We start from the raw sequence: 72,089 nt of genomic DNA, 5'->3' as shown, positions 1-72,089 counted from the left end.
TCGAGTCTGCATTGACAATATCTACCACTACCACCAGTCTTATTTTCCTGCACTTGTTCCATATCCTTCAATGTTCATCCAAATATTTTTTAAAGGTTGCAAGGTTTCCAGTCTCCACTACCTTCCCAGGTAGTGCAATCCAGATTCCCTCTGAACGAAAATGTTTTTTTTCAATTCCCCTCTGAATCTCCTGCCCCTTAACCTAGAACTATGCTCCCTTGAGATTGACCCCTCAACCAACGGGAACAGCTGCTCCCTGCTCACCCTATCCACACCCCTCATAATCTTATACACCTCAATCATGTCCTCCCTTAGCCTTCCCGGCTAAGCCAAGCCTATCCTGTCACTCCTTACAGCTCAAATGCTTCATCCCAGCCAACATCCTGGTGGACCTCCTCTGTACCCCCACCAGTGCTATCACATCCTTCCTATAATGCAAGTTGCATGCAGTATTCCAGCTGTGACCTAACCAATGCTCTGTACAGCTTCAACATTACTTCCTTGCTCTTATACTCTATACCACGACTGATGAAAGAAAGTGTCCCCTATACCTTCTTAACTATCCTGCTCTGCAAACTTCAGAATCTGCGATTACCCCAAGGTCCCTCTGTCTGCACTCTCCATTCAAAACCAGTAGCTGCTTTTTGATCAGTATATGGTCCTACTGTCGTCATACATACATAAAGGAATTTCCTTCAGAAAGCAATGAACAAGAGATTCATTCTTGATTCCAAATTAGCCCATGTTCCCATCATACTTTATTCAAATATAGATTTACTTGTTTGACTTGGGATTGACTGTACCCCATTGGGTCCCAATGTTAGGGATGAGAAGAACTAGGGGTCACAGTCTAAGAATAAGGAACAAGCCATTCAGGACTGAGATGAGGAAGATCTTCTTCACTCAGAGGAGTTGTGAACGTGCAGAATTCTCTACCACAGAGAGCTGTTGGGGTCACCTTGTTAGATTTGTTCAAGAGGGAGCTGAACATGGCCCTTGTGGCTAAACGGTCAAGGGGTATGGAGAGAGAGCGAGAGTGGGACACTGAAAGTGCATGACCAGCCATGATCATATTGAGTGGTATTGCAGGCTCAAAGGACTGACTGGCCCACTCCTGCACCTATTTTCTATGTTTCTGTGTGCCAAAGAAGCAAATCCGTAAGTTTCCCAACTGAAAACCATGGTTAAACAGAGATATCTACTGCTTGCTAAAGTCCAGGTCTGAAGCATTCCGGTCAGGTCACCCTGCCCTATACAAGAAAGCCAGATATGATCTAAGGAGATCCACCAAAGATGCCAAAAGACAGTACAAGACCAAGCTAGAGTTCCAGGCTAGCCTGACGAACTATGGCGAAAGTCTGCAAGACATAACAGGCTATAATGTAAAATTGCTGGCTCCAATGCACATCTCCCTGATGAGCTCAATGAATTCTATGCTCATTTTGAGCAAGAAGTCAGCGAGTGCACACCCTCCACCCCGGAAGCCTCAGACCAACCTATACCTGAGGTCACCATGTTAGGGCAGCTTTCTCGAAGGTCAATCCAGGAAAAGCGACTGGCCTGCATGGGGTACCTGGCACTCAGATCTTGGGCAGACCAGCTGGCAGGAGTATTCACAGACATCTTCTACAACATTACAACAATTTGAGGTCTCCATCTGTTTCAAGAAGATGACTATTACCCTGATACCAAAGGAAAGCCAGGCAGTGTGCTTTAATGACGATTGTCCGGTGGCTCTGACATCCATCATTGTGAAGTGCTTCAAAAGGTTAGTCATGGCACAAATCAAATCTAGCCTCCCAGATTGTCTGGATCCACTACTGTTCGTGTATTTCCACAACAGGTCCACAGCAGATGCTATCTCCCTGCACTCGACACTGGAACACCTAGATAACAAAGACATTTTATTGACTACAGCTCAGCCTCTCAGCCTTCAACACTATTATTCCCATGAAGCTCATCTTCAAGCTCCTTGGCCTGATGCTCGGCCCCTCCCTCTGTGACTGGATCCTGAACTTCCTAACCCACAGACTGCAATCAGTAAGGAAAGGCAACAATAACTCCTCCACAATCATCCTCAACACTGGGCCGTGTCCTCAGCCCCTCATTATACTCCTTATATATCTATGACTATGTGGCCAAGTCCCACTCCAACTCCATTTTCAAGTTTGCTGATGACACCACCATAGTGCGTTGGATCTCAAACAATGACGAGATGGAGTACAGGAAAGAGATAGAGAGTCTGGTGAACTGGTGCGGCGGCAATAATCTCTCCCTCAATGTCAACAAAACAAAGGAAATAGTCATTGACTTCAGGAAGCCCAGTGGAGAATATACTCCTGTCCATATCAATGGGGATGAAGTAGATATGGTCGAGAGTTTCAAGTTTTTAGGTATCCAGATCAAGAACAACCTGCCCTGGTCCCTCCATGCTGACACTATAGTTAAGAAAACTCACTAACGCGTCTACTTTCTCAGAAGACTATGGAAATGTGGCATGTCCACTATGACTCTCACAAGCTTTTACAGATGCACCATAAAAAGCATTCTTTCTGTTGTATCACAGCTCAGTATGGCTCCTGCTTTGTTCAAGACTGCAAGGAACTACAAAAGGTTGTGAATGAAGCCCAGTCCATCACTCAAACCAGCCTTCCATTCATTGAATGGACCTAACTCGTATTAAGTTTATCTTTCTCTACACCCTAGCTATGACTGTAACACTACATTCTACACTCCCTCCTTTCCTTCTCTATGTATGGTATGCTTCATTGGTATAGTACACAAGAAACAATATTTTTCACTGTACGCAAATAAATATGCCAATAATAAATCAAATCAAATCAAACTGACAAGAAAGGCTGAAATTCAAATCATTACTTGAAGCTTGCTGGGTCTAGATTGAACTACTTTGAACTCGACGTCACATACACGCCAAACTGAGTAAGCTTTGGCACATTTCCTTCCCTAAATAATCTTAGTAAACCTGTTGTACTTTATTTTACAACGGGATCAGTTTACACATTTTCAAATTAAATCCAAATTCCCAACGCTGGGATTTGAACTCATGGATCACTAGTCCTAGTGAAATGTCTACTGCATTACCTCACATGCTGGTCAGGAGTGGATGGAGAGCTCATTTACTTCAATGATGGAGCCACCCTTAGTTATACACATCATTAGAAAAATCCATACTGCTGTGTTTTTGCACTGACCTGGGACTGTTTCCTAGACCTACACCCACGGGCTCATATTAAAATGTGGCTCCAGTATTTAATCTGAACTGGCTTTATCAGAGAAAACCTCTGTTTGATTTGTTAAGGATCTCGCAGGTATATGGAGTAAGTAAATATCTCAAACAGTCAGTGTCTTGGAAGGAAATAGTTTGGAGACAAAACTTCCCCAACCCAGTGCCAGCTTTTAACTGTTCCATGAAAAGTCAACAATGGCACAATCAAAATGTTATTACAGGTTTACAAATTGCTTTGATTGCATCAATATTTTGGAGCTAAAATTGTCCTCTTCCTCTTCCTTTTGAGCAATTTAATCTAATTTCCATGGAGACAGATGCATGGCCTTTCGCTTGTGTTAAAATTCACTCGCAAAGTCGGATTTTGACCTTGAAATGATACTTTCACATTGAAAACTCCTTGTGCGGAACCTTGTGGGGACATTAACCCAGGCCTGAACTCCATATGTAATTGGCCAAAGGTCAAAGATTGAATTCAGCATCTCAAGTGCCTCTGAGTGCAGAAAACGGTTTTCTTTTAGCTGAAGAAAGGCAAATAGATTTTTAAAATAGATACTTAAAAAAATCTTTCTTTAAAACCAGTGAACTATAATATAACAGATTCAAACTAGCCAGTCAACCGTAGACCATCACACTTTCAGAGGGACTGGCGTTATGGGCCAAATTCTCTGACGTCCCCGCAGCTGGGATTCTCCAGTCCCGCTGCAGAGAATGGAGATTTTGCTAAGTGGCAAATCCTTCATTCTCGCTGGCAGCGATTACAGAGCATGAATGGTCAGAAAATTCTGTCCTATCTTTGCACATTTTAGGAAAATTCTGCTATGTAGTGATTTTTTTTTACAAATTCTTTCATGGGGTCTGGGAATCGCTGACAAGGTCAGCATTTGTCATCCACCCTGAGTTGTCCTTGAACTGAATGGCTTGCTAGGCCATTTGAGAGTCAACCACTTTGCTATGAATCTGGAGTCATATGTAGGCCTGACCAGGGGAGGACCCCAGATTTCCTTCCCTTACGGAACTTTGAGAGCCAAACAGATCTTTATGACAATCTTTCATGGTCACCATAATGGAAACTGGCTTTATATTCCAGATTTTTTTTTCAATTAACTGATTGAATTTAAATTCTACCAAGGATTTGGACCCTGTAATGACTTCAATCAGGCCATTGAGGTAGTCCTACTGGAGTATGAAGTCCCTGATTAAGGATCCAATTAATGGTCCAATCAGGGAGCCTTTGCCTTGTACTTAACCGAGACTGTCAGCTTCTCTGACACCCCTGGAGATAGACTGCTGACGGATAGCACTCTGTGTATTGTTGTTAGAGTTGTAAATAAAGGGATTTTGGTGAAGGGGCTTCTGCCTCTGCAGACTTATGACAGACCCATATCCCCACAGCATTAACCTGGGGCTCTGGATCACTCATTCAGCATTTTGTCCAGCAATCTTTGGACACTAAGGGGCAATGTAACATGGCCAGTCCACCTAAACTGCACATCTTTGGACATAGAACATAGAACATAGAACACTACAGCACAAACAGGCCCTTCGGCCCACAAGTTGCGCCGATCACTTCTATACTACTAAGCCATAGACCTATCTATAACCCCCAATCTCATTGAATCCTATATACTCATCCAGAAGTCTTTTAAAAGACCCCAGCGAGTTCGCCTCCACCACCACCGATGGCAGCCGATTCCATTCACTCACCACCCTCTGACTGAAAAACTTACCCCTAACATCTCCTCTGTACTTGCTTCCCTGCACCTTAAATCTGTGTCCTCTCGTAGCGACCACTTCAGCCCTAGGAAATAGCCTCCGAGAATCCACCCAATCTATTCCTCTCAACATCTTATAAACCTCTATCAGGTCGCCTCTCAACCCTCGTCTCTCCAGGGAGAAGAGTCCCAGCCCCCTCAACCTATCTTCATAAGGCATGCCTCCCAACCCAGGCAACATCCTTGTAAATCTCCTCTGCACCCTTTCAATAGCTTCCACGTCCTTCCTATAGTGAGGCGACCAGACTGCGCACAGTACTCCAAGTGGGGTCTGACAAGGGTCCTATAAAGTTGCAGCATTACCTTCCGACTCCTAAACTCAATCCCTCGATTAATGAAGGCCAGTACACCATACGCCTTCTTGACCACATCCTCCACCTGCGAGGCCGATTTAAGAGTCCTATGGACCCGGACCCCAAGATCCCTCTGCTCTTCAACACAGCAGAGACTCCTACCCTTGTTATTGTATTCCTTCATCCCATTGGTCCTGGCAAAATGGACCACTGCACATTTATCTGCTTTGAAGTCCATCTGCCACTTCTCCGCCCAGTCTTGCATCCTATCTATGTCCCGCTACATGATGTGGAGTTGATGGTGTTGGACTGGGGTGGGCACACTGAGTAGAACAACACCAGGTTAAAAGTCCAACAGGTTTACACCATGTCAATTTTACAAAGTATCAAGAGGGGACAGGTGTTAGTTAGGTGTGTGCCTGTCCCCAAAGCAGGGAGGTGCCCCTGATGGGGCAGGCAACCTGGATTATTCCCAAACTGCTCCAGGTAATTGAATCTAGAAAATCATGGACTATGTCTGGAAAACCTTTGGCTGGGACACCGATTGCCACAGAGGAGGAAACTAAGACCAGAATTTTCCAGTCCTGCTGCGCAACTTTATAGTCCCACTGAAGCTTATGGGCTTTTGCATGGCTTATGCATCCTGCTGCCAGGAAACCCTCTGCAAGGTTGATTTCAACAGGACTGGAAAATCCCGTCTATGAAATTCAAATATTACCACAGGCTTGGAGTCCGCTGCCTTGTGGACTGCCAAGCGGCTTGTTTGTTCCAGCAGGAATTTCCAGATTAATTTCAGTGAGTGCAAAGTCATTAACAAGCTGTACTGACAAAGGGATTTGATTCCCCTGCAGTGACTCCGGCTTTCGCTTTCCCATCTGCACAGGGATGCACTTCTGAGTAACCACATTTCTCGTCACCCCGTATTATCGTGCCCTACCTGCGTCTGTTTTCCAAAGCTTACTGCCAAGTGAGGTGGCTCAAACAAATGGAAGAACTGAAACTGACTGCGGTCGATTTCTGATCACTGAAAGGAATTGGTGTGGGTTCAGGCAAATTCATGGCCCAGACCCAGACATTTACACACCCACCACCTATCCACTACAGGAGACGCAAAAGACTTTGTTGGCAAAGGACATAGGAGCTGCAGATTAAATTCATGAAAGCCATATCCCAGTGGGACATAGCTTGGAAAGAGTTAATTCCTTTGATCCCACAACCTTTTGACACTGCTGCAATTGTTCCACAGAGCAACATTCATAAGTTATGACTCTGACCTATTTTCAGTACTTTTAAACTCTCAGCACCAGACCAGATGTTTAAACAGGGTTGTATTTTGCAACAGCTGTTATCAGATGACTGTCTGAGGACCGATGCTTCAAACAGTGGGACAGTCGGAATGGAATGCGTAAGGTTACTTTGCATGACAGCAGGACCTGAAAATCCAGCGTCTGAGGAGTAATAGTCCTCACCAATGCTGGTTCGGACAATCTGGATTCCAGCGTTTTGACTTTAAACTTTCAACACGACAGGAAAATGTGTACAAGGGCTGAGGCTGTAATGCCCCCAGTTCCCTGTGTGGAGAGGAGCAGAATTTACTCAGTCTTTACTTGCATTGATTTGTCACCAATTTTAAACTGGCAAATTCACAGTGTGATTTTTGAAATGAATGTTTGGGGCAACACCCACTGCCATCAGGCCTTTCAAGGAAGAGGCACAATTGACAAGGATCAACTATTTTGTGGCTTAACCAAGTACACAGAATTTAATATGTTGGCTACTCCACTCACTTTGGTACCGTACTGCAACAAAGATCAGGGAAGGCTGATATGATGGCACAGTGGTTAGCACTGCTGCCTCACAGCGCCAGGGAGCTGGGTTCATTTTCGGCCTCAGGTCACTGTCTATGTGGCATTTGCATGTTCTCCCCATGTCTATGTGGGTTTCCTTCGGGTTTTCTGCAATCCAAAAAGCATGTTGGTTAGGTGCATTGGCCACGCTAAATTCATCATCACTGTACCTGAACAGGTGCTGGAGTGTGGTGACTGGAGGATTTTCACAGTAACTTCAATGCAGCGTTAATGTGATACTAACCTTAAAATTATAAACTCTAAGATGTTATATGAAGGATGCTGTATTTTCGGGGTTCAGTGTGACCATTCCAGAATCTGTGTAGCCCCAATGATTTGCATTGGGGAAAGTGCAGTGGTATAGTGGCATTGCCACTAGGCAATGGCCTAATAGTTGATCACTAGACTATTCATCCAGAAACTCAGCTAATATTCTGGAGGCCTGAGCTTGAATCCCGCCATGGCAGATGAATTTGTATTCAATAAAAAGTATCTGGAAATAAGGATCTACTGATGACCATGAAACAATTATCAATTGGTGGAAAAACCCGTCTGGTTCTCTCGTATCCTTTTGAGAAGGAAACGTGCCAACCTCACCCGGTCTGGCCTACATGTGACTCCAGATCCACAGCAATGTGGTTGACTCACAACTGCCCTCCAAGGACAACTAGGGATGGGCAATAAATGCTGCCCATGTCCCATGAATGAATTTTTAAAAATATCTGCGGTAGTTCTGGGTTCGAATCCCACTATGGCAGACATTTGGTGAAATCTGAATTCACCAAGACTGAATTTTACCAAAATCCAATTGAATAGAATTCAATAAAAATCTGAAATTAAAAACCCATCTGGCTCACTAACATCCTTCAGGGAAGGAAATCTGCCAACTTCACCTGGTCCGGCCTGCATGTGACTCCAGAACCGTGGTTGATTGTTAAATACCCTCTGAGCAAGGGCAACTAGGGATGGGCAATAAATGCTTGCCCAGCCAGAAAACCCTGAATGAATAAAAAACCACAACAGAACAAGGCAACCGCTTTCATGACTATTAAAATTGTGGCTGACGGCCATTTCAGAATTTTACATACCAACGAATTGTTCGCAGGTAGTACCCACAATACCTGTACCTTAAATGGAACTTATTTCAGGGTGATAACTGGTTGAATGGTTAACTGTGTATTGAGCCACTGTACACTGTTAGTTTAAGTGGCTGTTTAGATGTTGAGTTTATTTGCTTTCCAAATGAACACTCGATTAGGAATTGGCATTCGCTTTTCCTCCAATCGCATCTTTCAAACCTGCAACCATTACATGCATAGGAACACTACCACATGCAAGTTTCCATCCAGGCAACAAACCATCCTGACTTGGAACACCATTATTGCCATTTCCTCAGTGTCACTGGGTCTAAATCCTTCAACTTCATCCGTAACAGCACTTGCAGGTGTACCTACACCAGACACACTGCAGCAGTTCGAGAAGGCAGCTCACCACCACCTTCGCAAGGGCAATTAGGGATGGGCAATAAATATTGGCCTAGTTAGTGATGCCCACATCCCATGAATGAATACATTTCAAAAGTTGATCAATCTTAATGCCAGTAAGGGGTTTTTGGGGTGCTATTTTGAGGTGGCATGGTGGCACAATGGTTAGCACTGCTGCTTCACAGTGCCAGGGACCTGGGATCAATTCTGACCTTGGGTCGCCGTTTGTGTGGAGTTTCAAAGTTCTCCCTCTGTCTGCATGGGTTCCCTCCGGCCGCTCCAGTTTCCTCAGTCCAAAAATGTGTGAGTTAGTTTGATTGGCCATGCTAAATTGACCCTAGTGTCAGGGGGATTTGTAGGATAAATATGTGGGGTTATGGGAATAGGACCTGATGGAATTGTGGCCAGTGTAGACTCATTGGGCTGATTGGCCTCCTCCTGCACTGTAGATAATACATCTTGCGTTAAAGTTAGATTTTTGACATACTATTGTATTATGTGGGTCAATACACCTCAGGTTGATTAGAGGCAGGATGTTGAATGAATCTATGCTTTCAGGATCAGAGTTTAATTCTTTGGCCCGATGTCAAAAATAACAATGCAGGTAAAATTGCCAAAATCTTGCTGCCCTTCGTGCTGGTGGGATCTTACGGACCTGCTGATGGGGTACCCACCCCTACACTGAACTTTCCAGCTGTGAAGGGTCTGTTCAATGAGAAACCCTGTTGACAATGGTGGGACCATACAATCCCACTGCCCAGCGAATGGCGTGTCCCCTCTTGCCTCTGCAAAACACATGGTGGAGGAGGAGGCGGAAAATCCCCTTCAATGTCTCAAAATCAGCAACCTCGGGGCTGAGTCAGTGCTGGATTTTAGTTCTTGCTGCTTTTTCAGAGAAAACAATTGGAACCTCAATTCAACTAAGAGGATGATGTGGAGATGCCGGCGTTGGACTGGACTGGGCACAGTAAAAAGTCTCACAACACCAGGTGAAAGTCCAACAGGTTTATTTGGAATCGCGAGCCTTCGGAGTGCTGCTCCTTCATCAGGTGAGTGGAGAGGTAGATTTCACAAACATGGCATTTACAGACAAGGATACAGTTAAGAGGGGTTAACAAGTTTCCTTTTATTCACTTTAAAAAAAATACAAACTGATGAAGAAATATTTTTTGAAGAATAAAACATTATTCAGTTAAAAAAAACTAAAATACTAAATAAAGTAAGCAAGGCTGACCTGAAGGCTGTATCACTGTCAAGACTTACCTGTTTTATTCGATGTTGGGGTTGGGTTGGGTGATTCTTTGTGGGTTTGCCAGTTCAGACTGAGCTGTGTTAGGTGGTCATAGGTCACTTAGACCCTCAGAGCGTGGGAAAAGACCAGTGCATGAAGCCCACTGTTTGCTTTGCCTTTCAATGAGGTCATGACTGATCTGATATGATAATCCTCTCCTTCACTTTATCCCGGTACCCTTGATTTCCCCGATAAAAAATCTGCCTATCTCAGTCTTGAACATGCTTAATGACCTAGCCCCAACAGCTCTCACCTATTTTTGTGTCATATCTGAGAGGTCTCTTCAATATGAAGTTACTCTTGGTTTCCACCATCCACCACAATCAAAGAAAACTGGAAGTATTCAACGATAACAAAAACAGAAAATGCTGGAAAATCTCAGCAGACCTGACAGCGTCTGTGTCGAGAGAATAGGGCCAATGTTCTGAGGCTAGGTGACCCTTCATAAGAGCTTCATCAGCTCTGACAAAGGGTCATCTAGACTCAAAACGTTGGCTCTATTCTCTCTCCACAGATGCTGTCAGATCTGCTGAGATTTTCCAGCATTCTCTGTTTTTGTTTCAGATTCCAGCATCCGCAGTAATTTGCTTTTATCTAAAAATATTCACGTGGTCCATCACACAATAAAAGCAACGAGCATGTCCTATGTTGGGACATCTTTCTTCAAATTTTGCAGTCGAGTATTCCACATTTGGGGACATTGCAGGCATCAGCACACCTGAAGTGCAATGGGCTAGCCTTGCCCGGGGCGAACCACCTGCTTGATCATGGTTTCACTCTGAGTCAGTTCATTTCTGGTTTAACAGATTTACGTGTTGATTCCCAAAACAAAGGATAAACATTGAAAGTATTGAAACAAAAGATTTAAGTTAAAGGCCGGCTCCAATTCTTAAGAAGCCAAATGATGTAACAATATTGAAGGAGAGTTACCTGGGTTACAGATTTGTGTACCTAACATACACAATTTGATGATGTCTGGATACAACCACACCAAGAATGGGTGTTGTGTGAAACCTTTACAAAGTTCACTAGTGCCAAAAGGACTGAACAAAGAAGGTATTGTTTTACGCTCTTTGTTTTTAATTAGGACGTTTACATATATCTGCACATCTTCCCACCCAACAGCATAATCCAAGCAACATGTGTTCCAGTGGAAAGCCCATGGCGCATTTCAGCTTCTTCTGGAAATCAAACCTGAAATACGAGTGCTCTAATTCAGTACTCTGGGTCCCCAAGCTTCTATCAATTTTGCATCGGGTGTCAGTCTTACATGCATCAATGTACCATAGAAAGCATTCTTTCTGGTTGTATCGCAGCTTGGTATGGCTCCTGCTCTGTACAAGAAACTACAAAGTGTCATGAGCGAAGCCCAGTCCATCACTTAAACTAGACACTGACATTGCCTACACTTCCTGCTAACTTGCAAAAGCAGCCAGCATAAAAGATCCCACGCACCCCGGATATTCTCTCTTCCACCTTCTTCCATCAGGAAAAAGATACAAAAGTACGAGAACATGTACCAATCGACTCAAGGACAGCTTCTTCCCTGCTGCCATCAAACTTTTGAATGGACCTACCTTATATTAAGTTGATCTTTCTCCACATCCTAGCTATGACTGTACACTTCATTCTCTACTCTCTCCTTTTCCATGTATGGTGTGCTTTGTCTGTATAATGCACAAGAAACAATACTTTTCACTATATACGAATACATGAGGCAATAATAAATCAAATCAAATCAAATCAAAAATCTTACAGAGTGAGAGTTTATACCATTAACCGGAATTCTCCAGTCTCATTCACCTTTCCACCGCTGCCAGTGAGAAGGGAGAATTTGGCACTCAGCCAAATCTCCATTCACTGCAGAGTAACTGGAGAATCCCAGCTATGGGCGAGGTTAGAGAAACTCGGCCATTGTGTCAGTTCTTTGACTTGCAGGAACTTACAACAGAATCCATTTTCTTTGCAACCAGCCAACAGAGTCTATTTTTTTAAAAAGTCTATTCAGTCAGCAAGCAGAGTCTATTTACTTGACCAGCCACAGATTAGTTGGTTTCACTCAGTTGGTTGGGAGCTGGTTTGAGATGTAGAGAGAGAAAGAAATGTTTAAAATTCATTCATGGGACATAGGTGTCACTGGCTGGGCCAACACATATTGTCCATCCCTTGTTGCCCTTGGAGGGCAGTTGAGAGTCAACATTGTTGTGGCTCTGGAGTCACATGTAGGCCAAACCGGGTAAGGATGGCAGATTTCCTTCCCTAAAGGACATTATTGAACCAGATGGGTTTTTCCAACAATGGTTTCATGGTCATCAGTAGATTCTTAATTCCAGACTTTTTTTTATTGAATTCAAATTTCGCCATGCTGGGATTCAAACCCTGGCCCCCAGAACATTAGCTGAGTTTCTGGATTAATAGTCTAGCAATAACACCACTCTAGACCATCCTCTCCTCCAAGAGGTGCATATGATCCTTCTTGAGAAGTATAATCTTTTAGATTAACTCTCCAAAAAGTGAGAAGAAAAGATCTTTAGATCACAATGGAAAAAGAACATTGGAAACACTTTGAAGTGTTTGCCAGCCGGTCACTGCCTCCTCCACAACGCGCTTGTAGGATGGGTGTAGCATACAGGAATCACACATCATGCTCCTGCATGTTATTGTTTGTTATTATAAGTGTAACCACACACAGGGAGCCGTAACAAATTAGGCACATTCCATTTCCCTGATAATATCAGCACAATTTTGTCTGATGGAAACATGGCACTGCTGATATTGAGGGGAGGGGGGTGGGTGAGTGGTGGCAGATTGGATCTCCTCAGGGATTAAAATTACAGATTGAGACTTTTTCTTTCCTATCCGTTGTTCTCCCTTCCTCCACCACTGGGGTGCAGGCCTATGGGTATTGGTATCTCGAACATGTGGTGGCTGATTTTCACACCTTGGTGCAAGTCACTGTTCTTTCTGATCTGAGTGCCAGTTGGCTCAGGGGCACACGCGGCACCCAGTCAGCAACCGGATACAAGGAATGTAATGTTATTAACTGGATACTAGTCATGTTGGCGTGGGGTGTCAATGGCATCTTCTCATGAACAGCTCAGATGGAATCTTCCCTTTCAAGTGGGGGAGAATCAACAAGGAATGTAATGTTAGTAGGGAACTGTATAGTCAGAGGGATTGACACCAATTGGGCTGCCCGCCCAGTGCCAGGATTCGAGACATCTACTCAGGGCTGGAGAGGAACCTGCAGTGGGAGAGGGAAGACCCAGTTGTGGACCCAATGGTCCATGTAGCTACGAATGGCCTAGGCAGGTAAAGAAGGAGGTTCTGCATTGTGAGAAGATGGTGGAAAGAGAGTTTTTAAATATAGATTCTAGGAAGGAAAGTGGGGTGGGGTGATAGGTTTTTGGGGGTAGGCAGGATAGATATGAGACCATAGTCGATTGTTATAAAAACCCATCTGGTTCACTAATGTTCTTTGTGATTTGTGCTTTTACTGATTGCTGCTGTATTATAAATGAGAATCCACTTGGAGCCTGGCTCCTCACTTGCCTCACTTGCCTCCTCATTTTATATTGAAAAGGCAATGTCTTCAAACCTGTAACTTCTTCCAACTAGAAGAACAAAGGCAGTAGGGGCTCAGGATCACAAGCACCAAGGACAAGCATTTCTCTTTCAGATAACATTAAGGAGGAAGTTGTACGGTACTTAGGATCACAACCACCTCCCGGTCGCCCTCCGAGTCACAGCACAATTCTGATTTGGGCATTTATCAATTGCCCTTCATCATCTCTGGGTTAAAATACTACAACTTCATCCTTAATGTTATCTTAAAGAGGAATGCTTGCCCTTGGTCTCTTTATTACAGGCTGCGATCAGGGACAGACTGTATGCATAGACCATTATCTTCAGTGTACAAGAGGATCCCTGTTACTGAGCATGTTGAGAAAGCAGGTTTTTGTGACATTTTTCTCCATGTTTGGAAGTATTTTTGTACAATCTGTTGTACCTGGATTTGAATCCAGTCCAGAGTAATAAAATGAAAGTCTCCCCTGCTGTTGGAAGTAACAGTTTCCATAAGATGCTAGTTTCAGGCTAGTTCCAAGTGGAAATGGGCTCCACATCAGAAATTGAACAGAAAATGCTGGGAAAACTCAGCAAGTCTTGCAGCATCTTGTGGAAAGAGAAACATAAATAGTTAATGTTTTGAGCCCAACGTGACTCTTCAGAGCTGAAGAGAGGTAGATATATGATTGGTCTAATACTATCGACAAGGGGTGGCAGCATGAAGCAGGTGGAACAAGATAAAAGGTCAGGGATAGGTTGGACATCAGGAGAGATAAAATGGCAAATATGTCATGAACAAAAGACAAAGGGAGTGCTAATTATATTGTTAAGACTAAAACAGGTAGTAATAATGGCATAAAGGTCAGGTATCAAGAATGCGTCAATAGCAGAATACAAGTCAGTGCTTTCAGAGAGCAAAATATGAGAACAAGATACAGACTGGTCCTTAGGAGGAGGGGACAGGAGTGGGATACATCAAAATGGTCCGAAGTTGTGGATTTTGACAGGACCTCATTGACTGCAAAGTGCGTAGAGGAAATCTGAGATGATGGGAGTTGCAAAATAATTCCAAGTATTTCTTCTTTCTATTTGACAATTTTACTCGGGGGATCTACAGGATTTGGGAAATGGAAAGCTGTCACGATGGTGGAGTATGACATTGCTTCTGAGGTTGGGCAGAGCAGGTCCCACATCATCAATACGTACTAAAATCACACAACTAGATCAGCTCCTACATATGTTCATGAGTCATCATAAACATGAGCAATAACAATGCAATTTTCTAAGTAACACACATTGTATCCTGTTGTTTTAGTTTAATGTAGATGTAAGGTAAGTTTTAGTTTCTCAGAAGAAGATTATTGTGATCATTTGACAGCAAATATTAGAATGTTTTAAATGAATGGATTTTCTTAATGCTAATAATATGAAAATGTCTAGATATTTGTTTCTGGTATAAATTAATAATTTACTTATGACATTTAATTAATAAATGGATAAAAGCCTATTACAGTCCCATTAATTCTGATGAGTATTTTTGCAGTGGCTGGCAAAAGCAGGGGGGGGTAGGACCGATGGTCCACAGGCTCCTTTACCCTGCTTAAGTGGTCTACATGGAAATGTTTGAGAGCCAATGCTGTGAAACATTTGAGATTGATATTAGGTAGACGAAATGGCAACGTTCTATTCCCCAGTCCTCACCTCAATAAGCAAGAAATTTAAAAGTTTATTAGTCTCAAGTAGGCTTATATTAACACTGCAATGAAGTTACAGTGAAAATCCCCTAGTCATCACAATCCAGCACCTGTTTGGGTACACTGAGGGAGAATTTAGCATGGCCAATTTATCTAATCTGCACATCTTTGGACTGTGGGAGGAAACACTCACAGACATAGGGAGAAATGCAAATTCCACACAGACCCCTTTAGAAATTAGAAATTGGTCCAGATTTGAACACTGATCCTGGGGCTGATTGCGCAGCACAGAGCACAGTGCTTAGCACTGCTGCCTCACAGTATCAGGGACCCGGGTTCGAATCTGGCCTTGTGACTACCTGTGTGGAGTTTGTACGTCCTCCCTGTGTCTACGTGGGTTTCGTCTGAGTGCTCCGGTTTCCTCCCACTGTCCAAAGATGTGCAGACTGAGTGGGTTGACCATGCTAAATAGTTAAAGGTGGCAGGGAAAGATGAGAAAGTGGTTAAAAAAGAATGCAGGATTCTGGGCTTTATTAACTGAGAAACAGTCTTGGGCTGTGCAGAAGGAGATGGAAATGGGACCAGTTAAGTTGCAGTTGCAGAGAGCTGGCGCAGAAATGACCTCCTTCTGTGCTGTTCCCATTTTATAATGCTGATCTGTAATGAGTAACTTGAAAGCATGCAAGAAGTCAATGACTTGAAGACAACAATAGGAGCTAGATCCCTGACTCAATGTGTCATTGGAAGGTAGACGATGGTTTTGAACTTGTAGTTCATTGTAGGGGGGGAGGTGGGGGGCTCCAAGTGGAGATTAGGTCCATTTGGTCTACTTCCTGTAATTATGCTGAAGATAGTGCTGCAAATCCCCCGGGCTTGTTCTGGAGATTCCAGGAATTGAAGTTTAATCTCCTGGACACAGGAGGCAAATTGTGATACCCGCCCCCCCGCCCCCCCCAGCCAGGACTTGCATGGGAATCACTGATTGATCTCCCTGTTGGACTCACTGAATACAGGCTCTCTGGGGATGGGTAATTAACTCATCAGGTGGAGCTCCGATACTGAGCCCTCTATAAAGCAGACCCCCTGAGTGGGTCCATTGTTGCATTGCCCCAGTTGGGTCCTGTTTGTGTTCACTGTGGGCATATGGTTTTGCTTTACTTTATACAAAAAAGCAGTGTTCTGTTACAGCTGGCTCCTGGAGTTTTTATATAAATTATAGCGGCCTTAAATTAAACAAAATTGTGTTTCCTCTTCATTTCCTTTGAACACTTTTATTCGGTTATAAAAATGTTGGATATGGGGATGGAAAAGGCCGTTTCGCTCTCTCAGTCAAGATTCATTCAGTTGAGTGACTTAAGAATTTGGGGTGGCACGGTGGCACAGTGGTTAGCGTGCTGCCTCATAGTGCCAGGGACCCGGATTCGATTCCTGGCTTGGGTCACAGTCTTTGCAGAGGCTGCATGTTCTCTCCGTGTCTGTGTGGGTTTCCTCCCACAATCCAAAGATGTGCAGATTAGGTGAATTGGCCGTGAAAAATTGCCCCTCAGGATCAGGTGGACCAGCTAGGGTAAATACATGGAGTTATGGGGATAGGACCTGGGTGGGATTGTCGTTGGTGCAGACTCAATGAGCTGAATTGCTTTCTTCTGTACTGTAGGTATTCAATGATTTTCCAGCCTGGCTTGGATCAAGACCAGAAAATCCCACCCGAGGTCAATGGACCTTTGCATTGGCCGAGTCCCACATGCTAGGATTCTCATGGTAGGCGGGACAGGAAAATTCTGTCCCCTTTCCAATTGGATGTAGATGTGTTGCACCTGGAAGATAGAACAGTAGCAAGTTTGTAGGAGCTGGGTAGTTTGAGGTGGGAGATCATCCAATGAAACCTCCAGAAATACACCCCAACCAGAGTTGGCAACTTTTTTTTTTACCTTCAATGGATAAAAAATTGGAGAGAAAGACACACAAGCTCTTCTTATTCATTTCTTTACTGGTGTAAGTGCAACGTTGCAGAGGGCTACAAGTTTCTCTCATGGTCTTGGGGAAAGCTCATACAGAGGAGTGGGAAAATAGGGGTGGGGGGGGGCAAGTGGTAAACAAAATTCCCCACAAATTGTTGAATTGCTTGATATAGAGATTACTACAAAATAAGCTGATGCCAGAACAATTGAGGAAAAAAAGTTCTGCTTCACTCTAAACAAAGATATAAAGCATAGAATCCCTACAGTGCAGAAGGAGGCCATTCAGCCCATCAAATCTGCACCGACTCTCCGGCAGAGCATCTTAACCCGTAACTCCACATTTTTATCCTGCTAACCTACACATCTTGAACACTAAGAGGCAATTTAACATGGCCAATCAAGCTAACCTGCACATCCTTGCACTGTGGGAGGAAACCGGAGCACCTGAAGGAAACCCACGCAGACACGGGGAGAACGTGCAAACTCTACACAGACAGTCACCCGAGGCTGGAATTGAACCCGGGTCCCTGGTGCTGAGGCAGCAGTGCTAACCACAGTGCCATTGTAAAAATTTATCTAATGGTAACTAGGGGTGGCATGGTGGCACAGTGTTAGCACTGCTGCGTCACAACTCCAGGGATCGGGTTCGATTCCAGCTTGGAGTCTGTATGGAGTTTGCATGTTCTCCCCATGTCTGCGAGGGTTTCCTCTGGGTGCTCTGGTTTCCTCCCACAGTCCAAAGATGTGCAGGTTATGTTGAATGGACATGCTAAATTAACCCTTAGTGTCCTGGGATGTGATAGGTTAGAGGGATTAGCAGGGTAGCTAAACAGGAATGGGATCTGGGTGGGATTGTTGTTGGTGCAGACTCGATGGGCCGAATGGCCTCCTTCTGCACTGTAGAGATTCTATGATGACCTTTCCTCTTTGACACTAGCACCAGAATTCTACTGCCCCACCCACCCCAGGAATTGGAGTGGGCGAGGGGCAGTCAGTGGGAAGGTCCGATAACCCCGGATGGGATTTTCTGGTCTCAGGTCGAGCGAGGCCGCAAAATCCCGCCCCTGGGTTCCTACAAACCGCAGAAATCTGAACTTGGGAAATAAAGAGATCAAGATTACAAATGCAGAGAGGCACATTCCTGGAGTTGAATTCTGCCAAGCAACCCAAATGCCTGCATCATGAAAGATACAATAATGAATTTGAGAAGAAGTTCGGAAACACTCAATGTGTTTCTTTGCACACCTGAAGAATCATTAGTGTGAGCTTCAGGAAACAGGAAATTCAAACACAGCAGCCTCCAGCTCACCTGAAAAGGGAAGAAAACTTGAGTTTTCAAATCTATGTGCATGTTATTCAACAATGTTTTGAAACATCCTGGGGCATTCCTTTATGTTCCAAAATGACAGGATCCTGGCAGGTTTTCAGAATGGAGCATTATCGTGTAGGATATTTTGGTGAGGGCTGTCAAAATGTAGACAGTTTAGTGGGGCTGGTTCACCTCCGAGATTCACGGAGTCTCATCTGCCTCGATAGAGCGCAAACGGGACTTCACATGAGTGGGAAAAAAAAACCTTAATATGTCAGATATTGACAATTATATGTAAGTGCTTTGACAATGATTGTCTTAAACCTTTTTATGTTTTGAAATCCAGGAGTGTCTCCTCTTTTTGTCTCCAGCACAATTACAGGAAATAGGCCAAATCCAGATACAGACAAGAATTTGGCTCACTATTTTGCCCTGTGGTTAAATTGGCATTGATATCTGAGGTGAAGCAATACGCCAAAAGGGTTGCGAGTTGTGTTGACATGTGTATGAGTTTCGGAGTGTGTGTGTGGGGGCGTTTTTTAAGCAGGTGGGGATTACTGGACAGACAATATGTGCAATACTTAAGAGGTTAGTGGACGTTTTTTGAAATAAGCAGTGTGACAAAGCTGGCTTAGGTTCCTTTTGTAACTTCAGAAATAAAGTTCTCTTCAAATAGTTTATTCAATAACTCGTGTGGTCACTGGGATTTTAGCATAGCAACTGCCATCTGGATCAATCTGGATGGCGCGGAATTATTTATTAGTGTAACAGGTAGGCTTCATTAACACTGCAATGAAGCTATTGTGGAAATCCCTTAGTCACCATACTCCGGCACCTGTTCAGGTACACTGAGGGAGAATTTAGCATGGTCAGTGCGCCTAACTAGCATGCTTTTTTGGACACAGTTGTTAGCACTGTTGCCTCACAACGCCAGAGACCTGGGTTTGATTCTGGCTCAGGTGACTCTCTATGTAGAGTTTGCACGTTCTCCCCGTGTCTTCATGGGTTTCCTCCAGGTGCTCCGGTTTCTTCCCACAGTTCAAAGATGTACGGGTTAGGTTGATTGGTCATGATAAATTGACCCAGGTGTAAGGAGGATTGGCAGGGTAAATAGGTGGGGTTACAGAGATAGAGGATTGTTGTTGGTGCAGATTCGATGGGTTAAGTGTGTTCTTTCTGCACGGTAGGTATTCTATGATTCTATGTATCCTCGCAATCTAAGATCAATACACCATTTACGCAATCTGTAAAATAAACACCTAACACTGAATGAGAACCATACATAAGTTACTAAAACTCCCAGCGGCACTAGTGAAGGAGGCTTTCACTTTGCACTCCTGTGGTTGTGGGTTTGAGGTCCAGCCATGTTTTACGCTGGAGCCTGTGAGCTATTCTGTTTCCAATTATTCGGAACCTCAAAGAATCCAGTCCAATGTAATGGCTGCTGTTTTCAATAGTGGTTCCTGTCTGGGGATAAGGTGCCACCTGAAGTATTTGGGTAGCTCTGAGACAGGTCTATCACCCTCCCCAAACTCCATTGCCTGTTGAACTGACTTATTTCAAACTGGAACACTGCAACAAGGAGCTCAATGACTGGCAGTGACCCGAACAACCCACTTATCGACAACAAAATCAGTACAAAAGCAGTGTCATATTCACGTTCGGTCAGGGTCAGGCATGTGACAGAGATGAATGAAAAATGCAGAGAGCATATTTCTTGCAGGGGGAAGTTCTGTTCAAATTTTGATTTATTTGAAGAATATTTCTTCAATGTAAGGTAGCCTTGTGGCACTATCTGCAGCATCCCTACCTCTGAGTCCGAGTTGCAGACCAGGGATGGGATTTTCCAGCTGCACTCGCCCCAAAACCAGAAAATCCCACCCAAAGTCAACGGATTTCTGCATGGTCCACTCCCTTCCTCCCTCCACTACAATTCCCATGGCAAGCGGGATGGGAAAATTGCCCCCCCCCAGGACTTGATGGCCAAGGATAATGTGGGCAAACAGGTTGAGTATCAACCTGTAAATCCTTCCAATGTGCCAACGGCAAGCAATAAGTGTGAGCGAGACTCTCGGTCAACCATGCTTGATGTGGTGTGGCGTCCTTCAGTCTATGGCTTCAAACCAGTGACCTGTTCCAGGGAAAATAAACAACGGAAAATAAACGTAAGTATATTTTTCGTCTGTCTTAGACATCTCTAGAAGTCTTTAATTTGATATTTTAAACTACTGGTGTTCTGCGGATGAGTTATTAGTTGAGGTGTGTCCTGCATGGATCCTGGCATCTTTAATCTATTGGCAACCCTATGGTACAGAATGGGTTTATACCCTACCCGATGGGCAGGAACTCTACTTGCCATAAACAATCCATGGGTGACTAAACCATGTAAAACTGAAGGGATGAACTCACAAGAATGCAAAATAAAAGCACAGATCCTGGCGAATGGGAGAAATACAAAGAACAGTAAAGGGTGACAAAACAAATATCAACAAAGGGAATGTGAAAAGAAACTTGTAAGAACAGCAAAGTCAGTCAGATTTCACAATTATATTAGCAAAAAGAAGGACCACTTAAAACTGCTAATGGCGACATTAATGACAATATTGAAATGGCAATAATTACTTTGAGTGGAATTTTCCCATCCCACCTGCCATGGGAATCATAATGTGTGGGACACGGACCATGTAAAGGTCCGTTGAACTTGGGCGGGATTTTCCGATCCTGGGGTGAGCTCAGCCGGAAAATCCTATCCTGTGCGTCAGAACTTAGAGTAAATGAAGTGGAGGGCATGCCACTTATCCCCAAGGAACTGACATTGAATCATGGAGTGGGCTTGCCAACATTAATATCAGCTGATTAACGGCAATAAGAAAGCAATTGCATGTAGGGCTGACAAATTCTCTGGACTAGATTGGAAAGATGTACAGACTGATACTCAATCTGTTTGGCTGTATTGTGAATATACTTTCCGTCCCCAAGGTGCGGAACTTGAACATGGAGTTTCAGCGGTAGGGGCACCACCACTGCACCACAAGATCGACCACCACTTAACGGCCTTCCCATTATTTCTGTCCCCTCCGCTTAACCAATCTCTGATACAGGTCAATAATTTGTCTTCACTTTCACGAGCTTCAACTTTAGCTAGTCATCTGCTATGAAGGATTTTATCAAATGTCTTCCATGTAAATATCAACCATAGACAATCTCCTGTTCAGTAATTGAGACACATCTGAAAAAGAATCTATCAGGTTGATCGGACGTGATCTGTCCTTTACAAATCCATGCTGGTGATCTCTAATCAGCTGAATATTTTCTCAGTTTACTCAGTTATTCCTTCCTTAGTTATAGGCTCAAGTAATTTCCACATGTTAGGTTAACTGATTTCTATTTCCTTGATTTCCATCTCTCACCTTTCTTAAAATAGAAGAGTGATGTGTAATTTTCTAATCCATGAGAATAGTTTCTGGATCAAGAAAATTTTGGAAGGTTCCCACCTGCTTCACTTAAAAGCTTGAAGGCACTGCCAAATGACTGCAGTACTTTGCCAAGTTACTGTGCGTCATCATGCATCAATTCAGTAGAAGCCCATGGTCGCCAATGCCCTCTTCCGGCATTGTGCCTGGAGAAGGAGGAGGATTTAAACTGGGTTGCAGGATGTGACAAGTGGATGTAACACAGGATGTAACAGCATGGTGGCACAGTGCTTAGCACTGCTGCCTCACAGCACCAGGGACCCAGGCTCGATTCCCAGCTTGGGTCACTGTCTGTGCAGAGTCTGCACGTTCTCCCCGTGTCTGCATGGGTTTCCTCTGGGTGCTCCCATTTCCTCCCTGAGGAAAGACGTGCTGTTTGGGTGTATTGATCATGCTAAATTCTCCTTCGGTGTACCCGAGTAGGCGCTGGAGTGTGGCAACTAGGGGATTTTCACAATAACTTAACTGCAGTGTTAATGTAATCCTATTTGTGACTCTAATAAGTAAACATAAAAAAGTGGTGTTCCACAGGAGTTTTCAGCATCTGAACATTCACTGCATTTATTGATATGTCCAAGTTTGCAAATAACACAAAGATACATGGCATATTAAATAGTATAGTTGGAACCATACACTTACAAAGAAACATTAATAAATTAAATAAGTGGACAAAACAGTGACAGACAGATTTTGATAAAAGTAAATGTGAGCGGTAATCCACTTTGGACCTATAAAGGATAGACAGAGTACTTACCAAACGGTGTAAAACATGGAGTGAATGGTCTCCTCTACACTGTAGGGTTTCTATGATTCTATGATATGGGAAAAGCTTGTAACTCTATTACATGAGCATGCTGGTTCAGTTGTTGATTTTAAAACTTAAGATTGATAGATTTCTATGAACCAAAAGTATTAAGGGATATGGGGAACATATGGGGTAGAATTTCTTGTCCCGTCATGAGAATTATAGCACGACAGGGCAGACCATGCAAAGCTCCATTGAGCCCAGGTGGGTATTTTCATCCTTGTGGCGAGTGTGGCTGGAAAATACCCCCCATGGAGTTAAGTCACAGATCAGCCATGATCTCATTGAATGGTGGAACAGACTTGAAGAACCAAATAATTCCACTCCTGCTTCCATGCTTCTACATTCCCATGTTAGAGATTCAAGTAGAATAGAATAGATTGAATAGAATGCCTACTGTGCAGAAAAGGCCATTTTGGAACTTTAATTCTCATCAGAAAGGCCAATTCAAATCAATTCCAATCATGGTTCCCACTTGAGGAACAAATTAGGTTCAAGCCGACAAGACAAGATACTACATTCCATATTGGGCTCGATCAAACAAGATCCAAGCTGACCGGATGGGGCATTGCACCCCTTTCTAGGTTTGATCTAATGCTTCATCTTAATCAAAAGGCCAAGATGTCTTTGAAAAATTGCATCAGGTAAAGTCTCGGTTTAATCTCATCGGCTATCCTGATCATTTACTCTACCCTAGCTTAGGCAAACCATGTTCGTAGGTGACAGCACACCTCAAGTGCAATGGGCTAGCCTCATTCCCTGCCTGATCATGGTTTCACCCCATGAAGAGGTCATTCAGCCCACCGAGTCTGCACTGACTCTCTGACAGAGTGCCTTACCCAGGCCCTCTTCACCACCCTATTCCCATAACCCCACACATTTCCCATGACTAATCCATTTAACCTACACATCTGGGGCAGTAAGGGGCAATTTAGCATTGCCAATCCACCTAACATGTACATTTTTGGACTGTGGGAGGAAACAGGAGTACCAAAGGAAACCCATGCAGATATATGGAGAATATGCAGACTCCACACAGACAGTCATCCAAGGGTAGAATCGAACCCGGGCACCTGGTGCTGTGAGGCTAACCACTGTGCTAACCACTGTGTCACAGTGCCATCCCACGAATTAATTCATGTGTGGGGAGCAAAACAAGATTTTCACAGCCTGTACACTCACCATTGTCAATATAGTGAACATATAAGTATAGGAATGATGCCTTATCTTTGCAAACAAACATTTAATGCATCTTAATAAAACTACAAACTCATTTACAAACCAACCCAGAAAGATTGGTATTTCCATTAAACTAGTGGGCAGAGAGACGTCATATGAACATTGAAAGCATTTGCTCAGTATTAGTACCAAACAAAATAATTATAGGCCACAGTGATATATATAAATCAAGTGAAATAAATAAATCAAAAACTTAAGCAACCATGGTGTGGTGGGCCAATTTTGATTTTATGCCCCAGGATTAATTTCTATCCAACGATCCTGCCCTAATTACAGGATAAACTTGCCTGACTTTTTAATTTTATCTTTAAGACAAAGATACAAACCTCAAGGATTGATGTCCCTGAATAGCAAACCTTCTAATCCAAATTAGTACAGCTTCACTTGCCTGTCTGGGTTTGGGCCTGTCGTAACAAGGAGAGACATTTCTGTGGTCTCTTTGGTATGTTCTGTTTGCTGTCAGCTCAACTCAGGGCTTGGTTCTTGCATGCAAACTGTTATTATTATGATGCCTGTGTCTTAACTCACTTCAAGTCCTGCCCCTCTATCACCCCTGTGCTCGTTGACCTATATTTTCTCGTGGTCAAGCAGCATCTTGATTTTTAAATTCTCATCGTTCTTTTCTATCCCCATTTGGCTTGTCCCTCCATATCGCTAGAATCTCCTCCAGCCCCACAACCTCCTAACGGGAGGATTATTTGTGTACGGTTTACACAAGTAAAACTTGACTTGCACATGATATTACCACAGGTTTGGAGAGTGATTGACACAGAATTTCCTTCATATATTACAGTGCAGAAGGAGGCCAGTCAGCCCATCGACTCATCATCATTGGGCATTTATTCATCAGCACTAAACAATGTTTTAACAAAACATTTTGGGGAAAACAGTCAGATAACTCCTTGAGGTGAGCAGGCAAGGGAAAAAGACAGGAAATCCATCAGAGTTTAGTATTGAGCTATCGAGGCATCATGCAATGGGTTCATGGAATTAAGATTCAAATTGCTTTGCTTGGCTATGAATTGTTCCGTGTGTGGCACAGTTAAGACCGAATGGGGGCAGAGACAACTCGTACTTTTCAAAACAGAATGTGCAATCAATGAGTAAAGGGGTGGCACGGTGGCACAGTGATTAGCATTGCTGCCTCACTGTGCCGGAAACGCGGGTTCGATTCCTGGCTTGGGTCACTGTGCAGGGTCTGCACATTCTCCCCAGTCTGCATGGGTTTCCTCCGGGTGCTTCGACTTTCTCCCACAGTCTGAAAGACGTGCTGGTTAGGGTGCATTGGCCATGCTAAATTCTCCCTCAGCTTAGCCGAACATGCACTGGAGAGTGGTGACTAGGTGATTTTCACACTAACTTCATTGCAGCGTTAATGTAAGCCTAACTGTGATGCTAATAAATAAACTTAAGTTTACAGAAAACCACAATGAGAACAAAGCATGTAAATGGAAACTATAACTCTTAAAGTTAATCAGGAAGATGGTTAATGCAAGATATGAATCTGAAAGCCAGCGGATGCATTCAGACAAAGGTAACAAAAGCCAGGTAATGGTAAATGCATCAAGTATTTTTAATTCATTCACATGGTGACAGTAATCCAAAGATTTGATTCTCTATGAGTTTAAGGTCAAACTGTGGCAGGCATCACTTCTGTTACAGTCGTTAAATTTTCCTGATAAGAAGATAACAATAGGTTTGTTTCTCAGGTGGAATGAATAGGTGTGAAGGACTTTCCAAACACCATGAAATTAAATGAAAGCAGATGGCCTCAAAGACCTGCAGCTATGACTCCCATAAATCTCTGTCATAAAGCTGTCGCACATCCCTGTATTATCTCAGTTTTGACAATGTTGGTGATAATGTTTGGCTCGAGGTTCCAATCCCTAGTGATCAGCCAATCAGCCAATTATCTGTCTGTGGAGGGGGAGACGGATAGCGCACAAGCACAGCACCTTGAAGCGTCTTGCATCTATGTTTATTTCAGCATGTTGATCTGCTACCATATTATTTCTGTGAAATAAAACACTTGTCTGCACTGTTTCCCCTTGCTGATTGTTATCTTTCACAGAAAGGATAGTAGCCTCCATGAGTGAGTCAATATTTGCAAGTGGGACCCTTGTCAGACCCCACTTGGAGTACTGTGCGCAGTTCTGGTCGCCTCACTATAAGAAGGACGTGGAAGCTATTGAAAGGGTGCAGAGGAGATTTACAAGGATGTTGCCTGGATTGGGAGGCATGCCTTATGAAGATAGGTTGAGGGAACTGGGACTCTTCTCCCTGGAGAGACGAAAGTTGAGAGGTGACCTGATAGAGGTTTATAAGATGTTGAGAGGAATAGATAGGGTGGATTCTCAGAGGCTATTTCCCAGGGCTGAAATGGTCGCTATGAGAGGACACAGATTTAAGGTGCAGGAAAGCAAGTACAGAGGAGATGTTAGGTGTAAGTTTTTCACTCAGAGGGTGGTGAGTGAATGGAATCAGCTGCCGTTGGTGATGGTGGAGGCAAACTCGCTGGGGTCTTTTAAAAGACTTCTGGGTGAGTATATGGGATCCAATGGGATTGGGGGTTATGGATAGGTCTATGGCTTAGTAGGTATAGAAGTGATTGGCGCAATTAGTGGGCCGAAGGGCCTGTTTGTGCTGTAATGTTCTATGTTCTATGTTAAGTGGTCTCCAGAAGTGCACCAATATTTTAGATGCCTACTCAGGAAACTCCCCCCGCCCCAACAGCTGTGTCGAAAACCATTGCACTTGGGAACAGTAGTGATGGTGCTGCATCCTATGCTTTTATCAAGCTAGTTCCTGGTTCAGCAACACCGCTGTATAACTTTCTGTATATTTCATTTTAAGTGTGTGCCCCATTGATTGAATCTGATTGGCATAAAATCCCATAGAATCTGTACAATGCAGAAGGACACCACTCGGCCCATCGAGTCTGCACTGACTTTCCAAAGAGCTTCTTACCCAGCAACTGCCAGTCATATTCCCAAAACCCCCCATGCATTTACCATGGCTAATCCATCTAACTTACACACCTTTGGCCATAAAAGGGTAATTTAGCATGACCAATCCACCTCACCTGCGCATCTTTGGACTGTGAGATGAAACCCACGCAGACATGTGGAGAACATGTGAACTCCACACAGACAGACACCCAAGGCTGCAGTTGAACCTGTGTCCCTGACACTGTGAGGCAGCAGTGCCAACCATTGTGCCAGAGGATTGCTCATTGACTAGTCTCTAAATTTGTACCTTTTTCTCTTTGTATGCAGTCACATTTGCATCTGGCTTGTGATAAGAGAATGTCCTGCTGTAAACTTAGGAAATGGGAACTTTAAAAGATGTACCTGTATTTTAAGTTTACTTTTCCGAATGGTACCTGAATGAACAATACATAGGGAGGTGATGATTTGTATTTACACCAACTCAAAAAGGGTGGAAGGTCATATGGAGTTAGTTGTTTGAACTTCAGTTATAGAGCATGTATTTCTATATATATTTTTCTTTGGCTAAGATCAAGTGAAAAAAAAATCAAGTGTAAAATTGTAATCCTACACTTGACAGAAGTGAATGAGGTTACACTGAGGCTTCATTTTTAAAAATGCCATCTATGCCTTTTAGCTTAGGTAAAGTTCAGATTAAGCACTGAAGGAAGTGCAGTGCCAGCTGGATCTTGCTGATTGAACCCAAGACAGGAAAAGTGGGGCCTGTCTTGTCAGCTTGGATCTGTAATGACTCTCAGCCTTTTGGCTAAGAAGCCCAAGATGGGGTGCAATGCCTTTTCTGGCCTTCAGCTTGGATCTTGTTTGTCTCTCTTGTGGGGATCATGAATTGGAATTTGAATTTGGCTTTTGGAGTAAGCAAGGAATGGATTTGTCCAGTCCCATTCTGAGCATTGGCATTGTTACATTAAGAATGGAGTAAAAAGAGCTATTGGAGGGTTATTGTATATAGGTCCTTGGGCTGTATGACTCACATTGAATGTATGCAGTGAATATTACATGTATCACAATTGTATTGAAGCACCACAGAGTGCAACATGAACTGTGTACACTACTTGAATGCCACTGTGCTTTATGTAATGACCCTTTTGAAATGTCTGTAATGTTCATTCGATTGTATTGAAGCCTTTGAGAACGCAATGTGATCTGTGCTGATTGCACTTTCTGTGGTGGCCATTTTGAAATGTTTGTCATGTTCTTTCAGGTATTTTACAAATAAAGTCTATTTGTGCAAAGAAAAAGTATTGAAAACTTTAAATATCCCCCAGAGCACAGTACTTCAGTGTTTCAGGGATCCTGTTCTTATTGCTTTCAGCATTCAATTGAAATTCATTGTAATGTTTGCCTATCCAGGGCTGAGTTGCTAAGTGGAATAGTTCATTATTGCAACACTTTATGGGACAGAGATGAAGTCAGCATCACAAATCACTTGTCCTCCTGCCAGAAGGGGAGCTGTGCAAATAAAGTCAAAATGAGCAAGTACGCTGCAACTTCATTGTCTGGACATTGGAATGTTGTAGCTTTACGTCTGTCTCACATCCTTTAGATGACAAAAGGCATATTTTAGATAAACTTAATCAAAAGCGTATCACTGGCACAGCAAAAACTGGATTCCTTTTTGATGGCCTCTCAACAGATATGACTTTGGATTATCTCTGGTCTTATTCTTCAAATAAAACTCGATCAGTTGGCACACCACACAGTCAGAATATAACGGGATCGTTGGCTTCTGCAGATGGCATCTAAGAGATTTTCCCAGGGGCGGGGGTGTGTGAAAGGGCAAAGCGGTTTCTTTCAGTCCCTCATTCCATCTCTGACCTTCTCCAAATGTGGTTTCTCAGGCCACATCTAATTCCATTTGTGTAATGTATCTTCATCTGATGATTTGCGAGATTTTCTCAAGATGAGGGATATCTCTGTACATTTTTCACTGAAAGCTAGGATGGGAACGGAGAGAAAAGCGGCCTTCACAGAATTGTGCAGTTACTCCAATATGTAGATATTCTTAAAGCTGTACTGCCTGAATAAATTGATCACCTTCGAAATGTGGTTTAAGAAAACAAGCAAAGAAACCTCTCTTTAAGGTATACTGTGTACTGCATGCACAAATGCAGAGCAGCCAATTTATTGGATTTTTGTTATGGAATGCGTTTGTCATATTCTTTACCAGATGGTACAGCGGCATGGTGGTTAGCACTGCTGCTTCACAGCGCCTAGTATCCAGGTTCACTTCCCGGTTTGGGTCACTCTCTATGCAGAGTCTGCACATTCTTCCTGTGTTTACGTGGGTTTCCTCCGGATGCTCCGGTTTCCTCAAACAGCCCGAAAGACGTGCTGGTTAGGTGCATTGGTCATGCTAAGTTCATCCTCACTGTACTCGAACAGATGTCAGAGTGGACTAGGGGATTTTCACAGTAACTTCATTTCAGTGTTAATGTGAGCCTACTTGTGACACTAATAAATGAACTTAAAAAAAAGTTTAGCTGAATATTTCTTGAGATATTAATTCGATAAAAGGTAAGTAGAATTGTTCTTTTCTCCGTCCTTATAATCCATGTAGCCAAACTGAATGAGCTATGTATTCAGTATGTTTGTAATACAAATTTCTTCATCATTTCCTACATCATCACATGGAGCTGGAGCTGTTTTTCTTTAATTAGTCTAGTGTTTCTGATTCAGAATTGTTTATTCCTCAGGGTCCTCCTCATGCCATTTGATACAAATAACTTCAGGGTGTAGCTTTCTTGGTCAAAATTTTGGTTTTCTATTCAGTGCCAAAGTTGACTGCATATTCTGTCCTATGAAAAACATACTGATGTTGCAGTAACATCAACTGCCTTTGCTGCTACTTTGTTAAAACTTTCAATCTCTCACATTCTCCCTGTGTCTGCATGTGTTCCCTTTGGGTGCTCTGGTCTCCTCCCACACTCCAAAGATGTGCTGGTTAGATGGATTGGCCATGGTAAGTTTGCCCCTTAGTGTCAGGGGGACTAGCAGGGTAACTACATGGGGTTATGGGAAAGGGCCTGGGTGGAGTTGTGGTCTCCTTCTGCAGCGTAGAGTTTCTATGATTCTATCTGCTTCATTATCTGGCACTCAGACAAAGCTCTGCTGCCCCTACCCTATCCCAGAGTAACCCCATTAAGGCCATTCAGCCCATCAAGTCTGCATTGACAACAATCGCGCCCAGAACCTATTTCTGTAACTCAACATATTTACACTGCTTATCTTCAATCTCTCTAATAACAAAGACATCTTCAGGCTAATTATTGGCTTTCAATGCCACCCTGAGCTGAGATCAAGGAGTGATGGTCTGGACTTTCCTGCGCTGCCCCCCACTGAAACTGGACTCTGCAATTGATCACCAAGATTGCCAAGGAACTGCCTAGGACCCATCATCTACTTGCCCGGTTTTGGTTGAACAGAATGCAATGCGAAAAGATGTCATTCAATCCATCGAGTCTGCATCAACCAATGCACTGAGCATCCTACCCAGGCCCTAGTCCTGTTAGCTCATGTATTGACCCCACTAATCCCCCTAGCCCGCACATCCTGTGACACCAAGGGGCAACTTAGCATGATCAATCAACCTGGCCTACATATCTTTGGAGTGTGGGAGGAAATCAGAGCACCCAAGGACAGCCTACAAGCAGAACATGCAAACTCCACACAGGTAGTTACTTGAAGCTGGTATTGAACCCAAGTCCCTGGCACAGTGTGGCAGCAGTGCAAACTAATTTTACCTCCAATTTTCAAGTTTCATCCTTGTGTTTAACTCTCTTCATGGCCTTATGCTTCCCTATCTCTGTGAATTACTCGAGCTCTGTCCAGAATTAAGAATTCTCTTGTACTTTAGCATTGGAGCAAAGCATTTATGCTGGGAGGTGAGAAGATAATGTCCATTCACAACCAATATCAAGATCCATTGTCAAAAATATGGGCAAGACCTTCCAATCAACAACAGTAGCCCTTCAGAGAGAATGTCCAAGAGAGACGGAGAGAGAGGTTAACTGTTTGAGCCAACAATCTGTCTCCCCTTCTTTTGTCAGACAGTGTCCTCTCTGTGGGATAGCCTGCGAGGCTACGGTAATGGCTCATAAGCCATCTGCGAACAGCCAGAGCCAACTGATGTCTCACTTCCACCCAGCAATCCACGAAGGGGAATTGTTATGGACACAGGGAAGGCCCGTGACGAGGAGTACGGCTTTTCTGTGGAAAATGCCTTGTCGTTGCTCTCGAAGGGAAAACAAAGACATTTTACTATTCATTAGAATTCGCAGATGCACTGAACAAAAAAGAACCAGGAACAAGCAAAGATGAGGAGAATTTGAGGTATCCAGTGTTTATGGTGTCTGGTTGTGTATTCTATAGGCCCTTATTTTAAGTATGTGGTTTCCAGCAGTTTTGTAATTCCATGTACAAAAGGAACAACGGACAAGGTAAAAAGGGAAAAGTCAGTTCCAGGTCAGGTGTTGCAAATATTGGAGGATGTTGCGGATATTGGAGGTCAGAGATAAGATCTGTTGTTGATGCAGGCTGTAGATTTGGCTGTCATCGGACACGTTTTGCTGTAAAAGCTGGTAATTAAACTGTTAACTGTGTCTTTTCTTTTGAATAAAGTTATCATTACTCCCACTAAAGCTGTCTCTTAACACAATGACAAATGATCGCTGAGGGGTCATATCATAACTTATTTCTTTTTTAGCTTCCAGCTATTCAGAAGGCGTCTAATACTACCTAATGCTGAAAAGAGACAGGAACCTGTAAAGAATAAACACATCCTGAACATGCATTTGTTTTGCTGCCCATTCACGTAAAGACCACAAAGCAAGTTTTAATTCCTTTTTAGAAAAAGTTTTGTTGCTATCGGCTCGTTCATTGTCTTGACAATTCATAAATCACAATGTTGCCGACTGGTTTCCATTGCAATGGAATTGATTTGATTTATTATTGTCGCATATATTAGTATACAGTGAAAGGGTATTGTTTCTTGCACGCTATACAGATACAGCATACCATAAATAGAGAAGGAGAGAGTGCAGAATGTGGTGTTATAGTCACAGCTAAGGTGTAGGGAAAATCAACTTAGTGCGAGGTGAGTCCATTCAAAAGTCTGATAGCAGCAGGGAAGAAGTTGTTCTTGAGTCGGGTGGTACATGACCTCAGACTTTTGTATCATTTTCCTGATGGATGAAAGTGAAAGAGAGAATGTCCGGGATGCATGGCGTCCTTAATTATGCTGGCTGCTTTTCCGAGGCAGCGGGAAGTGTAGACAGAGCCAATGGATGGGAGGCTGATTTGCGTAATGGATTGGGCTACATTCACAACCCTTTGTAGTTTTTTGCGGTCTTGGTTAGAGCAGGAGTCAACACAAGGTGTGATACATCCAGAAAGAATGCTTTCTATGGTGCATCTCTGAAAGTTGGTGGAAGTTGTAACTGACATGCCAAAGTTCCTTACTCTTCTGTGAAAGTAGAGGCATTGGTGGTCTTTCTCAACTATAGCATTGGCACAGAAGGACCAGGACAGGCTGTTGGTGATCTGGACACCTAGAAACTTGAAGCTCTTGACCATTTCCACTTCATCTCCACTGATGTAGACAGGGGCATATCCTCCACTGCACTTTCTGAAATCGATGACTATCTCCTTTGTTTTGTTGTGTGTATTCCAATTAAATAATTCAACAACAAGCTTTCACAATATTAAAATAAAGAAAATTAATTATTCTCACGCACTCACCCCAAATTAATGCAATGTCACACACTCGTTCTCACATCCACAGGCAAACAAAATGATTGGATACAGGGAAATATCATGCACTTTTGCAGATTACTGTTAATTCAGACTCAGATGTATGATTCTGGTCTCCCACATGTCAGGCCTGTGACTTCTTGAATAGTTTGCTGATTTAAAGTTAAAGTGAAGATTTAGTAATATCAGGTTGTGAGATTTCTTGCAGTCAAATATCCAGAGGTTGGTTCTCAGGTGCCATTTGAAACTGGAACAGATTAAACATTTTGGCTGTCTGATGGCTGCAATGTTATTCAAAGTCTGTTTCTCAGACTGGTTGATGGCTGATGGTTCTTATTGATCTACCAGGTCCTGCCTGAAGTCCCTGAAATCAGCTTCAATATCATGACCACTGGGTTAAACTTTCAGGGCTCACCCAGTCTAATTTGAATGGCGGATGCCATTATGATAAAATGGGAGGCTGATTGTGGCCATTGGGCAGCACAGTGGCACTTTGATTAGCACTGCTGCCTCACAGCGCCAGGGACCCAGGTTCAATTCCAACCGCGGGTCGCTGTCTGGGTGGACTCTGCATGTTCTCCCCGTGTCTGCATGGCCATGCTAAATTAACCCTAGTGTCAGGGAATTAGCAGTGTAAATGTAATGGGTTACGCGAATAGGGTTTGGGTGGGATTGTGGTCGTGCAGACTCGATGGGCCAAATGGCCTCCTTCTGCACTATAGGGATTCTATGACTTTCAAGTTTCCCTTTTGTCCAGTAAGAAACACAGAGACAGGCAGTCTGGAAGATCCATAATCTTTAGGCGAAATCCTGAAACAATGAGATATATTAATTCCACAAATGGCTATGAGGCACCCTTACTTATGTCTATATTTAATTAAGTATTCAGTGGAGACCTGATACTCTCTGTCACTGATTTGTAGCAGCCACCTTAACAGCTTGTTTGTGTCCAATTTTTAAAAGTATTAACCAATAGTTTATAAAGTGACAAGCTTGTACTGGGCACGACATCCAATATTTAGAATCATTCATTGTCCGCATGAAAATAGTGGACAAAGGGACATAAAGCAGCAGTCATTAACTGACTAATATCACCAACAGTAACTTGAAGATTCATATTTTCAGTGTTCCATCTACTGCTATCAAGATGCATCAGTTGACCAAGATTTAATAAAAGCTAATTACTGCAGATACTGGAATCTGAAGCCAAAAAAGAGAAAACGCTGGATAATCTCAGCAGGTCTGGCAGCATCTATAAGGAGAGAAAAGAGCTGATGTTTCAAGTCCAGACGACCCTTTGTCAAAGCTCTTTTCTCTCCTTACAGATGCTGGCAGACCTGCTTAGATTTTCCAGCATTTTCTTTTTTGGACCAAGACTTAATACCCTGTCTATCCTCTGTGACTGTTTCTTCCCATCTTCCCAAAATTTTTCTTAATTTCATTTAGGTGGTAGGGCACTATAGATCATTATAGATGAGATTAACAATTTCAGAGGATGAACTCTCTCCTCCACCTTCACCCCATTTCCATTTATTTCATTTCATCTCATTCATCCATTTTATCATTCTTCTTTCTCATTACTCAATCTTCCAATTCTTTATTCCAGCTCTCCTTCCCTCCACACACTAACCCCCATCTCCCCGCTAACCCCCCCCCCCACTGCCCCCTCCCACATATACATATACACTTCAGGGCAACTGCCACCTTCCTCAGACAGTCTTTTAACTATCTGTGTCTGTGATCTGCCATTCTCGTATTCTGATCACTTCATGGACACACTTAACGCCTTCTCAGCCTCCTGTATCCTCACTTACATTCACTCTGGCCAATTCCACACCTGCCCCCACCCCCACCCCCACCCCCACCCCAATAGTGTAAACCTCTGCTGATTGTCTTTGCTCTCAGTTCTGATGAAGTGTCATCTAGACTCAAAACATTGGCTCTCTTCTCTCCCCAGAGATGCTATCAGACCTGCTGAGATTTTCCAACAGTTTCTGTTTTTATTATAGATCACTTAGTGCTTCAAGGAGATTAGCGGCCTATCCCTGCTCCTAATCCACATGTTTGTGCGTCAAGCATGTCTAAGGTCAACAATACCTTTTCTGATCAGCTAGAAGAGATGTGTGTGTGGAAGGTGTAATTGCTTTTTCTGATATCTTGGACATAGCAGAAGGATCCAAGTTCCAATATCAAACTTGAGATTCAATCATCTGAGTCTTGCAAGTTAGCCGATCTTCTCCAAGAGATGTCCTTCCTAAACATTTTCGAGTTCGATACAAAAAGCAGCACCATACAACTCTGGGGAGCCGACAAGGAACCTCTTAATGAGAATGCTCCTGTGGAATGCACAATGCTCTCTTGATCTGCACATTTTTACTAAGTAATCGCCATTAGCTGCAACAGCTGTCATTACCACTCAGATCCATTTTCAGAACCCCTGTCTGGATCAGTACAATAGACTCAGTCTTAGTGAACTTAATAGTCTGCTTTTCTATCATAATTGCCTAATGCAAGCCTTCTGTTCGACTTAAGATTGGTAAATATCTTTCATTCATGGGCACTTACAAGATTCATTACTGCTAATCGGATCAGCACACGTGCCGTAAGTGGGGTGGAATAATTGGATAAATGAAGTGTCGGTTTTCACTAAGAGTATAAGAAGCTTGGACTGCAATTACTGAGGTACAGTTGCTTTGTAAATGGAACTTCTGGCAGGAAATCTGTGCTATACTTCAGAGAATGCTTAGACCAGCAGTGGAATGTTTCCATTTGCTGACATTATAGGTAGACTGCATCTGAGACAATGCTGGTGCTCACGTTGTCATCACAAACGGGAGATACTAGGATGCAAGAGCACAACTTCAGATAGAAGGGACGCCCCTTTAAAACTGAGATGAGGTAGAATTTCTTCAGCCAGAGGGTGCTGAATCCGTGGAACTCATTGCCACAGAGAGTTGTGGAGGTCAGGTCATTCAGTATCTTTAAGACAGAGACAGTTAAGTTCTTGATCAATAAAGGTTACAGGATAAAGGCAGAAGAATGGGGATGATAATCATATCAGACATGATTGAATGGCATGTCTTTTCACACCAACCAAATAAACAAACTCAAATTAACTCAGGGACAAATTAAAAAGGGGTAGCTCCCCAAAAGGAAGGGGGAGCAGCCCAAACAAAAACCAAAATCGAAAGGAATCTTAAATTATTAAATCAAAATGTGGTTGTCGGGGTCTATAGTACACCCCAGCCCCTGCGGTGCCTAGCGGGCGTGGAAGGTGTTAACTGCGCCCGTGGACACTGCATGCTCCCTCTCCAGGGACACCTGGCCGCGAATGTAGTCGCGGTAGAGGGGCAGACAGTTGGGATGGACGACCCTGTCAATCGCCCGCTGCCTGGACCTATTGATGGGGCATCTCGCCAGGCCCAGGAGCAGGTTCACGAGGAAGTCGCCATCCCGACTCGTCCCTCTCCGCACCAGGTGCCTGTAGATTAGGAGAGTGGGACTGAAGTGCAAACAAAACATCAGCAAAAGATGTTTAAGGAAACCAAAAAGGGTGTGCAATCTATAACACAGAACATCGACATGGTCCATGGACCCCACAAGGCCACAGTAGGGACAGGCTTGGGAGCCCATGAACCGGAAAAACCTATGGGTGTACGGCACTGTTGCATGCAGCACCCTCCACCCCAGATCCCCAAGATAATTGGGGGAGATCCCTCCATAGAGGGACCTACATGATTGAATGGCAGAGCAGACTTGATGCGCCGAATGGCCTAATTCTGCTCGTATATCCTATGGTCTTATGTCTAAGTGTAAAACATCTGATACAGGTTCAAGTAGAGTAGCTCCATTGCAATCATTAGAATTACTGGTGCAACCTTCTAATGTAAAACCATTAAGCCTTGTTTCTTCTTTAATGATTTGATTTAAAAAATTATGTGGAATACTTCAATTACTTTTCATTAAAGCACATATGCAATAATTTTTAACAGATTTAATTTATAAATGGTAAAATTATTAACAACTTAGCTAAACAAAATGATTTTCATTTGAAAATGTGTTTAATTCTGTCTCTTTTGATTGAAGTAAAAAAGTATAGCTAATCCTAACACAGCCCATTGAAATCTCATAACTATTCACCTCAAGCCCACAGGAATCCAACTTCATGTTCTAAACAATAACAGAATGCTGAAAACAGAAATTCAGCATGTCTGCTACAACTCTCACTAACTTTTACAGATGCACCATAGAAAGTATAATTTCTGGTTGTACCACAACTTTGTATGGCTTCTGCTCTAACCAAGACTGCAATAAATACAAAGAGTCATGAACGAAGCCCAATTCATCACACAAATCAGCCTTTCACCCATTGACTCTATCTACACTTTCCACTGCTTTGGAAAAGCAGCCAGCATAATCAAATACCCACATGCCCCGGGCATACTCTCTTCCACATTCTTCTGTCGGGAAAAAGGTACAAAAGTCTGAGGACATGTACCAATTGACTCAAGAACAGCTTCTTGCCTGCTGCCAACAGACTTTTGAACGGCCTTACCTCGTATTAAGTTGATCTTGCTCTATCCTAGCTATGACTGAAACAATACATTCTACACCCTCTCCTTTCCTTCTCCCCTATGTACTCTATGAATGGTATGCTTTGTCTGCATAATGCACAAGATGCAATACTTTTCACTGTATACTAATACATGTGACCATAATAGATCAAATCAAATCAGAATCAAATCAATTGCAACTGAAGTAAAAATGGAGCAGGTGACAACTGGCCACATTTTTATGGTTTTAGTTATTTTATATATCCGATAACATCAGAATAATCTCCTCTAGTTTCTCACCTTGCTCTGCTGACTAAGGCACCAGTTAGTTGATGACAGGCAAGACTACAAGACATGTTGCAGCCTTGTAATAAGATGTGCACACAATGCATCATTTCTTTATCTTTCTGAAGATCTGCACATATAGAGGAGTTATCTCACACCATCCTCCTTCACATCTCATTCCTTAAATTGAAAAATCGATAGCATAGGCCCAAGGGTAACAGTCCAGGGCATAGACCAGGCAGACAGGAATAGCAGTGGAAATGAGATAAATAGAGAATTAGAAATTAGTTAATGCCATAACGCAGTTATTACAAACTTCTGGATTGTTGGAGGCAGTGAAAGAATGGAGGTGGTAAGGTTTGGCCATTTTGATACAATGAATTAAGAGTGTGATTTGAAAAATGATTCTTGATTTCAATACTGTGATACTGGGCAGAAATGGAAATTTAGGAGGTAGCAAGGTCCTGCCTTTCACCACTTTCTTGTTCTCATATTCGCCCTACTCGTACTGCACATTTTGTACACTGTATTGCCCATTGTGTTAGCAAAGTTCGCTTCTCTGCATTTTCTCACTCTGAAGGGAGGTCTCTGGAAGTTGACTCCTTCCATTAGTCCTGGCCTTGGACATTGCATTCTCTCTTTTAAGCACCTTTCCTACAGGGGTGAGAATTTGGTGCCGGGAATGGTTGCAGCTGAAGTGCAGCCAGAGATAGAGAGATTAATCTGGAAGTGTCTGAATCTCTTGGTGCACTGCTGCAACAATAGCACTGTTCCATTTTGAAATGTTCACTGATTTGCTTTGCCAGTTTTGAGCTGATTCATTATTTTTTTAAATGAGGATTGTCTCGTTTGAAAATTTTCAATACTTGTATTGCTCAGAGCCTCCTGTTGTATACAGGTCCCACAATTTGCTGTCAGTACTATAACTGCACAAACTAATGCAGTCCCAGCATTTTTGGAACCTATTTAATTGACTCTCATTGTTCACAGTTTCACCATTTGATTTGATATATTGTCACATGTACTGGGATACAGTGAAAAGCATTGTTTCTTGCGCACTATACAGACAAAACATACCGTTCATGTGGTACGTCGGGGAAAAGGGAAAAGACAGGGTGCAGAAAGAAGTGTTGCAGTTACAGTTAGGGTGAAGAGAAAGATCAGCCGAATATATGATAGGACCATTTAGGAGTCTGATGGCAGCAGGGAAGAAACTGTTCTTGAGTCGGTTGACACATGTTTTCAGACTTTTGTATCTTTTTCCCAATGGAAGAAAGTGGAAGAGAGCATAACCAGGATGAATGGGGTCCTTGATTATGCTGCCCTCTTTCCTGAGGCAGCGGGAAGTGTAGATGGAGTCAATGGATGGGAGGCTGGTTTGCGTGATGGACTGGGCTACATTCACAACTCTTCGTAGTTTCTTGCGGTCTTGGTCAGAGCAGGAGCCTTACCAAGCTGTGATGCAGCTGGATAAGATGAAAGTTCACAAGATTTTATGGAATGTACCGCTCGCAAACAGTGAGACTTTACTGTATTTACAACCATCGATTTCCAGCTTAACTCATTAGGTAACATCAGGCATAGTATCATATTGTACCCATGTGGTGATTCACAAAGTCTACGGTAGTTGTAGTCTTTATCAGAATAAAGTTTAAAATTTATATATCAGTCGCAATTAGGCTTACATTAACACTGCAATGAAGTTACTATAAAAATCCCCTAGTCGCCACACTCTGGTGCCTGTTCTGGTACACTGAAGGAGAATTTATTATGGCCAACGTACCTAACCAGTACCTCTTTCAGGCTGTGGGAGGAAACCGGAGGAAACGTATGCAACCATGGCAAGAACATGCCACCTCTGTACAGACAAGTTGGGAATTGAACCCAGGTCCCTGGCGTTGTGAAGCATGAATGCTAACCACTGTGCTGCCCATAACTATGAACTATACAAATCCTAATGGCTGTGGTAAATTAACATTCCATCGAAAATATCCGAGATAAAACATTTTCTACCGGGTTAAAGACCATGACATTTCGAGGAAATTAATGGCACTTCAGCAGTATCATAATTGCTTTGCTATCACGGTGCTGTCAAAATACTCGAACTTGACGTCCCTCCTCAATGAGGCCAGAATTGGATCTGGTTTCAAAACCAGAAAAGACTGTCAAATGGTCCAGCATTGTGAGAAAGCGAAGCATTCATCAGACCACAGCACAAACAAAAGGATGAAAAAATGTGAAATATTCTCTGGAGGAGAAGGTGGGGCAACAGTCAAACCCGGTTTTCTTTCTTCAAAGTTTCACTTGAAACCTCCTTCACAGGAGGTACGTAGAATGACAAGAATGTTAACTTCAAACAGGGAGCTAGTGACATTAATTGCAGTTAACACAATTGGAATCGGCAGTGGCATTCATTTGAAAGTCAATAGATGAAAACATAGTTTAATTAAACAAAAACTGTGTTCCGAAAGTTGGAATGTTTGTCAAGACAAAAAGAACTTCAAGATTCTTTATTGCCCGAACAAGCTTAATTTGAATTTTTAAACCAAGTTTGTGGTTGGATGTAGGTGAGTCAATTTTTTTTTAAATGAACTGAGATTTGTTGGATTCAACTAAGTTTTTTTATTAGAATCACAAGTAGACTTAGAAGTAGGCCAAATAGCAGAAAGCACCATAGTTACAGAGAACACACAGCACAAATTCAGGCCATTCAGCCCCGCTCATTTACCCTTCCTCACCTAATACAACGCTCTAATTATTCTCCTCCCCTCATATGCCTGATAAATTTACAATTATTTGTTAGTGTCACAAGTAGGCTTACGTTAACACTGCAATGGGGTTACAGTGAAAATCCCCTTGTCGCCGGACTTCTGTTCAGGTACACTGAGGGAGAATTTAGCATGGCCAATCCACCTAACCAGCACATCGTTTGAATTGTGGAAGGAGCACCTGGAAGACATGCATGCAGACACGGGACAACATGATGACTCCACAAAAATCAGTGATCCAAGCCCAGGAATTGAACCCAAGTCCCTGGTGCTGTGAGGCAGCAGTGCCAACCACTGTGCCACCATGAACTCTTGTATTTGTGAACATTGTAACCTTAATTACTGGTACAGTTGTACACTGTGTCCTTAGTTGTTTGTTGGGTCTGATGCAATAAATTATTTCAAGTATGCGTTGGTTCTCTATTTTTAAAATGGAGATATTTCTAAGGCTGGCATTCTCCGACCAATCCCCCACACCCCCATCCCTTCCCCATCTCCTCTCCTCCCCCCATCACCCCCTCCTCACCTACTGCCAGAGAGTACAGAGAATTTGGCACTCAACCAAATCTCCGTTCACCTCAGTAGGACAGGGGGAACCCCGCTGGCATGAATAGCCAGGAATCCCGCCCAAGTTCACTCTAATTTTTAAGAACTGCAACAAATGTCCTCCACTGTGAGTTTGATCAGCAACTCAAGCAAGCAGAGAGAACGATCGATAACAGGCCATCAAATCACAAATCTTGTGTTTCCAGTCCGTTCGTTCGAGTGAGTGGTCAGGGAAGGTTTGAATCCCGCCACGGCAGATGGTGGAATTTGATTTCAATAAAAAATATCTGGAATTAAGGATCTACTGATGTTCATGAAGCCATTGTTGACTGTTAGAAAAACCCTTCTGATTCACTCATGTCCTTTAGGGGAGGAAATCTGCCACCCTTACCTGGTCTGGCCTATATGTGACTCCAGAGTCACAGCAACATGGTTGACTCCCAAATGCTGTCGGAAATGGCCTAAAAGGGCAAGTAGGGATGGGAAATAAATGCTGGCTGGCCAGTGATGCTCATGTCCCATGAATGAATTCATCCTGGGATGAAGGGGCTGTCTCATGAGGAAGGTTTGAACAGGTAGACTCTCTTCTTGTTGGAGTTTATTGGAATAAGAAGTGATCTAATTGAAATACGTAAGATTCTACTGAGGCCAGACAAGGTAAATAGATGTGTTTCCAATCGTGAGAGAATCTTTAACTAGACAGCACAGTTTAAAAAATAAAGGGTCACCCAATTGAAATGGAGGTGAGGAGAAATGTTTTCTCTCAGAGGGCTGTCGATCTTTGAAATTCTCTTCCACAGAGAGCTGTGGAGGCTGGGTCACTGAATATCTTCAAGGCTGAGTTAGTCAGTTTTTTTCGTCTTTAAGGGAGTCAAGAGTTACTGGGGGGCCAGCAGAAAAATGGAGTCAAAGAGACAATCAGGTTAAGTGTGATCTTAATGAATAGCAGAGCAGGTTCAAAGGGTCAAATAGGTTACTCCTGCTTTTTTTTAAGAGCCAGAAACCTTACAGTGCAGAAAGAGACCATTCGGCCTATTGAGCCTGCACTAACAACAATCCCAGCCAGGCCCTATCCCTATAACCCACACATTTACCCCTGATACTAAAGGTCAATTTAGCATGGCCAATCAACCTAACGCACACATCTTTGGAGTGTGGGAGGAAACTGGAGCACCAGGAGGAAACCCACATCAACACGGGGAGAATGTATAAACTCCACACATACAGTTACTGGAGGCTGGAATTGAACCCAGGTCCCTAGCACTGTGAGGCAGCAGAGCAAACCACTGTTCCACCATGTTGCCAGGGTGCTTATGTTGGTGGGGTTTCCCTTCCTGTCACCCGAAGAGTCAGTGGTTAATGCATTGACGCTGGTACTGGTTTTCCCATAGCTATTTGGAGATTTCAAGTGGTTGGGGAGGCAGGACTTCACCCATCAGTCAGACAGAAGCCCCACCTCAGAGAGCTGCTCATCAGTCTGATTGCTGGCAGCTCCGAGGTGCCAGCAACTTCACTGGCCAAGGCTGGGACGGCAAACAACCCCCAGAGTCTAAGTTCCAGGAGCCCACGGCCAGATAAGTGTGGGGGAGGGAGGTCTCAGAACAGGGAGAAGAGCTGAGGCCCCGGGGAGAGGGGAGGGTGATTGATGCAGGGGAGGTTGTGGTGTTTTGGTGGAGAGACCGTCAGGGAAGGAAGCATTCACAGGGGCCAGACTGAGAGGGTCAGCAGCCAAAGTTGAAAATGGGTTGTTGGCGGAGGTACTAGCCCACCTTGCCCACCTGAAACCCGAGCAGGGTCAGTTTCAGAGCTTCCTTCTTTGGCCCTGAACTCTTCAAGTATACTTCACTGGGTGTAAAGTACTTTGGGCTGTATAAATGCATTTCCTGAAGAGCTAGAGGAATAAATACAAAAGTATCAGGTATTGGCGAGGGAACATGTTGCTTTATGTTAATAACATTGTGGATATGATGGCAAGATTTGCCAAGTTTGCCACTTTGAAATGGCGAACTTGTTCTGGAAATCACCATTGGCGGAAATCGTCCTGCACAGTTACCTGGGCCGGCATTCTACAGCCGTTCGTGCAGGCGGGATTCTCCAGTCCCGCCAGCAGTGCACCCCCCTATCCACAGGTTTCCCATCAGAATGGGGTGATGTCAATGATAATTCACATTTCAGCAGTGGGACCAGAATCCCACCGCTAGCAAACAACCTGCCACTTCCCACCAGCGAGGAACACGCAGTTTGGAGGTTAGAGAATCATGCCTCTGCTCTTTGGCACTTGGTGGTCAATGGAAATCTTTCTGTGTGATCTCTAATTCCTACATATGCACAACCGATCATGAATCTCGCACAGTATCTAACACATGTCATGGACTGTGTTTCCTGCATTAATCCAGGACTCGAATCTCCCTTATCACATTTTGTCCAAACTTCTGAAAGGAAAAGAACGCTTTAAGTTTATATTAATCAGTCGATCGTTCTTTGCTGAATCAGCTCCCCACCACAAAACAAAAGGGTTAAACATTTTCTATTGCGTTTACTCCGTGTCTCATTTGTTGCTTCCTATGTAATTTGGTGTAAAGCAGGGGGGAAGAATGGATATTTCCTTTGTTGGATGGAATATAAGATGCAGCTGTGTGTAATTTGGCATGTACAGCTAGTAAAGTGTCCCATGGAAAAGAAAATATTCATTTTGAAGGAATTTACGGCCAAAGTACTCAATTAACTGCAAGAGAAGCCAGATGTTTATCGTGTTTTAATTAAAGTGGAATTTGTAGAATTAGTGGCTTTAATAAGGGCTGGAAGATGGAGGCCATGGGTCCTCATAGAAAGCCTTCGAGTGAGTGAAAAAAATGCACATAAACTCGCTGATAATGACTGGCGAAAGTAGCAATGTTAAAACTATTATTAAATACCTGTAATTATAACAGGAAACAGGTATCTGCTAATTACCAGGTTTCAAGCAGTCACGAGGCTGCCCTGGCAGCCAGGAAGCAGCTGTCTCCTATCTCACATACCAATTTCATTTTATTATCCACGGTAATATTGCACTGGGATCAAATTGCTTCGACTGATACCGATACGTCACCCAGGAACTGAACTGTAAAAATTGAGAACACTTTGTAATAAAAGTTAATTAGACATTTTATTTGAAGCCCACAGTTGCAATTCCGCATCTGTGCACAATAAGATGATTAAATAGTATTGGCATTTTTCAGGCAGTATGGTGACACAGTGACCAGCATTGCTGCATCAAAACACCAGGGACCTGGGTTCGATTCCCGGCTTGAGTCACTGGCCGGAGTTTTATGACTTCGCTCGGGCAAGGCTTGTAAAATTCCACCTAAGGCCAAGAGAGAATTCTGTTCCGTGAGCTGGTAAAATTCTGGCTACTGCCAGCACGTTTTCTGCAAGGGTTTTCTCAAGTCTCCTCCCACAGTGCGAAAGGTATGCTAGTTAGGGTGCATTGGCTGTACTAAATTCTCCTTCAGTGAACCCGAACAGGTGCCGGAGTGTGGCAACTAGAGGATTTCCACAATAATTTTATTGCAGTGTTGATGTAAGCTTACTTGTGACACTAGTCAATAAACTTTAAACTTTTAAAACTGCATGGGTCTTTGTTTAAAAAAAAATTAAAACTTATGTCTCAGAGTGCAAATTAAACATGAAGCAAGGTCCCCAAATTCTCTATTCTGTGCGAAATTTGGTTGAGTTGGTAACTCAAGTGCATCTTGTCTGGAATGCTTCACTTAAATCATTATACCAGGATCATTATTCACTTTTGTTCCCATTGGCTTATTGTATGGAAAGCAGTTTAAAGGAACTGACTCAGTGTCTCCTAGAAGTTTCTATTATCTTGCCATTGAGTTTCTTTTATGGCTTTTAAGTGATCATTTGTGGTTTTTGCAAAACGTTCATCGCGTGATCAGGTTCTATGGTGCACCGTGAGCAAACTGACAGGAGTCAAAGTTAACTCTTTTGCCGGAGGCTGCAACTGTCACAAGTAACCACATTTTTTCCCTTGCAAACCTGACTGTCAGGACAACTAAACAAAGGCAGCACGTTGGAATGCTGAAACGTTTGGCTTTGAACCCAGGCAGGATGTTGGTCATGACAGGAATGCTGAAATGAAATGAATCCACGATTGAAAAAAAAATCGGGCGTCCCAATACTTGGGGGTTAGTCCTGATTTCCTGGGTGCGGGGGGTGGGGGGAGGGTGAGCTTCTTTTTAAGTCAGAGATCGGGGTGCCCTTTAAAAATGGTGCCCTGCTTTTGGGAATCATGGTCCTGCCCAGCATCTTTAGGTTCCGCCCCTCCAGCTGGCTGCCCGAGTCTTGTCTCCTCTTCTCAAATGTTGTTCAGTATAGTGAAAAAATCCTGCACTTTTGGAAGATTCACCCAACAATTTTACCTTCCTGTTCCTTTCATATTAAGCTGTCCCTTGTTGAGCCATGAATATCTGTGACTGAAAGGCACTGCCAGAGTAGGTGGTGGAAGCAGGCAGATTAGTAACATTTAAGAGGCATCTGGATGGGTACATGAATAGGGAGGGAATAGAGGGATATGGATCGAGTAAGGGCAGAAGGTTTTTCCTTATTTCAGTTACAGCATCATGTTATAACTCAGGTTAGAGCCTCCAAAGTAATTTATGAATCTACCGGGATCGTTATGTTTTGCACTTTGAATTTGGCTGGGATGAGCATGAGAAGTTTCATGTCAGGTATGATTCCACTGACCCACTAGGGAGCTTTTCTCAAACAAAGTTTATTTAAGAATACAATTAACATGTATAGAAAGAAAATCAGCAATAACTTTTATCAATTACAAAAACCCATGATATTGTATAAACCTTAACAGCTAAACACCGTTCCAACCAAACAAATCCATAAACAAAACTCTTGCCACAGGTTTAGCTCAGAAAATATGAAGGCTCACGTGATGCTGGAACTTAGTCATTTGGTTGCATGCTGCAGCTCTCTTGATACATGCACAGACAAACTTGAAGTCAGAACATCTTCACAAAACCAGGGAGACAGAGAGGCTCTAGGTACTAGCAAGCAAACCTCAAGCAGCAGAATTTTCATTCCAGGAAGGCGAAGGGACCTGCTTCCAGCTACCCAGCTGAATTTCCAATATCGGGGGAAGGAGAGAGAAACATTGCTTTTCAGTCTGATGTCCAAACACTTTCTAAACTAAAACTGCAGCCAGCAGGCAAACTGAAAGTGAAACCTTAAATTCACTATGAAGAAAAAACTGTCCAAAACACAAGACCTGCCACCCAGTCATAAATTCCAAGTCAATGCATGATGCCCAGATTAAAAATAAACAAAACTCCATATAAGCCATTGAAGCTGCAATAAAAGGACCTATTCGCTTATTAGCAGACAGCTCAGGAACAATGACAACAAACCAAAAGGCCTGTTTACGAACTGCAGAGAACATTTTTTAAAGGTACACTAGCATCACAATCATGATCGGCACAGGCCTGGACAGCCAAAGGGCCTGTTCCTGTGCTGTACCTGTAACAATGTAATATGTGTTTATTATTGCAATTAACCTCTTTGGCACTGATAATTAACTATTGCAAGTGTCAAGTGACATTCCGTCAGGTTTTAACTGTCAGAGATCTTAAAATTGTCAAATTTGAAATTCTTAGTTTTAAAAAAATCCTTTTTATCTTTCTTTGAATCCAAATTTTCTTTTCCTTGCTCTGTGCATTTTTTTGTCCTTGTTAAAAGGGTATGGGGTGGTATGGTGGAACAAGGGGTGGCACAGTGGTTGGCAGTGATGCCTCATAGCACCAGGGACATGGGTTCAAAACCAACTTTAGATGAATGTCTGTGTGGAATTTGAATGTTCTCCTCGTGTCTGCGTGGGTTTCCTCTGAATTCTCCGGTTTCCTCCAATGATCCAAAAATGTGCAAGTTAGGTGAATTGTCTATATTGAATTTGATGTGGAGATGCTGGCATTGGACTGGGGTGGGCACAGTAAGAAGTCTCACCTGGTGTTCTGAGACTTTTTGCAATATTGAATTTGACACTGAATTCACCCATTTGTAATTACAGGGTCCTTATGGTGTTAAGTTCAAAATTATAAAGTTTATTTATTAGTATCACAAGTAGGCTTACATTAACACTGCAATGAGGTTACTGTAAAAATCCCCTAGTCACCATATTCCAGCGTCTGTTCAGGTACAGTGAGGGAGAATTTATCATGGCCAATGCACCAGCATGCCTTTTGACAGTTTGCTTGGTTAAGGAGATTAAGGACAGCACAGTACGCAGTGGTTAGCACTGCTGCCTCAGAGCATCAGGGACCTGTGTTCGATTCCCAGCTTAGGTCTCTGTTAGTGCGGAATCTACACATTCTCCCTATGTCTGTGTGAGTTTCCTCCAGATGCTCTGATTTCCTCCCAGTCTGAAAGATGTGTGGTTAGCTGCATTGACTATGCTAAATTTTCCCTCAGTGTACCCAAACAGGCGCTAAGGGATTTTCACAATAACTTCATTACAGTGTTAACGTAAGTCTACCTGTGACCAACAAATAAACTTTAAGATTTAAGGCTTGACCCGTTCACTTAGGCCCCAGATTCCTAGCTCTGTTCACAGTGATGTTATGATGTAGAGATGCCGGTGTTGAACTGGGGTAAACACAGCAAGAAGTCTCACAACACCAGGTTAAAGCCCAACAGGTTCATTTGGTAGCAAACGCCACTAGCCCGAAAGCTGCTACCAAATAAATCTGTTGGATTTTAACCTGGTGTTGTGAGACTTCTTACAGCAATGTTGTCAGCTCACACTTTCAACAACTTGCCACGCAAAACAGTTAACAGCCTAAACATGCAAAGGCAAGCCTAACTAATGACAGACGCCATTAGATGCCCTGCCACAGCCAATTATGGCCCAACGTATTTAACATTTCCTTTAACACGGATTTTCCTGAATTCCCTTGAGCGGTGGATTTGTTTTGTCTGTTACTGTAAAAACATCTCAGTTCCTCCAGCGCTTTGGCAATTCAGGAAATGCAATGTAAAACTACCCTGACTAGTAAAGAGTAATCACAGCACACCTGTACCAGCACAGTCACTGCTTACATTGGCCACACAGAAGTTGACAGGTATCTAGGCAATGCAGCTGGTTCCATAAACACTACAGGAACTGGGACTTGACTCAAAAAGATTTTGTGCAAATAGCAGGAAATTAAAACAACAGCTGACAAAATACTATTTCTATATTAAAAGTGTAATGAAAACCATCAGTTGCTTTTCATTTAATCTGAATGTGATTGGTGAATCTATTTGAAAAGATTGTAGGGATAAGCAGTGCACAAGATTCACAAACGGAAACATTCCAGTTAGTCCATTTGAGCTTTATTTTCAAATACCATCCACCCCCCCCCACCCCCCATTCTGGCCACTTTAACCCATTTATTATTTGTCGATTACTGCCCTTTTAATCATGCATAGTGCCAGAGGAGCAAAATGCCTCTCTGGTGTGTGCTAGCCCTCACTCTGTAAGCTTCCTAAAGACAGGCATTTGTGATTGGAATCAAAATAATTACATATAAAAGTACAGAGCAGATTTTGGGATTAAGTTGAAGAAGTTGAGACAGTTCACTTTAAATATTTTTTAAAAGATTTTTTTCCCCATTCATTTATGGGGCATGAGTGTCACAAACATTTATTGCCTGTCCCTAACTGCCCTCCTTTTCATTGCTGTGGCTCTGGAGTCATATGTAGGCCAGACCAGGTGAGGATGACAGATTTCCTTCCCTAAAGGACATTAGTGGATCAGTTAGAATTTTACAATTAACAATATTTTCACAGTTATCATTAGACTTTTAATTCCAGATTTTATTTTTACTGAATTCAAATTTCACCATCTGTTGCAAGAGGATTTGAAATGAGGTCCCCAGATCCTGCCTTGGGTCTCTGGTTTACTAGTCTCGTGACAATACCACTGCGCCACTGCCTCTCCTACTTCTCAGCATAATTATTTTCTCAGATCCTGGGGGTATACTAACTGGGTAGTAACCTTGTTTATTACCCTCTAATTCTGTCTTTGAGGGAAACCTGCAAAAAAAATGTACCTTTAATTCCTCACTGTCTTGTGCATGGATGTGTGGACAGGTCCTCTACCAATCCTGTTATCCTCAATTTTAACCTGCTTCTCTGAGCAGGCAGCAAGCCTGAAGCCAGCAGAGTAGCTCTTCAGGTGTGTAGATTGGGATCTGATGGATTATTCAGACCCCAACTGCAATCTTACTTGTGTCCTGAGCAGAGAAGCCATGACACTTCCTTCTGGTGAAGACAAAAGCAATAGAATCTGGGATATTAAGGTAGGTTCAAGCAGTTAGGTATTTTATTTCCCTCCTGAGGCTTGGAGGATGAGGAGTGCTCTTTTCTTCCCCACAGGATAGTTTAAGCCTCCCCACTTCCTCCCACCCTTTCAAACGGGGCAGGACAATTCAAGATTTGATTTGATTTTGATTTGATTTATTTATTAGGACACAGTGAAAAGTATTGTTTCTCGAGTGCTACACAGATAAAGCATACCATTCATGGAGAAGGAAATGAGAGTGCAGAATGTAGTGTTACAGTCATAGCTAGGGTGTAGAGAAACCTCAGCTTAAAGCAAGGTAGGTCCATTCAAAAGACTGACAGCAACAGGGGAGGAAGCTGTTCTTGAGTTGGTTGATACATGACCTCAGACTTTTTTCAGAAGGGAGAAGATGGAAGAAAGAATGTCCAGGATGCACGGGGATCTTAATTATGCCGAGGCAACGGGAAGTGTAGACAAAGTCAACAGATGGGAGGCTGGTTTGTATGATGGATTGGGCTACATTCAAGAACTTTTTTAGTTCCTTGCGGTCTTGGGCAGAGCAGGAGCCATACCAAGCTGTGATACAACCAGAAAGAATGTTTTCTATGGTGCATCTGCAAAAGTTGGTGAGAGTTGTAGCTGACATGTCAAATTTCCTTTGTCTTCTGAAAAAGTAGAGGCGTTGATGGGCTTTCTTAACTATAGTGTCGGCATGGGTGGACCAGGAAAGGTTGTTGGTGAACTGGACACCTAAAAACTTGAAGTTCTCGACCCTTTCTACTTTGTCCCCGTTGATATAGATAGTGGCATGTTCTCACTTCACTGGCAGATGGCGCCGGAGCATGGCGACTTCTTGCGAGCTGTGCCCAGCATACCCTCTCATTCTATTTTTAATCCTTGTTCTGTGCTTCTAAAACTCTATTAATATTACATTCTGCACCCTCTCCTTTCCTTCTCCATATACGATATGCTTTGTCTGTATAGCGCAAGGAACAATACTTTTCACTGTATACCAATACACATGACAACAATAAATCAAATCAAATCAAAAGACCAATGGAAATCTGCTTCCTACAACATTTTCTTAATTTTTTTTACTCCATCCTTGAAGTTACAAAGCCAATGCTCAGAAAGGACCAAGCAAACCCAAATCTATTCCCTGCTTGCTCCAAAAACCTAATGCAAAATGCAGTTGAACCCAATTCAAGAGATATAAACAAGGTGATAAGATGAGGCTTTGCAATCCAACTTGGGCTTGATCTAACGCTTGATCTTAGCCAAAAGGCTGAGAATCTGCTTTCTACAACTTACTTTGCTGTTGATGACTGTTCCTTTATGTCTTGTCTCTCTCAGCCCTTGCCAGCTTGGTCTTCCCACCTCACTGGCAGCAAAGTTCAGGCGAGTCGTGGAGACTGGGAGGCAACAAGAGAGAGACTGATAGAAGGTTGCCAGGGAGGTATGTAAGAGCTCCCCTACTCCATATCAAGCTTTAAATCAAACATGTTACCTCAGTATTGGTGGTCCTTCAGTCAGCTTTATCCATACCCAGGAAACCTGACCAGAATTCTGCTTTTCCAGCAGGAAGGAGTAAGAATTGGAGAAATCATAACAGACCATTCACCCATCATGCCCTGTGCCAACTCTTTGAAAGAGGCCATCACCAGCTTTTTGACCATAACCAATTCCCTTTTGAAAGTTCTTGCTGAATCTATTTCCACCACCCATTCAGCCAGCGCATTCCAGATCAGAAGTTTCCAGGTAATTCGAAGTCTCTGTGATTTAGCCTCCAAACAATAAGTGTCTGTGGCTTTGATGAAACCATTCATGGGCTTGCTCATGCCAAGGCCCTGCAGCATTTTTCTTTCTAGGTGTCAAAGATAAGGGAGATGTAATTGGTCTGGAAGGAATATGCCCAATTTGCAAGCACTTCCACAGAATCCATAAAATCCCTATAATGCAGAAGGAGAAATTCAGCCCATTGAGTCTGCACCAATCATAATCCCACCCAGGTTCTATCCCCATAACCCCACACATTTAACCCCCCTGACGCTAAGGGTCAATTTAGTTTGGCCAATAAACCTAACCCCACATATCTTCTGTACTGTGGGAGGAAACTGAAGCCCCGGAAGAATCCCATGCAAACATGGGGGAATATGCAAACTCCACACAGACAGTGACCCAAGGCCGGAATTGAACCCAGGTCCCTGGCACTGTGAGGCAGCAGTGCTAACTACTGTGCCACTGTGCCACCCACAGTGACATTTATTAGGAGGAGATCAAGGGACCTTGCAGGAACCAGCTTGAAGTCATGTCTGTCTGTCATTCCATTGCTCTGGCATCTTCCACTGTCTCCTTATTTGTAGAAACCATTAGCTCCTCCACCTTCCTGTCTGGCAATTGCTCATTCCTTAGCTGTGTTAATCTGCCCTCTCCATCACCATCAATCTATTCCATCCATCACCATTGATCTACCCCCTCCATCGCCATCGATCTACCCCCTCCATCGCCATCGATCTACCCCCTCCATCGCCATCGATCTACCCCTCCATCACCATCGATCTACCCCTCCATCACCATCGATCTACCCCCTCCATCACCATCAATCTACCCCCTCCATCGCCATCGATCTACCCCTCCATCACCATCGATCTACCCCTCCATCACCAACGATCTATTCCATCCATCACCATTGATCTACCCCCTCCATCGCCATCGATCTACCCCCTCCATCACCATCGATCTACCCCCTCCATCACCATCAATCTACCCCCTCCATCGCCATCGATCTACCCCTCCATCACCATCGATCTACCCCTCCATCACCATCGATCTACCCCCTCCATCACCATCAATCTACCCCTCCATCACCATCGATCTACCCCTCCATCACCAACGATCTATTCCATCCATCACCATCAATCTACCCCCTCCATCGCCATCGATCTACCCCTCCATCACCATCGATCTACCCCTCCATCACCAACGATCTATTCCATCCATCACCATTGATCTACCCCCTCCATCGCCATCGATCTACCCCCTCCATCACGATCGATCTACCCCTCCATCACCATCGATCTACCCCCTCCATCACCATCGATCTACCCCTCCATCGCCATCGATCTACCCCTCCATCACCATCGATCTACCCCTCCATCACCAACGATCTATTCCATCCATCACCATTGATCTACCCCCTCCATCGCCATCGATCTACCCCCTCCATCACGATCGATCTACCCCCTCCATTGCCATCGATCTACCCCTCCATCACCATCGATCTACCCCCTCCATCACCATCGATCTACCCCCTCCATCACCATCGATCTACCCCTCCATCACCATCGATCTACCCCCTCCATCACCATCGATCTACCCCCTCCATCACCATCGATCTACCCCCTCCATCACCATCGATCTACCCCCTCCATCACCATCGATCTACCCCCTCCATCACCATCGATCTACCCCTCCATCACCATCGATCTACCCCCTCCATCACCATCGACCTACCCCTCCATCACCATCGATCTACCCCCTCCATCGCCATCGATCTACCCCTCCATCACCATCGATCTACCCCTCCATCACCATTGATCTACTCCCTTCATCGCCATCGATCTACCCCCTCCATCACCATCGATCTACCCCTCCATCACCATCGATCTACCCCTCCATCACCATCGATCTACCCCTCCATCACCATTGATCTACTCCCTTCGTCGCCATAGATCTACCCCTCCATCACCATCGATCTACCCCTCCATCACCATCGATCTACCCCCTCCATCACCATCGATCTACCCCTCCATCACCATCGATCTACCCCCTCCATCACCATCGATCTACCCCCTCCATCACCATCGATCTACCCCCTCCATCACCATCGATCTACCCCCTCCATCACCATCGATCTACCCCCTCCATCACCATCGATCTACCCCTCCATCACCATCGATCTACTCCCTTCATCACCATCGATCTACCCCCTCCATCACCATTGATCTACTCCCTTCGTCGCCATAGATCTACCCCTCCATCACCATCGATCTACCCCTCCATCACCATTGATCTACTCCCTTCATCGCCATAGATCTACCCCTCCATCACCATTGATCTACTCCCTTCATCGCCATAGATCTACCCCTCCATCACCATTGATCTACTCCCTTCATCGCCATAGATCTACCCCTCCATCACCATTGATCTACTCCCTTCATCGCCATAGATCTACCCCTCCATCACCATTGATCTACCCCTCCATCACCATCGATCTACCCCTCCATCACCATCGATCTACCCCCTCCATCACCATCGATCTACCCCCTCCATCGCCATCGATCTACCCCCTCCATCGCCATCGATCTACCCCCTCCATCGCCATCGATCTACCCCCTCCATCGCCATCGATCTACCCCCTCCATCGCCATCGATCTACCCCCTCCATCACCATCGATCTACCCCCTCCATCACCATCGATCTACCCCCTCCATCACCATCGATCTACCCCTCCATCACCATCGATCTACTCCCTTCATCACCATCGATCTATCCCCTCCATCACCATTGATCTACTCCCTTCGTCGCCATAGATCTACCCCTCCATCACCATCGATCTACCCCTCCATCACCATTGATCTACTCCCTTCATCGCCATAGATCTACCCCTCCATCACCATTGATCTACTCCCTTCATCGCCATAGATCTACCCCTCCATCACCATTGATCTACTCCCTTCATCGCCATAGATCTACCCCTCCATCACCATTGATCTACTCCCTTCATCGCCATAGATCTACCCCTCCATCACCATTGATCTACCCCTCCATCACCATCGATCTACCCCTCCATCACCATTGATCTACTCCCTTCATCGCCATAGATCTACCCCTCCATCACCATTGATCTACCCCTCCATCACCATCGATCTACCCCTCCATCACCATTGATCTACTCCCTTCATCGCCATAGATCTACCCCCTCCATCACTATCCATCTGCCCCCTTCTTGATCCTTGGCCTGCCATCTGTCACCATTAAACTTTCTCCATCACTGTTGATCTTGTTTCTCTTGACTCTCAGGATATCACGGCTGACCTTTCCTCTGTGCATGTTGATTTCACCAGTGTAGATAGTGAACTTCCTTGTATTGTCCAGCTTCCTCCTTTTGTCTCCCACAAGCACATGTGGGTCTGCCATGACCCTTCCTCCCTCTCTCAGTCAACATGCCCCAGTCACCCTTGCACAGTCAGCACCCGCCCAACTCCTTCCCTTCCTTCCTTGCTCAGGGGTGCCCCCGTCCTTCTGCACTGTCACCTCCCAATCTCGATGCTTCAATCCCTCCTCTCTGATGGTCCAACAAAGCTTCCCAGGAAAGAAAAAGAACTCTGACTCAGTCCAAATCCATTAAGGAGACAACCTTGCCTGCTGCATGCCAACTTTAGCTATGGAAATAAAAGCTCCTTAAGAGTGGCACAGTGGCACAGTGGTTAGCACTGCTGCCTCACAATACTGGGGGGCCCAGGTTCAACTCCAGCATTGGGTGACTGTGCTGAGTCTACATGTTCTCCATGTGTCTGCGTGGGTTTCCTCTGGGTGCTCCAGTTTCCTCCCACAGTCCAAAGATGTGCAGGTTAGATTGATTGACTATGCTAAATTGCCCCTTCATGTCCCAAGATGTGTAGGTTAGATGGATTAGCAACGGTAAGTATGTGTAAGGTCATGGGGATATTGCGGCCTGGATAAGACACTCTGGGCAGACTTTTACCAGCATGTCCGCCTAAGGTTCATACGATCCCGCCCAAGACCAATGGAAAATGCTGTTCTCTGAGCCTCACCCGCCCCCAGAATCAGGGCGGGCATACCAGTAACATTGTGGGTTCTGTCAGGAGATCAGTTCTGAATGGCATCCTGCACTGTAGGAAATATTCCTCCTTCGCTGCAGAGTTACAGGACGATCATTTAATCAGACTTAGTGGGGGTTTTAATGAGTATGCAAGGCATGCTGATACATTGAAAATAGGCTCTCACCCCTTGCTGTCGAGCAGCTTGATCTGCCATGACAGTAATCCCCTACTTTTATCCCACCATCGAGAAACTCACGTTTCACCTCCTGCACAATTAAGGGCACTCACCGGCCTTGTTTCCTGCTCCTGGGACCTGCCCAAAATTCTCAAAATAATAAGGGGCTTGTGAACATAATTTTTAAAGTTGCAGATGTAAATAACAGACTGATTAGTTAAGCTAGTCTTGCATGAGCAATTGTCCCCTTCCCCTTGCATCTCTCCTGTAGGTAAAGAGAAAAGGTTAACAGTCAGCAGCGAATTTCATAGCCTGAGCAGAGCCTGCTTTGATTTAGTGCGTACTTGCTCTTGGTTCGCTGTGGCTAGACAAGAGGCCGCTATCGCTCTATTCCCATGGCCTAATGCCCTTCACTGTATTCATTTCCATGTTAAACCAGCTTCCCTGTCTGAGGAGGCACCACATTATAAAAAGCACAAGATTAATCAGCCGCTTCATTCGGCCAAGCTATTCAGGGAAAAATTTGTAAAAAAATAAATTCCTTGACCTTCTGGTAATATCTTTGTTTTTGAGCCAGATATTTCACCCGTTATTTCTACAGAAGTTAAAGTTTATTTCTTAGTCACAAGTAAGGCTTGCACTAACACTGCAATTAAGTTATTGTGAAATTCCCCTAGTCGCCGCAGTCCAGCGCCAGTACAGCATGTGGGTAGAAACCGAAGGGAACACATAGGGAGGACATTCAAACTCCACACAGACAATGAGCCAAGCTGGGAATTAAACCCAGGTCCCTGGTGCTGTGAAGCAGCAGTGCTAACAACTGTGCCACCATGCCACCCCAACATCCGTGTCTCATCATTAAAACTTCATCTCTAATCATAGTTTTCTGTTCCAGTTAACTAATTGGCCACAGTTTTGGACTGTTTTGTGGCTTTTTTTTTTCGCTGTCATACAATCTCACTCTGGCAGAGTATTTTGCCTTCAATAATTGTACCCTTATCATACTAGGAACTGCAATGGTCCTTTAATATAATAGAAACTGACATTTTTTAATGATATTTTCACTAAGTGCAGTTTACAACAGCTATAGATTCTTCAATTACAATTAGTTTTACAGAAGAAACATTTGCTTGGCAGTATGGGTTTTGAATATTGCTGAAAAGAAAGGGGCTACTGAAGTTTTCATCTTCCACTCATCAGGACAGAGTCAAGAATGCTAAATTTCACGACCGTCTTTATCATTAGAGAAAAGGGTGCTAATTGGTTGATAATTAGACTCTGATTGGCCAAGACATTACCTCGAAGAAAGCAAAGGAAAACACTTCCTAATCTCCATAGTAATTTGAAACGCAAGGCTTGAACATATATATCCCTTTCGCTTACATATGAATGCATGTTGCTTTAAGTAAGTGTAAGTGAGTGCATGAAATGCTACACAAATAACCAATTACAAATAATCAGTCAAGCTAATAATATGGATCATTCTCTTTGGCAATGCCTCACCAGAATCAAGTTGGCAATCATAGAATCATGGAATCTCTATAGTGCAGAAGAGCTAATCGAGTCTGTCCCAACTCTCTGACAGAATATCTTACCCAGGCCCTTTCCCCCATCCCATCCATGTAACCCCAGATACTTACCACAGCCAATCCCTCTAACCTGTATATCTTGGGGACATTAAAGGGCAATTTACCATGGTCAAATTGTCAAATCTCCCTAACCTACACATCTTTGGACACTAAGGGGAATTTACCGTAGCGAATACATCTAATCTGCACATCTTTGTACTGTAAGAAGAAACTGGAGTACTCAGAGGAAACCCACTCAGACACGAGGTGAACATGCAAACTCCACACAGGCAGTCAGCCAAAGCTGGAATTGAACCGAGGTCACTGGCTCTGTGAGACAGCAGTGCTAACCACAGTGCCACCTTTTCAATCAGCACCTTTTTCATCATTTGATATTTGACATTCTTGTTTTTGTCCTGATGAGTGTAAGACATGAAGGTTTGGCTACATTTCCTTCTTTCAGCAACACACATCAGCTTCCAAAGAGAAAGGTTGGGAAGGCCGATCTTGTTTAAAGTGCATATCGCTGTGCATCTTCTCCTGGACGATCCAGAAAACAGAGCAAAGAGAAAGTAAGCAATCGACTAACTTCCTCTTCTCCCTGCAACAGATTGAGCTTTTGAGCAAAGTTTCAGGAGGCCACGAGATCAAAATTTATTCAGCATACATGAAAAATAGGGGCATTTTCTTGTCAAATGCCCCACTTGATATTAAGTTCCATACGACAACAATGTTACTTCTTTATAGTGTAAATATTTCTTGATGTAATTTTATGTAAAAAAAAAGGTATGGAGGTGTGGGCGTGAGTGTGTGGCTGGGGGTGAGGTCAAGTGAGTGAGAGTGGCTGTGGATGACTGAGTGAGGGAGTCTGTGTGAGTGGGTGCTCCCGTTAAAAATGACAAAAGAAGGTGAGACTTTAAAGCATTTGTTGAACAGCAGAACATTTTTGTCTTAATAAAAGTATGAGGGGCATAGATAGAGTAGGCAGGAAGAAAATTTTCCCCTTGGTGGAGGGATCAATGACGAGGGGACATAGATTTAAGGTAAGGGGTAGGAGTTTTTGAGGGATGTGAGGAAGAATGTTTTCATCCAAAGGGTGATGGAACTCACAGCCTAAAAGGGTATTAGAGGTAGAGACCCCCATAACATTTAACAAGTAGTTTGGTGGACACTTGCCAAGGCATACAAGGATATGAGCCAACTGCTGGAAAATGGGATTAGAATTGTTAGATGGTTTGTCCTTAACTGGTGCAGATGCATTAGGCCAAAGGGTCAGTTTCTGTATAATTCAATGGCTCCATGATTCTAAATGTGTACACATAATACATAGAAACATCTTTTAATTTTGATTTTGTATGTTTGTACCTATTGCACAACAATAAACTTTTTTCTTGCAGTTTGATATTTCAATATAATAAGAATGTTTCTTATTCTAAAGAAACTCCAAAGATTTGATTTGATTTTGATTTGATTTATTATTGTCACATGTATTAGTATACTTTATTCCTTGCACTCTATACGGACAAAGCATACTGGACATAGGGAAGGAAAGGAGAGACTGCAGAATGTAATGTTATATTTATAGCTAGGGTGTAGAGAAAGAGCAGCTTAACCTGAGGTAGGTCCAGTCAAAGTTCTGATGGCAGCAGGGAAGAAGCTGCTCTCGAGTCAGTTGGTATGTGTCTTCGGATGTCCGGTGTGCGTGGAGTCCTTAATTATGCTGACTGCTTTTCTGAGGCAGTGGGGAGTATAGACAGTGTCAATATGTGGGAGGCTGGTTTGAGTGTTCATGACCCTTTGTAGTTTCTTGCAGTCTTGGGCAGAGCAGGAGCCATACCAAGCTGTGATACAACCAGAAAGAATGCTTTCTATGGTGCATCTGTAAAAGTTGGTGACAGTAATAGTGGACATGCCAAATTTCCTTAGTCTTCTGAGAAAGTAAGGAGTTGGCTTTCTTAATTATAGTATTGGCATGGAGGGACCACCGCATCAGGAAGGGACTATCCTAACCCGCACACCACAAGTGCAGGTTAGGTTGATTGGCTATGTAAAATTGCCCATTGGTGTCAGGGGGATTAGAGGGTAAATACATGGAGTTACGGGGGTAGGGCCTAGGTGGGATTATTGTTGGTACAGGCTCAGTGGGCCGAATGGCCTCTTTCTGCACGGTAAGGATTCTATAATTCGATGATTCTATGATTTCTCAGGTGTTCCTTCTGTATTTTTGGGAGTTCAAAAGTGGTTGGAAGATTTTGGGGAACTAGTCCAAGAGATGGGCAATAAAAGCTGGCCCAGCCAGTGATGCCCACATCCCATGAATGAATGAAAAAAGGCTGACTCCCAAATGGGGAGTCTGTTCGGGCCAAATGACACGTGCTGTGCAGTTATAATTCAACAGTTTGCTGGAAAATTCAGACTTCAGTTTTCCCATCTGAAACTCAACCACCAGGAACCCACTCCAACAAATATCTCGATCTAAAAAAGCAACAGCATTAGAATTCTGCTTTAGGGTTCCCTGACCAATTAGAGAGCGCAGGAGAGGACAAAAAGAAGATTTCTTATTCAAGGGACGTAGTTTGGGTCAGACTGGCTCGACTGAACGTGGATCTTTGAGGCTGCAGCAACCACAAGAACAGAGACCAGGGAAGTCTGTTCCCCGGGTGTCTCACTCTGACCTGGATGGACAGCAATCAACTGATGTTTTCTCAGCCTCTCCAACCAAACAGACATGAATGGAAATGGCCAAGGAAGCCAGCAGCAGGAATATTGTCCCTCCATCCAGAAAGCAGTGCAGCAAGACATCCAGCCTTTCAGGAAGGTGAGGAAGGTAAGTGGCATTATGTTCTGACTTGCCCAGCACAACTCAGGTCAACACACCTGACATCTCTGGTGCCTCATATTCCCACTGGAGCAGCCGATACTAACAGAATCATAGAATCCCTACAGTGCAAAAGGAAGCCATTCAGCCCATCAAGTCTGCATCGTCTCTCCAACAGAGAATCCCTGTCTCTGTAACCCTACATGTTCATCCCTCTAATCCCCCTAATCTACACAACCTGGGACACCAAAAGGCAATTTAACATAGTGAATCAACCTTACTTGCACATCTTTGGAATGTGGGAGGAAACCAGAGCACCCAAAGGGAACCCACGCAAATATGGGGAGAATGTGCAAATTCTACACAGTTACCAGAGGCAGGAATCAAACCTGGGTCCCCGATGCTGTAAGACAGCAGTGCTAACCGCTGTGTCACTGTGCTGTCCTGAGAGACTGGTGGTGGGGGAGAATGGGTGGGGAGAGCAGATGTCCCTCCAGCGACAGCCGAAGACAGCCCACTGGGAAGGGGGTCTTGTTCCATAAAGCTACAGGTGTCAGCAATGAACTCTTGTGAGTTCCCCCGAGGCACTGGTACTACCACTTATTGAGAGAGTTCACCCTCTCAACAGCCGTGGATGGAAGTGGTCAAGGAAGCCAGCAGCAGAAATATTGTGGGACGGCACGGTGGCACAGTGGATAGGACTGCTGCCTCACAGTGCCAGAGACCCGAGTTCAATTCCCAGTTTGGGTCACTGTCTGTGTGGAGTTTGCACTTTCTCCCCAGTGTCTATGTGGGCTTCCTCAGGGTGCTCCAGTTTCCTCCCACAGTCTAAAGGTGTGCATTTTAGGTGGATTGGCCATGCTAAATTACCCCTTAGTGTCAGAGGGATTCGCTAGGGTAAATATATGGAGTTATGGGGATAGGGCCGGGGTGGATTGTAGTCGGTGCAGAACAGATGGGCTGAATGGCCTCCTTCTGCACTGTAGGATTCTATGATTCTCTGTCGATCCTGGGGGGTTCTTCTTCCTTGCAACTGGACCTCATGTCTCCATCCTGCTGAGCGGCGGAGCGACCTGCTGCTGAGGGGAAGGTAACTGTTGCCGCTCACCTTGTTGCCCATCAGAGCTGCATTGTCGGGCTGTGTAAGCTCCTTGCTTGTTGAGGTGAAGGCTGGCAGCTTGAGGTGCGTGTAAGACAAGTGACTTCCAAGATGTTGGCATCCCTTGACACTTGAACTCATCAAATCTCTTCAAAACGCTAACTGACCTAGAGAGAGTTTGCAAAAACATCCTTAAACTTGCATTGCCCGGCATTGTGATCCGTCACTAACAAAATCTAAACAATGAAAATACAGAAACAAAGAGATATGTTGGTGCACGTTCACCATCAGTAAGACTGAGTGATGTTCAGCTCTAGCTATTTTTTTTCATTGAGTTGCTTAAATGAAGAGTTATATTAGACAGGCCTATACTTTCTAGAATTTAGAAGAATGAGGGGAGATCAAATTGAAGTATACAAAATGACAAAAGGTATGGATAAAGATGTGGAGCGGATGCTTCCTCTTGTGGGACGTTCTAGGATGAGAGGTCATGGTCTTAGAATAAGGGGTAGCAAATTTAAAACAGAGTTGAGGAGAAACTACTTCTCCCAAAGGGTTGTGAATCTGTGGCACTCGCTACCCCAAAGTGGTGGATGCTGGGACAGTGAGTAAATTTAAGGGGGAATTAGACTGATTTTTAATTGGTAATGGGTTGAAGGGTTATGGGGAGAGGGCAGGAAAACGAGGATGAGGAGCACATCAGCCATGACCGAATGGCGGAGCAGACTCAATGGACTGAACGGCCTAATTCTACTCCTATTTCTTATGAAGTTATAGTTTAGAATGCAAGAAGAGAATTTAAGAATTAGTGATTCGATGAGACATCAGTGGCCAAAGGTAAATTTTTTTTTTATTTCTTAATAGAATAGGGGTGTCTCTAACCAGGCTAGCATTTATTACCCATCTCACATTGCCCTCGAACTGAGCACCTTGCTAGGCCATTTCAGAGGGTAGTTGAGAGTCAACCAGAGCTGTGGCTTTGGAGTCACATACAGACCAGGTAAGGACAGCAGATTTCCTTCTCTAAAGGATGGATTTTTCCAGCAATTGACAATGGTTTCATTGTCATCAGTAGATTCTTAATTCCAGATATTTTTTATTGAATTTAAATTCCATCATCTGTTGTGGCGGGATTCAAATTCGGGTCCCCAGAACGTTAGCCGAGTTTCTGGATTAATAGTCTAGTGATAAAACCACTAGGCCATCACCTCCCCTCCAGATACCAGGAAGATATCACACCCAATGACAGTTACATCACTGTGCTGGAACATCTTCTCAAGCTGAAGATTACAGGGGTATGGTAATGCAAGAATAAACTGCAACTTTGGAATGGTGTAAGCTTTGCCTTCCACAAGCAAAGCAGAGAATGAGCCTTTACAACATCATGTATCGTCCCACATATTTTGAGGATCAGTGTGTATGTGGGGAAAGGTACAGTAAGAAGTCTCACAACACCGGATTAAAGTCCAACAGGTTTATTTGGAATCACGAGCCTTCATCAGGTAAGTGAATTCATAGGATAATATCCAGCAAAATTAAAATACAAAGGTAAAGATATAAAGAAAAGATAAAATGATACAAAGATAAAGAAATAGTTGAACCTCTATTTGTCACATAGAACCAAAAATCATCATTAGTAAGCATGAAGACATGCTAAATATTGAAGATAATCTATACAGGTGACCAGTATAGTAGCATGTTCAGGAATAAATTTCCAGGATTATTTGCAGGCTTGGGGTAACATTGTATTCAGTACTCAGTTTTCCCAAAAGTTGTTGCAAACCAATTTGCACTGGGGAAGGTCACTCTTTGATAAAGGTAATCATAGAATCCCTACAGTACAGAAGGAGGCCATTTGCCCCAACAATCCCGCACCAACAACAATCCCACCCTAATCCCGTAACACCACATATCTCCCCTCCTAATCCCCCCAAAACTAGATTCAATTTAGCACAGCCAATCCACCTAAACCACACATCTTTGGACTATGGGAGGAAACCGGAGCACCTGGTGGAAACCCACGCAGACTCGGGGAGAATATGTAAACTCCACGCAGACAGTGACCCAAGCTGGGAATCGAACCTGATCCCTGGCGCTGTGAGGCAGCAGTGCTAACCTCTGTGCTACCGTGCTGCCTTAAGGGTGAAACTGAGCAAACGCTACCGTAAGGGGTCATTTCTCCAGCGACCATAGTTACAAAATGGTGTTCTGGTACCGAAGCAATATGGTACAATTAAAATCCGAATGGACTTGGTCAACTAAATGAATCAGTGGGCTGCTGGCGCAGCATGGTGGCACAGTGATTGCTACCTCACAGTACCAGGGATCTGGGTTCAATTCTGGCCTCGGGTGACTGGCTGTGTGGAGTTTGCACATTCTCCTTGTATCTAAATTTAAACAACCTCATTGTTCAACAATCCATGCCTCAAAGACAGGCAGAGGATTATCTGTCTAATCTTTCAACATTTTATTTGGATTCTAACTTCCCTTTCTCCTGTTAGCTGCATGTTTGAAATTGTGAGTGAGATTCACAAGCCTTCCAGCTGCATATTTCCTGGCAGTGGACAAGGGCATGCCATTCACTAGTGGCGGGATTCTCCAGATCTGCCGCTGTCAATAGGATTTCCCATTGATATAACCCCTTGCAACCATAAAACCTGCAGGCGGGGATGCGTTACTTGCAAGGACAGAGAATCCTGGTGTGAATGGCTGGAGAATTCTGGCCTGTGCCTTTTCTTATGCGTTCTTGGGTTTGCTGGTTAATAAACCCGCTCACTCTTTGATTCAAGAAAACTTTGTTTGGTTAGCTCCTTACTCTTCACTGCATAGATAGTAAGTAATGCATTTGGAAAAAGGCATCCACGAAGAAAATACATTTTAAAAACTTTGCGACCAATCGAGAAGGGTGATTAGAAGGGAACCAGTTCACTCCTCCTCACCTGATTGTAACAGATGCCATTGGGTGGATCTCACATCATAGAATCTAGAATTCCTACAGTGCAGAAAGAGGCCACTTAGCCCATCGAGGCTGCACCAACAACCATCTCACTCAGGCTCTATCCCCGTAACCCCATGTACTTACCCTAACACTAAGGATCAATTTAGCATGGCCAATCCACCTAAGCTGCACATCTTTGGAGTGTGGGAGGAAACCGAAGCACCCAGAGGAAACCCACACAGACACGGGGAGAATGCGCAAACTTGGCACAGACACTTACCCAAGGCTGGAATTGAACCCTGGAGCTGTGCTAATCATTATGCCAATGTGCCGCCCAAACTCTGGTCCTACGGGTCAATGGGCTGGGCCAATGAATCTTCAACAAGGTTGGGGGGCGGGGTGGGGGGAGAGGGGGGAGCCGGGGGGTGGGGGGGGGGGGGGGAGGGTGGTGGTGGGGGTTGGAAAATCCAAGCCCCTGTTGTTTGTCCTGTTCACCAGGGTCACCGACATCCACCTTCCTTTCCTGTGGCATTTGCAGCTTCCATTTTCAGCAAACTGGCACACAAAGAATTTCAAATCCTAAATGTGCAAGGGCAGGTCTAATGGCAGGCACTGTTAGATGCTCCGCCAAGGCAAATTATGGCCAACAAGTCTGCTCAAATCAAAGAAGAAGGAATTTAAGCTGAAGGTGTTAAGTGATAGTACATTAGTATCCCATGCCAAAACTTCAAGGCTCTTAGTAATCCTGTACAAATACCTTGAAAGGGGACCACATACTGATACTTTCTTTACTTATTTCCACTTCCCTTTGCTGACTATAGGCACAATTCTGGACACAGTTAATAAGTAATTGTGCCCCATTGATTGTCTGTTATAAACAGAGACCACCCATTTGAATGGTGCATACATTAGCACAATAATGGCTGGCTTTTGACATACATTAAGCTATTTTTTGTTATTTCCATTCAAATATGTTTAGTAATAACATCTTTTTTGAGAGGTGAATGCAGCTTAAGCTTAGGTGGTTCCATCCATTGCAAATGAAATCAGCATTGCCTTTGCCTTATGGTGATGTCCACCAAGTGATGGGACACAGATTCATGGTTTGACCTTGCCAAGAGAAGGAAATAGCACTGTCAATTCTGTGATTTCCTGTCTACATTGCTAATGCTTTCAATTCCTTTGAAGTGAATAATCCTTTAGCCACCATGTTTCTTATATTACGAGTGAGCTTGCAATAAACTCCAATGTTAAACCCTGAGCAAAGTCACTTTTCCAAAGGGGTAGTTAAAATAAAAGTAAAAGTTTATTTATTAGTCACAAATAAGCTTTCATTCACATTGCAATTAAGTTACTGTGAAAATCCCCTAGTCGCCACACTCCAGCACCTGTTTGGATACACTGAGGGAGAATTTAGCCTGGCCAATGTATCTAACCAGCATGTCTTTGGACTGCAGCTGGTAGCTGATGACCAAGAATAAAATGCAAAGCTGAGTTATTTGAATTATACTTCACTGTGTCTTGTCACAGTTGCATTTTACAGCATAGCTATTACATACTTTGAAAAGGAAAGTGGTATCAAGTTTCAGCTTTTCTGCTTTCTAGGAGCTCCCCCTGTCCAAAATTACTCAACTGACCAAGATTTCAGAATAATTTGAGAGAACCAACTGAATCTAGAGGGACAATTGTATTGAAGAGTGATGAGCTGGCCTCCAGTTGACCGGCAGCTCGAAAAGGAAGGGATTCCTCTTGGAAATGGATGAGAGTCCTGTCTCTTCCTAATTACAAGGCCAACTCCTGAAAAATTCAAGCAGGTGAGCTGGTTAAGCAGAGACCAGCTCACCCCTGACACTCTCAGCATTTCTTTTTATTCATTCAAGAAACATGAGCGTTGCTGGCTGGCCAGCATTTATTGCCCATTTCCAGCTGCCCTTGGAAGGCAGTTGAATCAACCACATTGCTGTGGGTTCTGGAGTCACATGTAGGCCAGCAGTTAAGGACGACAGGTTTCCCGTCCTGAAGGAACAACGGTTCCACGGTCATCAGTAGATTCTTAATTCCAGATTTTTTAAGCATTGAATTCAAATTCCACCATCTGCCATGGCGGGATTTGAATCTGGGTCCCCAGAACCTTACCTGAGTTTCTGGATTAATAGTCTAGCGATAATATTACTAGGCCATTACTTCCCCTTACTATATTGTATATTATAATTTATTCCACTGGTAGATATTGCAGTCGTGGCTCATGCTTTCCTGTTACAAACTAAACACTCTGCACAATTAAGGGACAGATTCAGAATTATTCAGCATGGCAATCTCAGCAATGATTCTCCGAGCAACTTAAAAGGTACAATTGAAACATTCCAAAAAAAACTCCTGCTGTTCTTCTATTTTATTCATTCATGGGATGTGGGTGTCATTAACTGGATCAGCATTCGTTGCCCATCCCTAATTGCCCTTGCTCAGCCAGCTTCAAGGGCGTTTCAAACCATTGCTGTGGGACTGGAGTCACATGTAGGCCAGATCAGGTAAGGGCAGCAGATTTCCTTTCCCCTAAAGGACATTAGTGAACCAGATGGGTTTTTATGACAATGGCTTTGTCGTCATCATTTGACTTTTAATTCCAGATTTTTATTGAATTCAAATTTCGCCATCTGCCATGGTGGGATTTGAACCCAGGTCCCCAAAGCATTATCTTGGGTCTCTGGATTACTAGTCCAATGGCAATGCCACTACACCACACTACACCATCTCCTCCCTGTATCAAATAGATATCTAACTTATTGCAACTTGTGATGGAAGAGTTAATGCTTTAAAACGGGTTTGACAGGATGAATAGTTTTTCTCATCACTGGTTAATGCATTCACATGGATTGACCCATGTAAACAGATTTAAATTTCTGGCTCACAAACGATCAATTCCAATCTCTAATACTACTTTAAATACATCAATCTTGAATGCACAAAATGTGTTTCTTGTTTAAATTTTGTTTGTTTCCAATAAAACTTCCTTTTTTAAGTTAGATGGCGTCGTGGGGTTGATTCTAATCAGTGTTCAGCTGTTCTAAATTGGCACAAGTTATTAAAGCTGTGAGTTGTGGAGACACCAGTTAAAGACAGCCGATCGTTGATTAGAATCAGAGCCCCTGAGGTCTCCAAATTGCAAAACCGCAGAGAGCTCAGAAATAGGTCACTTCAATTCTCATGTGAGATCAACCTCAGCATTTACTTTGATTTTCTGACTGCAATGTCCACGTGACATAATGCAGTAACTGGCCAATGGTACAACTATGTAAAAGGTTCCATATTTTAAGCCATGTTTTGTGCAAAAAACAAACTGGGCCAACAATCATATGTCCTCATTAGGTTCAGTACTTCCTCGATGGCTCGAGTGGTAATCTCAACAAACAAACGCATGATGCGGGATGAGAAGGGGTACTGGAAAGTTTCACCAGGATGTTGTCTGGTATGGTGGGAGAGGTTGGAGAAACTTGGTTTGTCCTCACTGGAATGGCGGAGGTTGAGGGACAACCTGATTGATGTCTACAAGATTATGTGGGGCATGGACAGAGTGGATAGTCAGAAGCTTTCTCGCAGGGTGGAAGAGTCAACTATTAGGGTGCACAGATTTAAGGTGCAAGGAATAAGGTTTAAAAGAGATATACGAGGCAAGTTTTTTATTCAGAAGATGGTGGGTACCTGGAACCCGCTGATATAATAAAGCAGATACAATAAAGGGTAAGGGGTTTTAGTTCAGTTGGGCAGCATGGTTGGTGCAGGCTTGGAAGGCAGGAGGGCCAGTTTCTGTGTTGTAATTTTCTTTGTTCTTTGTTACAGGTTTAATACCCAATTGAATCAGCTGACCCACTTGATGTACATTGTTGTTATACTGAGGCCACGGAGTAAAAGAAACAACAGAAGTAGCCAGGCTGATCATTCATGTTGTCATCTTATGTTACATTGCAATTACGGTTCAGAATACAGAAGTAATAACTATATATGTCAACATCCCTGGGGTTACCATTGACCAAAAACTCAACTGGACTCACCACATGTTAACACAGTGGCTACAACAGCAGGTCAGAGGCTAGTAATACTGCAGTGAGTAGCTCACCTTCTGACTCCATACAGAGTGGACATTATTTCCTCACTGTGTGGCATTGGGGTGTAGCTGCTCACACTGCTGAAGTCTGGACATTTAGGAAGCACTTTGTAACAACCGTCCTCATATATTTTTATCAATAGTTAACCTCATGTACAAAACATTTATGAGGCGGAGAAAGGAAAATAGGAATTGAACAGAAGGGAAAATTGAAAAATGTGACAGGATATTGTTAACCAAGACACAAACTTGGGTGGCGTGGTGGCACAGTGATTAGCACTGTTGCCTCATAGCATCAAGGACCCGGGTTCAATATCAGCCTCAGGTCAGTTTCTGTGTGGAGTTTGCTCGTTCCCCTTGTGTCTGCATGGGTTTCCTCCAGCTGCGCCGATTTCCTCCCACACTCCAAAGAAGTGCAGATTAGGTCAATTTTCCATGCTAAATTGCCTGTAGTGTCAGGGGGCTTATCAGGGTAAATAAGTGGGTTACAGGGATAAGGCCTGGGTGGGACTGTTGTTGTTGCAGGCTCAATGGGCTGAATTGCTTCTTTCTGTACGGTAGTGATTCAATGACAAGGGTTTTTATAGTTCTTTTGTAAGCGAAAGGGCTGGATAAAGGGCATTGGCTAAAAGAAGGCCATCAATGGTAGCAAGGAACATGCTATAAACTGCAAGGAAGAGTGAATGTGAGGATATACAGCTCAAGATTATTATGGTCAAACAACTGCCATCAAGGGAAAGGTGTGCTAAAGGATAAATTGAGATCAATTTGGTGGGATATGGAATGAGGGAAGCTTTGTAAGGTGAAGGGAGTTGTATAGGTAAAAGTGCAAGGCAGAACATTCTGGAAGAACTGTGCATTGTGGTGGATGATGGCTGGTTAACAAGGCATTAATGAAAATGCTCCCAAATGTGATAAATATGGGCCAGGATATTTCAGACGATGGAGTTTTGCCTCCAGCCTTCCAAAGAGTCCCCTATGTCCATGCCTGCAGCACATCCATTTCACACTGGAATGAGTGTCAATTGGCTGCAGGGAGGACCTTCACCCTTCACTCGGGAGGAAGGCCCATCTCAGGGAGCTGCAGCCTATCAAGTTTTCTAGCAGATGTCTGATCCCTGCAGCTGCAGTGGGCAAAGGGGGAAGGTGAAAGAGCCCAAGTCCCAGGACTGGGTGGCAATGTATGTTTTCAGGGTCCCAGGATGGGGATGGTGGGAAAAGTCTGGGGGTGTGAAAAGTGCGTAATTGGGTATTGGGAGAGAGGCTGCCGGTGGAAGAAGGTCCATTGGACCTTAAAAAGGGGGAGGGCGGCGGGGACACCTGCAGTTAAATGGGGGCACCTGATGGAGGCTCCCCACCTTCACGCTTCCTGCCTGAGATCTCAGCCCGATCATATCACTTCTCAGCCTTTTGGCTAAGATCAAGCGTCAGATTAAGCCCATGATGGGGGTGCAATGATCTTATCTTGTCAGCTTGGATCTTGTTTGTCCTTCTTGTGTGGACCATGAATTGAATTCAATTGGATTTTGAATTTGGTTTTTGGAGCAAGCAAGGAATGGATTTGGGTTTGCACGTTCCACTCTGAGCATCAGCTTTGCAACTTTCAAGATGGAGTAAAAAATTACAGAAAAAAGCCTGATTATTCTTTGCCTTCCTCTAAGTCCAGGAAATCCTCCCACCAGCCTATAAATTGAGGTTGGGCAGGAAAAGACTCTCAAGTAGTCAATAATAGATTATTTAAGGGCTTCAAATTTAAGGGCTTCAGCTAAGGCAAATCCAAGGCCTTACCTGCCCCTGTGTAAAACCATTGCGAGAACAGGGCAGGTAGGATTCCAGGGAGAAGCCTATTCCTTCTGTTCAGTGCTTGACACCCCCAGGCCCCACTTAAAAACCCACTGGCAGAGGAGTGTGAAATACAGGCCATGGCATTATGAGAGGGAGAGGCAGAAGGAGATAGTGTTACTGAGGTGTAAGAAAGTCCGGGAAGCAGCTGGGGGGACAGTTTAGATCAGAGTTGAGGAGGAACTTCTTCACTCAAAGGGTGGTGAATCTCTGGAATTCTCTGCCCATTGAAGTGGTGGAGGCTGCCTCGCTAAATATTTTTAAGACACGGGTAGATAGGTTTCTGATAGACAAGGGAATTAAGGGTTATGGGGAGCAAGCAGGAAAGTGGAACTGATCCACTTCAGATCAGCCATGATCTTATTGAATGGCGGAGCAGGCTCAAAGGGCTAGATGGCCTACTCCTGCTCCTATTTCTTATGTTCTTAAAGTAGTTTTCATGATAGAATGAATCTGCAAAGGAAGTGCAGGTTAGGATCAAGCAGTACGCCAGATTTTGGACCTCTGACAGAGAGGAATGAAGGCCTAGGAGACACTGTGTTAGCAGAATCCAGCAGGAATGCTTGAGGCCTCGCTATTATGCATCTGTAGAAAATTTCAACTTCTCAGTGTTATAATATTGGGCAGGCCTGTGAAGAGTGAGAAAATCAACAGAGGAAGCAAAAGAATAACACTGTATCAACAGATATACAAATATTGTATATTCTAGCATTCTGCATCCAATGACTAACAAGACTCCTGTTTAAAACCCCATTTAAGTTTTATTTATTAATGTCACAAGTAGGCTTACATTAACACTGCAATGAAGTTACTGAGAAAATCCCCTAGTTACCACACTCCGATGCATGTTCGAGTACACTGAGGGAGAATTTAGCATGACCAGTGCACCTGACCAGCACATCTTTCGGACTTTGGGAGGAAACTGGAGCACCCGGAGGAAACCCACACAGACACACGGAGAATGTACAGATTCCGCACAGACAGTGACCTAAGCTGGGGAATCGAACCCAGGTCCTTGAAGCTGCAAGGCAGCAGTGCCAACTACTGTGCCACTGTGCCACTACCGGGTCTACAGCATACGAGCTATATGCAGGTTAGGTGGATTGTCCATGATCAATGCACAGGGTTATGGGGTTACTGCGGGAGATTGGCTTAGTTAGGGTGCTCTTTCGAGGGTAGGGGCAGACTGGATGGGCCGACTGGCCTCTTCTGGTTTTATAAATAAGAAAATAATGATTGGAGTACACGCATTTGAAATGTTACACTCCAACCACATCACCCTAAATATCCTTATCACAAAAGGTTTAATGGATGGATAAAAAAATGTCAGAGTTTCTAACGCAGGGGCCAGGAATCGGACTGGGCGAGGACTGAACCATGGAAAGTCCATTGACCTCGGGTGGGATTTTACGGTTTCGGGACGAGTGAGACCGTAAGATCCCGCCCAGGCTCTCAGAGGGCAACATTCCACGTCTCGTGTATCAGTTAGTGAAATACACCCTTAGGATTCATTTAGATAAAAAGCATTTTGTTTGAATTGGACTGTGGGGGATTAGGAATGAATGTGCTGATACACGTCGATGAAATTCTTTTGTTCCCCGTTTGAATGAAGGCATTACCTGTGGATTAATATCTTTGTTAAATACCGATCAGAGCTATTTTGTAAAACTATATTAACGCGGTCATATCTAATGTCATCCAGCAATAACAACACCAATGTTTGCTTCCAATTTACACCTGAAATATGCCAATCATCTGTGCAGTGATATCCTTGATCTCATTAAGAAACAAGGCCAAATAAGTCAGGAGGAATACTAACCCAACTAACACCATTGCCAGTGTAAAGGGACCAAATGTAACCAACTCCAGGGGCAGGACTTTCCCTTTGGAGACAGGAATCAGGAGGTGGGTTTGGTTCAGAGTCGTGAACCTGCCATCCTCTCCAACATACAGTGAAGCAGGATTTTTGCAGGTCTGCCATTAATTTAGTACCTTGGGGGGGTGGGGGGGGGGGGTACAAAAGGATGTAAAAATGGAGGTGGAACTAGTGGGCCATATTCTGGCCTGAATCTGCTGTGGATGTCATCCATGAATGCTCTTAAAGAAATGAACAGATCTTCATCTTCAGATTGTCTAAGAAACAGATGAGGATAGGTTAAGGAAAGGTTTGTTAGTAAATACTTTTCATCGCTCATTAGTTTTTGTTCAAACGTCCACTTTTTTGCGCATTCAATAAAACTGTATCAATGACCTCATTAAATAACCCCCTCGGGCTGGCATGGACAAGATGGGCTGAATAGCCTCCTAGAAACCATAGAAAAGTTACAGCACAGAAGGAGGCCATTCAACCCATGTTGTTCATGCCAGCCCGAGGACATTTAGGTGTCCTTTGTAATCGCATCTTCCTGCACCCGGAACATAGCCTGTAGCTTACAGTACTTAAGGTGCAGCTCCTTCCCAAGTTGGCAGCTTCAGAGAGCTTCTA

Source organism: Carcharhinus amblyrhynchos, chromosome 27 (genome assembly GCF_965287045.1).
Source record: "Carcharhinus amblyrhynchos chromosome 27, sCarAmb.v2.hapA, whole genome shotgun sequence".
NCBI classification, from domain to species: Eukaryota; Metazoa; Chordata; class Chondrichthyes; order Carcharhiniformes; family Carcharhinidae; genus Carcharhinus; species Carcharhinus amblyrhynchos.
This window is presented reverse-complemented; position numbering follows the sequence as displayed.